The 72,089-nt window shown below is 50.6% G+C and overlaps 1 protein-coding gene across 1 annotated transcript; it reads right to left on the bottom strand.

Annotated features, from left to right (window-relative positions):
• Positions 1-37,835: 37,835 nt before the first annotated feature.
• On the bottom strand, positions 37,836-39,566 carry LOC138769909 (uncharacterized). Its single transcript, XM_069948641.1, has one exon. The coding sequence runs from the start codon at positions 39,564-39,566 to the stop codon at positions 37,836-37,838; it is 1,731 nt and encodes a 576-aa protein (XP_069804742.1).
• Between the last annotated feature and the right edge of the window lie 32,523 nt (positions 39,567-72,089).

A 72,089-nucleotide genomic window follows, 5' to 3' on the forward strand; every position in this document is an offset into this window, starting at 1 on the left:
CTGGTGGTTTACCATTTCAGATAGAAAGGAGAGAAGAGATGAAAGACCATTATGAGTCAGAGAGAGGATAGAAGCCTCCACATGCCCGGAACTGCTGATAGACGACTATTAGAACCGCCCGCACTGCACTAGACATACAGAAACCTAGAGAAATCGAGGAAAACATCTTGACTCATGGATGTATACTACCGTCTATCATAGAAGGTCTTCAAGAGAGCAGCAGCATCTCAGATTACACTCAATATGGGGAACCACCATCACACCCTCTAAGGAAGTCCTGATGGCCTACTGGTGGGCGGTGGGCAGTCTGGTACACACAGAGGGGGGCATATAAGTACGCCAGTCATAAAGGGGTTCTCTAGCCCTATAAAAACATGGCCACTTTCTTCCAGAGACAGCACCACTCGTGTCTCCAGGTTGGGTGCAGGTTTTGTAATGGTCCGTTTACACAAAGCGATTGTTTTACGATACATTTAACAATTTTGAAGCAACGATTTGGTTTTATAACAATCAGAGTTTAGACGTATAAATCGTTAGAAAATTCATTATTGCGATCGTTTTTAAGATTGCTTAAGCCCATCTCACACACAGGGTGAATCTTTGAAAGACTGTTTACACCAAGCGATCTGCTAATTTTTAGCAAACGACCAACGACGATTTGAGAACTTGTTGAACGATCTTAATGAATGATTTCTCGCTCGTCGCTTGATTGTTTGCTGCGTTTACACGAGACGATTATTGCTCAAATGCGATTGTTATTGTGAAAATAATAATTGTTCTGTGTAAACACCGCATTATGCTGCGTTTACACATAACGATTATCGTGCGAATTTGCGCGATAACGATAGAATTCAAACGATAATCGTACGTGTAAACGCAGCGAATGATCAAACGACGAGTGAGAAATCGTTCATTTTGATCTTTGAACATGTTCTCAAATCGTCGTTGATCATTCGCAAAAAAAAACAGTCGTTCGCCGATTTAACCAATGTGTGAGATAGGCTTAAGCGATTGCAAAACGATCGCGAAACGAATTTTCCGTATGATATATCGTACCGTCTAAACGCTGATAGTTATGAAAAAAAATTGTTACTCCGACATCGTTAATCGTACGATCGGGCCAATTATCGTTTCGTGTAAACGCAGCATTACTCTGTTCCATTAAAGTAAATGGAGCTCAATTGCAAACTACACCCAGACTGGAGGTAAGAGTGGTGCTGTCTCCAAGTGACCATGTTTTTGTAGCGCTGAATAACCCCTTTAATATTCAGATGGAAAGCAGAAGTCTGACAATACACCTGATCACTGTTAGTATCCACCTGCTCACTTTCAGTATCTACCTATTCACCTGCTCACTATTACTAATCTCCTGCTCACTATCACTATCCTCCTGCTCACTATCAGTATCTACCTATCCTCCTGCTCACTATCAGTATCTACCTGCTCACTATCAGTATCTACCTATTCACCTGCTCACTATCACTATCCTCCTGCTCACTATCAGTATCTAACTATCCTCCTGCTCACTATCACTATCCTCCTGCTCACTATCACTATCCTCCTGCTCACTATCAGTATCTACCTATTCACCTGCTCACTATTACTAATCTCCTGCTCACTATCAGTATCCTCCTGCTCACTATCACTATCCTCCTGCTCACTATCAGTATCTACCTATTCACCTGCTCACTATTACTAATCTCCTGCTCACTATCAGTATCTACCTATTCACCTGCTCACTATTACTAATCTGCTCACTATCACTATCCTCCTGCTCACTATCAGTATCTACCTATCCTCCTGCTCACTATCAGTATCTACCTATTCACCTGCTCACTATTACTAATCTCCTGCTCACTATCAGTATCTACCTATTCACCTGCTCACTATTACTAATCTCCTGCTCACTATCAGTATCTACCTATTCACCTGCTCACTATTACTAATCTCCTGCTCACTATCACTATCCTCCTGCTCACTATCACTATCCTCCTGCTCACTATCAGTATCTACCTATCCTCCTGCTCACTATCACTATCCTCCTGCTCACTATCAGTATCTACCTATTCACCTGCTCACTATTACTAATCTCCTGCTCACTATCACTATCCTCCTGCTCACTATCAGTATCTACCTATTAACTATCACTATCCACCTGCTCAATATTATCCTGCACAAGCCACAGAGAACAGGGTGTTGGCACTATCCTTATGCTAAGTTTACACGAGGCGATTATCGGCCCGATCGTACGATTAACGATTTCGAAGTAACAATTTTTTTTTTTACAACGATCAGCGTTTAGACGGTACGATATATCGTACGGAAAAATCGTATTGCGATCGCGCACCCGCAGCCCCCCCCCCCCCCGCTCAACCGCAGCCCCCTGCGCCGCCCCGATCGCCACCCCCGCCGCTCCGATCGCCCCCCTGCTGACGCTCCGATCGCCACCCCCGCCGCTCTGATCGCCCCCCCCCCCCGCCACTCCGATTGCCGCCACCGCCGCTCCGATCGCCCCCCGCCGCCTCTCCGATCGCCCCCACCTCCACGGCCAAGAGCATACATTACCTGCTCCGCCCAGCAGGTCTTGGAGATCCCCGGCCGGAGCAGGTAACGTATGCTCTTGGCCGCGGCGGTGGGGGCGATCGGAGCGGGGGACCGGGCTGCGAGCGGGGGGGCGGGTGGCGGGGATCTATCCTCTTTTCAAATCCATTCCTGGCTTTGGCTTCCAAAATCTGTCAGATAAATCTTTCTGTGTAAACGCACCTTTAGTGAGTCCAGTAATTGATCCATCTTTTTGCACAGTGGTGGAGCATACAGTGTGAGATGCCAGTGCCCGGTAACAGTCCTTATACACGGCTGAAAACACCCAGTGGTGTTGATCCAGCAAGCAGAAATTCACACTTCATATAGCGCAAGCCAAAAAAGAGAGAGCAGTAGATGGCACTCACCGTCAGTAGTGGATCATAATAGGGGCGTTTTGGGCGGCAGCCCGGGGCTCTGAGCTCCTAGGGGGCCCATGGCCATCCAAAAAGACTTATACTTTCAGTGGTGTATTATCTCCTGACTACAGTCCCGCCATGATTTGCAAAAATCGCTGCTTTTTTACCATAGTTTTGCACAAATCAGGGCATCATGAGATTATCTATCCTGTACTATGAACACCACACTAGTGTTGTCATAGTTGCAGTAGGGTTGGGGGGCCCAAGCTTGGTCAACAGCCCGGGGCCTATGGTAAAGTGGTATGGTAATCCACCCCTGCTCACCATCCAAAAACGTGTTCTTTATTGTGGAATCTTCAGTACATTAGTTATCACACGGGGCAAGGAGAGAGGGAAGTAGCTGCAGGAAGCTTGCACACTAAATAAAAGAGTCTGCCTGCCCTATTTCTTCAATGGGATTTCTCTTGGGCCTCCCCTCTTCGCTCAAACAATGAACGTGTTCCTTCTATGAGAGGAGTGAAAGAAAAGAGAAATCCAACTGAAAAAATAGGTCAGGCAGAACTACAGGCGGAATCCACCGCACGGACTCCACTTGTAATGAGTGTGCAAGAGCCCTTAGGTGGATGCCAAAGTAAATCATCCCTCCCCGGATCACCGTCCCGTCTCCAGGAATCTTGTATCCATAACGTTGTAACGGGCCCCATCGAAATCAATGGAAGTCATAAGCATTTAACCAGGTTCCCCCTGCTTGGCAGGGGAGGGTGTCTGCTTTATCTCTACAGCATACAGTATATTTCATCCCTTGAAGGGAAGTTTAAACTAAATAAACAGTAACGAAATGGAGATATAACTGATGGCCGTCAGTCATTAAAGGTGTATGGCCACCTATACCCGAGCATCCGAGTGCCCCAAAGCTGGACCAAGCACTATGCCTGACCGAGCACCGTCCCTGACCGAGCACCGTCCCCGACCGAGCACCGTCCCCGACCGAGCACCAACCCTGACCGACCGACCCTGACCGAGCACTGACCCTGACCGAGCACAGACCCTGACCGAGCACTGACCCTGACCGAGCACTGACCCTGACCGAGCACAGACCCTGACCGAGCACTGACCCTGACCGAGCACTATGCATTACAACCCAGATGTAACCTAACTAGTAGTGATGAGTGAACTTACCAAACACTCAGCATTTCACTAATGGTGTTTGGACAGCCATAGCATACACATGTTACCTCCTGACAGCCATAGCATACACACCTTACCTCCTGACAGCCATAGCATACACACGTTACCTCCTGACAGCCATAGCATACACACGTTACCTCCTGACAGCCATAGGATACACGTCACCTCCTGACAGACATAGCATACACACGTTACCTCCTGACAGCCATAGCATACACACCTTACCTCCTGACAGCCATAGCATACACACGTTACCTCCTGACAGCCATAGCGTACACACCTTACCTCCTGACAGCCATAGCATACACACGTTACCTCCTGACAGCCATAGCATACACACGTTACCTCCTGACAGCCATAGCATACACACGTTACCTCCTGACAGCCATAGCATACACACCTTACCTCCTGACAGCCATAGCGTACACACCTTACCTCCTGACAGCCATAGCATACACATGTTACCTCCTGACAGCCATAGCATACACACGTTACCTCCTGACAGCCATAGCATACACATGTTACCTCCTGACAGGCATAGTATACACATGTTACCTCCTGACAGCCATAGGAGACACACGTTACCTCCTGACAGCCATAGCATACACATGTTACCTCCTGACAGGCATAGTATACACACGTTACCTCCTGACAGCCATAGCATACACACGTTACCTCCTGACAGCCATAGCATACACATGTTACCTCCTGACAGCCATAGGGGACACATGTTACCTCCTGACAGCCATAGGAGACACATGTTACCTCCTGACAGCCATAGCATACACATGTTACCTCCTGACAGCCATAGCATACACACCTTACCTCCTGACAGCCATAGCATACACATGTTACCTCCTGACAGCCATAGGATACACGTCACCTCCTGACAGACATAGGATACACATGTTACCCCCTGACAGACATAGGATACACATGTTATCTCCTGGTAGGAGGCGACCAAGTGCCCAATGACACCTCAGGAAATGATGGCGACACCTCTGGATGCACATGGGACAGCAGGGGAAGCATGCCTGGGTGTATATAGGACAGCAGGGGAAGCATGCCTGGGTACATATAGGACAGCAGGGGAAGCATGCCTGGGTACATATAGGACAGCAGGGGAAGCATGCCTGGGTACATATAGGACAGCAGGGGAAGCATGCCTGGGTACATATAGGACAGCAGGGGAAGCATGCCTGGGTGTATATAGGACAGCAGGGGAAGCATGCCTGGGTACATATAGGACAACAGGGGAAGCATGCCTGGGTGTATATAGGACAGCAGGGGAAGCATGCCTGGGTACATATAGGACAGCAGGGGAAGCATGCCTGGGTACATATAGGACAGCGGGGGAAGCATGCCTGGGTACATATAGCACGGCATGGGAAGCATGCCTGGGTACATATAGGACAGCAGGGGAAGCATGCCTGGGTGTATATAGGACAGCAGGGGAAGCATGCCTGGGTACATATAGGACAGCAGGGGAAGCATGCCTGGGTACATATAGGACAGCAGGGGAAGCATGCCTGGGTACATATAGGACAGCAGGGGAAGCATGCCTGGGTACATATAGGACAGCAGGGGAAGCATGCCTGGGTACATATAGGACAGCAGGGGAAGCATGCCTGGGTTCATATAGGACAGCAGGGGAAGCATGCCTGGGTGTATATAGGACAGCAGGGGAAGCATGCCTGGGTATATATAGGACAGCAGGGGAAGGATGCCTGGGTACATATAGGACAGCAGGGGAAGCATGCCTGGGTACATATAGGACAGCAGGGGAAGCATGCCTGGGTACATATAGGACAGCAGGGGAAGCATGCCTGGGTACATATAGGACAGCAGGGGAAGCATGCCTGGGTACATATAGGACAGCAGGGGAAGCATGCCTGGGTACATATAGGACAGCAGGGGAAGCATGTCTGGGTGTATATAGGACAGCAGGGGAAGCATGCCTGGGTACATATAGGACAGCAGGGGAAGCATGCCTGGGTACATATAGGACAGCAGGGGAAGCATGCCTGGGTGTATATAGGACAGCAGGGGAAGCATGCCTGGGTACATATGGGACAGCAGGGGAAGCATGCCTGGGTACATATGGGACAGCAGGGGAAGCATGCCTGGGTATATATAGGACAGCAGGGGAAGCATGCCTGGGTACATATAGGACAGCAGGGGAAGCATGCCTGGGTACATATGGGACAGCAGGGGAAGCATGCCTGGGTACATATAGGACAGCAGGGGAAGCATGCCTGGGTATATATAGGACAGCAGGGGAAGCATGCCTGGTACATATAGGACAGCAGGGGAAGCATGCCTGGGTACATATAGGACAGCAGGGGAAGCATGCCTGGGTACATATAGGACAGCAGGGGAAGCATGCCTGGGTACATATAGGACAGCAGGGGAAGCATGCCTGGGTACATATAGGACAGCAGGGGAAGCATGCCTGGGTACATATAGGACAGCAGGGGAAGCATGCCTGGGTACATATAGGACAGCAGGGGAAGCATGCCTGGGTACATATAGGACAGCAGGGGAAGCATGCCTGGGTACATATAGGACAGCAGGGGAAGCATGCCTGGGTACATATGGGACAGCAGGGGAAGCATGCCTGGGTACATATAGGACAGCAGGGGAAGCATGCCTGGGTATATATAGGACAGCAGGGGAAGCATGCCTGGTACATATAGGACAGCAGGGGAAGCATGCCTGGGTACATATAGGACAGCAGGGGAAGCATGCCTGGGTACATATAGGACAGCAGGGGAAGCATGCCTGGGTACATATAGGACAGCAGGGGAAGCATGCCTGGGTACATATAGGACAGCAGGGGAAGCATGCCTGGGTACATATAGGACAGCAGGGGAAGCATGCCTGGGTACATATAGGACAGCAGGGGAAGCATGCCTGGGTACATATAGGACAGCAGGGGAAGCATGCCTGGGTAAATATAGGACAGCAGGGGAAGCATGCCTGGGTGTATATAGGACAGCAGGGGAAGCATGCCTGGGTACATATAGGACAGCAGGGGAAGCATGCCTGGGTACATATAGGACAGCAGGGGAAGCATGCCTGGGTGTATATAGGACAGCAGGGGAAGCATGCCTGGGTACATATAGGACAGCGGGGGAAGCATGCCTGGGTACATATAGGACAACGGGGGAAGCATGCCTGGGTGTATATAGGACAGCAGGGGAGGCATGCCTGGGTGTATATAGGACAGCAGGGGAAGCATGCCTGGGTACATATAGGACAGCGGGGGAAGCATGCCTGGGTACATATAGGACAGCAGGGGAAGCATGCCTGGGTACATATAGGACAGCAGGGGAAGCATGCCTGGGTACATATAGGACAGCAGGGGAAGCATGCCTGGGTACATATAGGACAGCAGGGGAAGCATGCCTGGGTACATATAGGACAGCAGGGGAAGCATGCCTGGGTACATATAGGACAGCAGGGGAAGCATGCCTGGGTACATATAGGACAGCAGGGGAAGCATGCCTGGGTGTATATAGGACAGCAGGGGAAGCATGCCTGGGTACATATAGGACAGCAGGGGAAGCATGCCTGGGTACATATAGGACAGCAGGGGAAGCATGCCTGGGTACATATAGGACAGCAGGGGAAGCATGCCTGGGTGTATATAGGACAGCAGAGGAAGCATGCCTGGGTACATATAGGACAGCAGGGGAAGCATGCCTGGGTACATATAGGACAGCGGGGGAAGCATGCCTGGGTGTATATAGGACAGCAGGGGAAGCATGCCTGGGTACATATAGGACAGCAGGGGAAGCATGCCTGGGTACATATAGGACAACGGGGGAAGCATGCCTGGGTGTATATAGGACAGCAGGGGAAGCATGCCTGGGTGTATATAGGACAGCAGGGGAAGCATGCCTGGGTACATATAGGACAGCAGGGGAAGCATGCCTGGGTACATATAGGACAGCAGGGGAAGCGTGCCTGGGTACATATAGGACAGCAGGGGAAGCGTGCCTGGGTACATATAGGACAGCAGGGGAAGCATGCCTGGGTGTATATAGGACAGCAGGGGAAGCATGCCTGGGTACATATAGGACAGCAGGGGAAGCATGCCTGGGTACATATAGGACAGCAGGGGAAGCATGCCTGGGTACAAATAGGACAGCGGGGGAAGCATGCCCGGTTACATATGGGACAGCGGGGGAAGCATGCCTGGGTACATATAGGACAGCAGGGGAAGCATGCCTGGGTACATATAGGACAGCAGGGGAAGCATGCCTGGGTGTATATAGGACAGCAGGGGAAGCATACCTGGGTGTATATAGGACAGCAGGGGAAGCATGCCTGGGTACATATAGGACAGCAGGGGAAGCATGCCTGGGTACATATAGGACAGCAGGGGAAGCATGCCTGGGTACATATAGGACAGCAGGGGAAGCATGCCTGGGTGTATATAGGACAGCAGGGGAAGCATGCCTGGGTACATATAGGACAGCAGGGGAAGCATGCCTGGGTACATATAGGACAGCGGGGGAAGCATGCCTGGGTACATATAGGACAGCGGGGGAAGCATGCCTGGGTACATATAGGACAGCAGGGGAAGCATGCCTGGGTACATATAGGACAGCAGGGGAAGCATGCCTGGGTACATATAGGACAGCAGGGGAAGCATGCCTGGGTGTATATAGGACAGCAGGGGAAGCATGCCTGGGTGTATATAGGACAGCAAGGGAGGCATGCCTGGGTACATATAGGACAGCAGGGGAAGCATGCCTGGGTACATATGGGACAGCAGGGGAAGCATGCCTGGGTACATATAGGACAGCAGGGGAAGCATGCCTGGGTACATATAGGACAGCAGGGGAAGCATGCCTGGGTACATATGGGACAGCAGGGGAAGCATGCCTGGGTGTATATAGGACAGCAGGGGAAGCATGCCTGGGTGTATATAGGACAGCAGGGGAAGCATGCCTGGGTACATATGGGACAGCAGGGGAAGCATGCCTGGGTACATATGGGACAGCAGGGGAAGCATGCCTGGGTACATATAGGACAGCAGGGGAAGCATGCCTGGGTGTATATAGGACAGCAGGGGAAGCATACCTGGGTGTATATAGGACAGCAGGGGAAGCATGCCTGGGTACATATAGGACAGCAGGGGAAGCATGCCTGGGTACATATAGGACAGCAGGGGAAGCATGCCTGGGTGTATATAGGACAGCAGGGGAAGCATACCTGGGTGTATATAGGACAGCAGGGGAAGCATGCCTGGGTACATATAGGACAGCAGGGGAAGCATGCCTGGGTACATATAGGACAGCAGGGGAAGCATGCCTGGGTACATATAGGACAGCAGGGGAAGCATGCCTGGGTGTATTTAGGACAACAGGGGAAGCATGCCTGGGTACATATAGGACAGCAGGGGAAGCATGCCTGGGTACATGTAGGACAGCAGGGGAAGCATGCCTGGGTACATGTAGGACAGCAGGGGAAGCATGCCTGGGTACATATAGGACAGCAGGGGAAGCATGCCTGGGTACATACAGGACAGCAGGGGAAGCATGCCTGGGTACATACAGGACAGCAGGGGAAGCATGCCTGGGTGTATATAGGACAGCGGGGGAAGCATGCCTGGGTACATATAGGACAGCGGGGGAAGCATGCCTGGGTACATATAGGACAGCAGGGGAAGCATGCCTGGGTACATATAGGACTGCAGGGGAAGCATGCCTGGGTACATATAGGACAGCAGGGGAAGCATGCCTGGGTGTATATAGGACAGCAGGGGAAGCATGCCTGGGTACATATAGGACAGCAGGGGAAGCATGCCTGGGTACATATAGGACAGCAGGGGAAGGATGCCTGGGTACATATAGGACAGCAGGGGAAGCATGCCTGGGTACATATAGGACAGCAGGGGAAGGATGCCTGGGTACATATAGGACAGCAGGGGAAGCATGCCTGGGTACATATAGGACAGCAGGGGAAGCATGCCTGGGTGTATATAGGACAGCAGGGGAAGCATGCCTGGGTGTATATAGGACAGCAGGGGAAGCATGCCTGGGTACATATAGGACAGCAGGGGAAGCATGCCTGGGTGTATATAGGACAGCAGGGGAAGCATGCCTGGGTGTATATAGGACAGCAGGGGAAGCATGCCTGGGTGTATATAGGACAGCAGGGGAAGCATGCCTGGGTACATATAGGACAGGAGGGGAAGCATGCCTGGGTGTATATAGGACAGCAGGGGAAGCATGCCTGGGTACATATAGGACAGCAGGGGAAGCATGTCTGGGTACATATAGGACAGCAGGGGAAGCATGTCTGGGTACATATAGGACAGCAGGGGAAGCATGCCTGGGTACATATAGGACAGCAGGGGAAGCATGCCTGGGTGTATATAGGACAGCAGGGGAAGCATGCCTGGGTACATATAGGACAGCAGGGGAAGCATGCCTGGCTGCATCTAATACTAGTGATTAGCCAACATCCCAATTTTCGGTTCGGATCCCGAACACGAACAAAAAAAAATTGTTTGTGATCAGTTTGTGTTTGCCGAACATTCATGAACAAATTATGAATTTAAAGTAAAAGCGCACGTTTCGCTCTAGCTATCAGTAGTAGCAAGATAACAGGTATTATCCAGCAATCACAGTGTAAGGCTGGGTTCACACTACGTATATTTCAGTCAGTATTGTGGTCCTCATATTGCAACCATTATTTTAATATAACAGCCGTTGTTTTAAAATAACAGCAAATATTTGCCATTATATGGCGGCCATCCACTCAATTTCAACATTGTGTGAACAGATCCTTACTGTGTTTTTAATCCACTCCTGGTTTTGGTTGCAATATGAGGACCACAATAGTGACTGAAATATACGTAGTGTGAACATAGCCTTTAAAGCCGTATACACTATCAGTAGATGTCTGAACACACTGCCTGTCTCACAACAGCTTCTAAATCTCAGGGTTTTTATAGTTTTAGCCCTAACAAGAGCTTTTCAGGGTCCCTTCCTACCTAACTTCACTTAAAAGCTTTTTCTCCCTGCTATACAGTCTGTCCCTCTCTAGCTCCAACCAGCAAGTGACACAAATCTGAAATCCCCTATTCATATATTCTGGAAGTCACATGGTTTAGCCACCCAATCACACAAGTCCTGCCTGTCCCTCCCCACTGCATGTTTATTGGCTGGAAAAAGCGAATTTTTACTGCGATACGGTTCGAATATTTGAACGCAATTGAGTAGCGTGAATAGCGTTCTATTCGATCGATTAGCTATTTGCTCATCACTAATAATTACCTATAATAATCCAATCAAAGCAAAGATTCTATCTATTCTTATAGTTTCAGTGTAACATGGACAATATAGTGCAATTACAAGTAGATTATAGATGGTCTCCTTGTGGTCGGTTTGCTGGGCGGTCATGGCGCTTTGTACGGGCTGCTCTTCATTTTTCTTTTGCCCCCATTGGTCGTAGTACAGAAGCTATAATCCCATACCAAGCCGCCATAAGACAAGGGAAGTCCCCACCATAGGACGAGGGAAGCCCCCACCATAGGACGAGGAAAGCCCCCACCATAGGACGAGGGAAGCCCCCACCATAGGACGAGGGAAGCCCCCACCATAGGACGAGGGAAGCCCCCACCATAGGACGAGGGAAGTCCCCACCATAGGACGAGGGAAGCCCCCACCATAGGACGAGGAAAGCCCCCACCATAGGACGAGGAAAGCCCCCACCATAGGACAAGGGAAGCCCCCACCATAGGACGAGGGAAGTCACCACCATAGGACGAGGGAAGCCCCCACCATAGAACGAGGAAAGCCCCCACCATAGGACAAGGGAAGCCCCCACCATAGGACGAGGGAAGTCACCACCATAGGACGAGGGAAGCCCCCACCATAGGACGAGGGAAGCCCCCACCATAGGACGAGGGAAGTCCCCACCATAGGACGAGGAAAGCCCCCACCATAGGACGAGGGAAGCCCCCACCATAGGACTAGGGAAGCCCCCACCATAGGACGAGGGAAGCCCCCACCATAGGACGAGGGAACCATGGTCCCTGCTGAGGGAAGCTTTATCTTCTGGCTATGGGCTATATTCTGCATTATATCCATTAGGCCGTGTGCGTTTGGGCTGTACACTGGACATATACTGTATGTCGGGTTACTGGCAGCGTGCACTCAGGCAGACCCGTTGACCTTAAAGGGAATGTGTCACCTGTGTGTTCTTTTACTGATTCGCGTCAGATACTAAAACTTGTTCTTTTATTCTAATCTGTTTTCTGACTAATATTTTCTATGTCCCTTTTTGTACATTGACATGGGGGCGGCCATCTTGCCTGGGATGTTCTTAGCAGTTAGTGACATACCAAACTAGTTTTTCACATTATGGGTATATGAGTTTTTTATTTTATTCGCGTCCGTGGGATATGGGATACGGACTTTGCTTTATTGATGGTGTATTCATATATTAAAGTGAACTTAGGGTTAAGGCATCTGCTTCACTTTCCTTGCACTGTGTATTGAGTGAGTCACCCCTGAGTAAGCGCTCAGCATTGAGGAATCGCAGGACTGGAGGGTTTGTCATGCATTTGGAGGATGTAGGGGTTTGGTAGTAGGCGATTAATCGCTCAATGAATCTCTAACAACAGCTGCACACCCCCCCCCCCCCCCCCCCCCGGGGTCAATTCTTTGCCACCATTGTGGTAAGAGCGGTCGGTAGCAGTTGTGCAGCCACAAGTTCCAAGGTGCCTACAGCTCTGTCCTGGTGTCCCGGTGTCCCTGTCTCTGGTTCAGCACATTACTTGGTATATGAACTGGCTAAACCATAAGGGCAGGTGCCTGATATCTGTGCTCTAGTGTCATCCTCAGGGGTGAATCCATACGGTCTCATATGAGATAAGGTTTCACAGTGCAAGTACTAATATAGCAAAAAAGTAGTGAGAGTAAATACGTGTAAAACGCAGGAGTACCTGAGTATCATAAGATAATAGTCCTCTTGCCGAGGGGGATATCCATGTAGGAAGGAATCCAAACACTGGAACTGCAATCCAATATGCTTTTTATTTACTTTCCAGATACTAGGTACACTTCAGCTCACCGGCTGATCCACACACCCAAGCGTCCAACTGGTGTCCTGCGGACGTTTCGGAGGATAAGGCTCCTCCTTCCTCATGCGCAAGGACGTGGAGGGTCTAATATATGCAAGTCAGAAACCAAAAGTACTACAACTTATCTGTGAGATACATAAATGCTTATAGTTCAGTACAGTGCAAGTTCTAGCAATAAAGCAGCTGGATGAGGTATAAACATAAACCTCTGTAATATCATGGACACAAACTAACAGACACATATTAGATGCACAAGTAGGAGGAAGAGCTAGTACAACCCTTCCCCACATGTTTCATCAGTGTATGACTAACTTCATCAGGGGACTCAGTCAGTGATTGGCCTAGATGGAGTTTGGTGGCTGCAAGGGACAAGAAGAAGAAGAAGACAGCGACCGGACAGAAGAAGGACCCTGGGAGAACGCGGACAGGTGATCCAAATACAGAGCAACGGAACGTTCTGGCGCATAGAGCAGTGATGTCAGATACAATCAAAGGTTTGGCCCGGACTGAGGCAGGACACAGCTTGGGGGCAGGACACACAGCTTGGGGGCAGGACACACAGCTCGGGGGCAGGACACACAGTTCGGGGGCAGGTCACACAGCATGTGGGCAGGACACAAAGCTCAGGGGCAGGTCTCACAGCCCGGGGGCAGGTCTTACAGCTCGTGGGCAGGACACAGGTGGGGTCCGGCATGTTCCATACATTGCTGTCTTATAATTAATAGTCAGATAATGAATGTGCGTGGCGTGTGTCCATCCTGCGCGGCTGTACAGTGATTCACGTGCTGGAGGTGAATCACACACCGCTTAGTGACTCCTAGGGAAGCCTCTTCCTGCTGGGATTATTACAGCGGGGCAGACGACAACTTGGCAGGTGCAGAGAATCCATGTTACAAGCAGGAAATCTGCTGAGAGACGACTTTAGTGTGCTGTTTTCTTTCCACATACAGAGGAGGAGGAGGAGGAGGCATCAGAATCAAACAGGTTGTTCACGGCTGGAAAGACAAGGTTACTGTACGCCAAACCCAGCAGCGCACTGCTCCACATGCTGCGGCGCCATTACCGAGGTCCGTACATTAGGCGGAGAGACTGAGGATGATATTATAAATGTAGCGGTCACTTAATGATTATATATGGTGCTCACTTTATATACGGCGGTCCCTTAATGATATGAGATATGGCAGTCACTTTATATATGACTGTCCCTTCATATATGCGGTCACTCGATGATATATATAGATTTAGTGGTCACTTGATATGTGGTGGTCACTTGCAGGCAGCCTGTCTGTGGACTCGTTTCCCATTTGCATATTTTTAGGCAGTTTATATGCCATGACAGCACAAGGCGAGGACGAGCGCTCACACCCTTCCATTATGATCAGTAGTGGAGCGCCGAGAATTTCCGGTTCAACAAGCCCGGCGCATCCTGTGACCAATTTACTGCGTGTTCATAAAACCCCTGGCGCATAGAGTGAAGGAATTGCTTACGAGCCGTCAGACGCGCTCAGGCTCCGCAGCATTCTGCACTCTCTTACTTGTGACTTTACATATTTTTGTAGATTTGGACTTATTCATCAGGGGGGAAAATCTGCAAAATATCCACAAATCAATGAAGTATAGATGTAAGATCGTCCGCTCAGGTGTAGTCCTGCAGATTCTGCACAGATCTTTATTACCCAGATAGGATCCTAACCTGTAACTGCCCCATCTAAATTTACCCTAAGGGGGTATTTGGGATGTAAAATGATAGGTCATCAATATTTGATCATCATACGCCCACAATCAGGTACTGGTAATACAGCTCAGTCCCATCCTTCCACCTCACCTGTAATACCAGGTAGGGTCACTGTTATAAGTACAGAGCTGTGTGTGTGCACTAACCTGGGGCTGCTAGGTGGTGTTAGCAGGAGGCGAGGGGTTGGGGTGTATCGACTAGGCACTCGTCACGGTGGCCAGGAATGGTATGCTCACCCCGGGTACACTGACACAACTGTTCTTAAACAAGTTGAACATTTTATTGAGCAAATCTTCAGTGCAATACAAAAATAGTGCTAGGTGCAGTATACAGACACATCAACGATAGTCCTTCTCCTTGTGGACAATGCAGAATACTTAGGCTGGGAAGATGAGGTGTATAAGTCTAATAAATCAGTGTACTCTGTGTACTTGGGTACTTGGTAGGTTAGGTTACAGGTTTGGCTTGGTCTTGTAGAAGATTAGGGGCTACCGAGGGGTCTTTCCTAAGTTCTATCAGGACTCTGTTGTGGTGACCGACTTGCCCGCCCTGGAGTTGCACAACCAAATGTAGCTAGCCACTCAAGGTTTCCCAAAGATCGATGGAGTACTTTGGGTTAGTCGCACTTTGCTCCACTACAGACGAACCTGTGTGTTTCCAGTATGTCCTGACTTGGATAAGGATTGGCCACCCCCTCAGACGTATGACGTGTCCCAATATAACACCCCACCTTTAGCCTTAGCACTGCTTGTTACTTTGGAAAGCTACTTCAGAAAAATCACAGTAGCATAGAGTCCCTGTCAGGGCCGCGCGGCTGCATCATTACAGCGGCGTCATTCAGACGGTGTCTTCGCTCCCGTCATGATATTAATACATCCTGCCGTGCGGGGAAATACTCCAGGGATTCCATATCGGTGCCCTCCATGATTCACAGAACGAGCACAGATCATGTGAATGCAGTCTAAGGATTCAGTAAACTGTACATTTCTGGACTCTGTGGTACCTCTTACACCTGCACTACATTAAAAAATAGTGTGTCAGTATATCCAGGGGTGGGCACTACCACTCCTGACCACTGTGACAAGTGCCTAGCTGGTACACCACCGACTCGCCCGGCTGAACACCACCCAGCAACCCCTGGTTACTGCACCCTGATTAGATATATCATAAGTTTTCATTGCTCGTGGTCTCAAGACCTCCTTCAATAGGAGGGCCGGAACGGAGCTGCAAGCGTACGTGCAGGCCCGCATGACTGGGTTTGTAGGCGGTCCTGCACGTAGGCCGTAAAGGGGGAGGAGTCAGCGTAAGCGTGGGCGGGCAGCATTCGGCGCCAGGACAGCGAGCAGTGCGGTCAGGCTGCCGGCGAACTCCTCACCTCACCAGGATGACCAGTGTGGTGGACCTCCTGGAGCAGCTCCGCGCTGCTGCCAGCTCTTCCGACGCGTCATGGATGGAGGTGAGACTGCGGGAGTTGCTTGCTGCCGCTCCCCCGGCGTGTGAGCCCTCTCCTCCACAGCCCGCGCGGCGTGCCCCCAGGCGAACCCGACCTCCGGTGCGTCTCAGCCCGGAGCTCCCGGGATCCGATACCGGGCGGCGCCCACGGAGCCCCTCCAGGGACCCTCCAGGCCGAGTCCCAAGGCCTACTGCGTCTAGCAGAAGGGCTCGGACTGTGAGGAATCCATACAGGCGGCCCAGTACAGCAGTGCGGCGTAGGTCCTCCCCCGGCCTGGGGGCGGGGCCTACCCGTGCTCCCTCAAAGACCAGTGCCAACCCGACGGCGGCGGTGTCCGGCGATGAGCCAGTCGGACCGCCGGCCTCCGCAGCAAGACAGTCAGGATGGGGGTCCCGCCAGCCCACTAGGACCCGATGTGGTGCTTCTTCGGTGGGGCGCAGGCCTCCCTCGGTCGCGGGGGCGGGCGCAGGCCTCCCTCGGTCGCGGGGGCGGGTCCCGCCCGCTCCTCCTCTCCTCACACCAGCGGTTATGCGGCAGCGAGGCCCGGCGATGATCCAGTCGGCCCGCTGGCTTCCTTCAGTGGGGCTGCGTGGCAGCAGTCAGCCCGGCCTAGGTCAGTGGTCACTAGGCCCCATGATGTCCCGAGCGGGGTACTGGACATGGCAGCCTCAGGCCTGCTCGATGTTGCCGCTGACAGCCTTCCGGCCCCCGCGGTGGTCACTGGTCGCGGCCGCCCCTCCAGCTATACACCTTATGACGCAGGATTGGCCGCCAGTGGAATGGAAGACTCCACGGCATCTGAGTTCCGGGATCGTCAGGTCGATTCGCCATTTCCGGCTGGTGGGCACACAGCACCCGCGCAGCCCGGTGAGTGTTTGTCCTTGTCTTTTCCTTTCCCACCTATACTTATGTCGCAGAGAAGTGAGAATAGGCCCATGGGGGGTGCACAGGCCACGTTGGGCGGGGGTTTAGGGGTGAGCGGACAGGGGGACAGCATTAGTGAATTGCTGGGCAGTGTCAGGCAGCTCCTGGCTCGATGCGATTCTGGGATGGGTTTTGGGGGAGGCGGGTCCCCAGTAAATGCGTGGGTGCAACAACAGTCGGGTTCTGTTGGTACCCGCGTTGAGAGTACTATCATGGGAGGGCAAGATATCACGTCAATGGGGCAGGGTGGAGTCACGATCTCGGTGCAGACGGAGAAGGAGAAAGACGCAGATCAGGTCAGATTGGACGACAGGGCCCGGGGGGAGGTGTATGTTTGTTTCGAGGGCCCCTTGGGTTCCCATTTAAAAAAGGAAGTGAGAGAAAAGATATGGAAGGACGAGTATGTAGAGATATTCTCGCTCCTTCCATTGGAAAAATTTAATTTGGATAAGACAAAGAAGGACGATAGCAAGAAAGAGGATGAGGAAAAACGGAGATGGCGTTTGATTCCTCAGACTTTTAACAATTGGCTCCAGGCGTTTGCCATTTTGGCGAGCGTTATAGGGGAAAAGGCGCCGGACAATTGTTTGGCACTTTTTTGCTATATGGATGCCATCAATGAGGCTCATCGGGTGTACGGCGGCCAGGCTTGGCTCCGCTACGATGAGCAGTTTAGACAGAGGAAGGCGGTGCGACCGAGTATTAGATGGGATAATAAAGATATCGGTCTCTGGCTTAGGGTAATGGCCCCCACGCGGTATGGGCATCCCTTTCAAGGGGGGGCCGGCGGTGCCGGCCAGAGCGGTAGTGCGGGAGCCACGTCTCAAGGGGGACAAACTGGCGATAAGAAGACGGGAGTTTGTTGGCAGGGTGGAGTCACGATCTCGGTGCAGACGGAGAAGGAGAAAGAAGCAGATCAGGTCAGATTGGACGACAGGGCCCGGGGGGAGGTGTATGTTTGTTTCGAGGGCCCCTTGGGTTCCCATTTAAAAAAGGAAGTGAGAGAAAAGATATGGAAGGACGAGTATGTAGAGATATTCTCGCTCCTTCCATTGGAAAAATTTAATTTGGATAAGACAAAGAAGGACGATAGCAAGAAAGAGGATGAGGAAAAACGGAGATGGCGTTTGATTCCTCAGACTTTTAACAATTGGCTCCAGGCGTTTGCCATTTTGGCGAGCGTTATAGGGGAAAAGGCGCCGGACAATTGTTTGGCACTTTTTTGCTATATGGATGCCATCAATGAGGCTCATCGGGTGTACGGCGGCCAGGCTTGGCTCCGCTACGATGAGCAGTTTAGACAGAGGAAGGCGGTGCGACCGAGTATTAGATGGGATAATAAAGATATCGGTCTCTGGCTTAGGGTAATGGCCCCCACGCGGTATGGGCATCCCTTTCAAGGGGGGGCCGGCGGTGCCGGCCAGAGCGGTAGTGCGGGAGCCACGTCTCAAGGGGGACAAACTGGCGATAAGAAGACGGGAGTTTGTTGGCAGTTTAATGAGGGACAGTGCAGATGGGGGTACAGCTGCCGTTTTAAGCACGCATGCTCCATCTGTAATGGGACAACTCATGGTTCATCAAAATGCTTCCGAAAAGGGAAGGGTAGAGGGCAGGGCCCAGGGGGTTCCCATGGGGGAGACGCCGGTGAAGCTTCGCGCGATGTTGCCGCATCTAAATAGGTTCCCTGACAGACAGAAAGCGGAGTTGCTGGAGGCGGGTTTCAAGAACGGGTTCGTCATTCCTGCCCCTCCTCACGACATTCCGTTGTCTCTGCGTAACCTGAAGTCTGCTTATCAGTATCCGGAGCTGGTTTATGGGAAATTGATGAAGGAGGTTAGTTTGGGCAGGATGGCGGGACCATTTGGCTCTCCACCCTTTCCAAACTTGGTGATTTCCCCTTTAGGTTTGGTCCCCAAAAAGGAGCCGAATAAATTTTGGCTCATTCATCACCTGTCTCACCCGAAGGGATTGTCAGTCAACGACGGTATAGACCCTGAACTCTGCTCGGTGGTGTATACGTCGTTTGATATGGCACTGCATTGGGTTAGGTTGTATGGGAAGGGGACATTATTGGCAAAGGCAGACGTAGAAGCAGCCTTCAGGTTACTCCCGGTCCATGCGGACAGCGTGCGGTTGCTGGGGTGCTATTGGGACGGTGCATATTTTGTAGATCGTTGTTTGCCCATGGGGTGTTCCATCTCTTGTGCTTACTTCAAAGCTTTTAGTTCCTTTTTGGAGTGGGTGGTGAGGGACGTGGCGGGCGTCCAGTCCCTGATCCACTACTTGGATGATTTTTTATGCATCGGCCCGCCGGGTTCCACTGTATGCCGGACGCTGTTAGATACCCTGGAGGGCGTGGCGGGGTCTTTTGAGGTCCCTTTAGCTCCTGAAAAAACTGAGGGCCCAGGGACAGTTCTGAGTTTTTTGGGCATTACCATAGACTCAATGGCTATGGAATGCAGGCTGCCGGAGGACAAACTCCAGTCCTTGAGGCAAGAGGTGGATAGGGCAAGGCATTTAAAGAAGATTACATTGCGGGAGTTACAGTCGTTACTGGGAAGGCTCAACTTTGCCTGCCGAATCATCCCAATGGGGCGGGTCTTTTGCAGGAGGTTGGCCGCCGCAACATCCGGTATCCGGGCCCCTCATCATTTTGTTCGGCTAACCCGTGACCATAGGGAGGATTTGGAGGTGTGGGGAGTTTTTTTAGAGCAGTACAATGGCAGGTCATTGATGTTAAGGGAGGTGATGGAGAATGCTGATTTTGAACTATTCACAGATGCAGCTGGTAGTGGGGGGTTTGGGGCCTACTGCCAGGGCGAATGGTGTGCAGAGCGTTGGCCGACATCTTTGGAGGGGACGGGATTGCTGAGGAATTTGGCCTTTCTGGAGCTTTTCCCGATAGTGGTTTCAGTGTTCTTGTGGCGGGGGGAAGTTCAGGAATTGTAAAGTACGTTTTCATTGTGACAACATGGGGGTGGTGATGGCCATTAACAGCTTAACAGCTTCGTCTCCTCCGGTGGTCAGGTTGCTAAGGTGTTTGGTCTTGGAATGCTTGGGGTTGAATTCGTGGGTGGTGGCAGTGCATGTGCCAGGAGTCCTGAATTCAATTGCTGATTCTCTTTCTCGCTCGCAGTTCGACCGGTTCCGGCAGCTGGCACCGGAGGCGAAGGAGAAGGGCCTGGATTGTCCGGAGCATCTGTGGAACCTGGGCTGCGAGCGGCGGAGCAGTTGATCCGGGGTTCCTTGGCCGCAGGTACGTGGGCCTCCTACGAGTCAGCTTGGCGTTTGTGGTCTGAATGGTGTGCTGGTTTAGGGGGGGTTGGATCTGAAGAAGGACAGCGCGTAGCACTGCTTTGTTGGGTGGGGGAATATGTCAGTTAAGGGCTGGTCGGTGGCCAAGTTGAATAGGATTTTAGCGGGTTTGGCTTTTGGGTTCAAGGTTCGCAGGCTGCCTGATATTACAAAGGATTTTGTGATAGGGCAAGCGGTTAAGGGTTTTAGACGAGGTCGGGTGCAGAGGGATACACGTAGGCCAGTTGGTTATCAGTTGTTGGAGCGTTTGGGGGGTGTGGTTGACAGCATTTGCCGCTCTCCTTACGAGGCGGTGTTATTTCGGCTAGCTTTTTCCCTGGCCTTCTTTGGGGCCATGCGGATTGGGGAGTTGGTGGCTCCTAGTGGTAAAAATATAGGGGGGTTGCTGAGGGAAGATGTGTGGTTGTCACAGGACAGGGTGGAATTCTGGATTAGACAGGCGAAGACGGATCAGGAGGGACGGGGTAAACGAGTGGTACTTGGGTCGGTGTCGGGTTCAGATGTGTGTCCTGTCCGGTGTATGGATGGCTTTCTGAAGCTTAGCCCATTTGTTTCGGGCCCGTTATTACGCCATGTGTACGGGTCGTTTTTGTCCAGATACCAATTCACGGCAGTGTTCCGCCGTTGTTTGGAGGCTGTTGGTCTGGACTCATCTCGGTTTGCGCCACATTCCTTTAGGATTGGGGCTGCTACTGAGGCAGCTGGTTGGGGTTTGGGGGCGGACTTAGTGAAGCAGATTGGGAGGTGGGAATCGTCTCGCTATAGATCTTATGTTAGGCCCCAATGGGTGTGAGTTTCGGGGGTGACTGAGGAGGAGGGAGTTGTGTGGCTGGGGTTGTTATTGGGGTTTTGATATTTCCTTGTGTGGTGAATGTTTGTCGTGTGTCATTTCAGAAGCAGCCCCTTGCCTGGTATGGATCCTGGGTCACTCCTATGTGGTCCGAGGTGCGCGTAGGGCTGACATGCGCCCTGATGGTAGACAGCTCGGCTTCAAGAGGGAGGTAGCGGTTGTCCGGTGGTTGGGGTTTAGCGGGCTGGTGTGGAGCAGGGTGTTGTGCGAGTTTCAGCGCTTTGTGGGGCTAGATAGGGCTCCGGATATATTAGTCCTGCATGTTGGGGGAAATGACTTGGGGGTGCGCCCAATGCGGGAGCTGGTCAGGGACATTCGCAACGATTTGTTCCAGCTGTGGTTGCATTTCCCAAACTTGATAGTGGTCTGGTCGGAAATGGTGCCGAGGTTCACTTGGCGTATGGCCCGGTCAGTGGCCAAGCTTAATAAAGCTCGGATAAAAGTCAACAGGACCGTTTCGGGTTTTGTGGTGCGCAATGGGGGGTGTCAGTGCGGCATTGTGAGTTGGAAGGGGGGCAGGAGGAGTTTTGGTTGAGGGATGGCGTGCATTTGAACGCAATTGGTACTGATATGTGGGCCTTGGCAATTCAAGGGGGTATTGAGAGAGCTTTGCAGCGGTGGGGGGCCTCGCAGACTTGAGGTGGTCAAGGTCAGCTCGTAGTGGCGGGGGAGGTCCTTGTGGTTGGAAGTCAAATTGGTGGGGGGATGGGGGGATCATCGTGGGGTATGACCCTCCTCCTCAATAGTCATAATCAGTTCTGGTGGTCTGGCGCAAATTTTGAGCTCTCACTGGGGTGTAGCACCAGAGAGCAATGGGTGGCATGATAGCCACAGGTGGATGGTGTCTCCGAGTTAGGCTGGGCAACTGGAGGCAATAACAAGATAAAAACTACCACGGTTAGTTAAGTGGGCGTCAGACCTTGTGTAGCTTCAAGGACCTCCTCTGAAAGTTTTAGTTAGTAAATTAATAAACTTGGCATTATTGTTTTATTGCAATTTTATTCAATTATTCATTGTAAATTGTTTGTTAATAAATATTGGCTGCTGTGGCCATAATTTTTCCAAACGGTGGCTCTGTGTTTATTTTCTAGAGTGGGATGTAAGGGGGTGGGGGGAGGGGGAGGTGGAAGAGGAGGTGCAAGGGGATACAGGTCTTTGGTGGGGTGGTGCCCGGGCTGACCGGGCTCTACAATACCAAAGTCATGTCAGATATGGCTGGGAGAAGCGCCCAGCAGTGCACTTCACTCTCTGGCTCTCCTTATTGCAGGACACAAGCTCTACAGACAGAGCGGGAGTGAAGCGCACAGCTGCGTGCTTCTCCTGGCTATATGTAGAGACTGATGGGAGACACCAACAAATCAAGTCTTCAGACATGCCTGTGTGACTTGTAATGCTTTAAATACAACAATTTCTATGAGCGGAGGTTTCCCTGAAGGAAAATCTAGAGCAACCAATGTTTGAAGAATAAACAGGAAGAGATCACAGGAGGAAGAACAGGTTCCGGGAGGAGAGCTGGAGCCGCCTGACGGTAATTTACAGATATTATAGCACAGGATTATGGGGGATTATCATAATAAAGCTCCTGTTTATGGAACAATAGCCGCCTCCTGCCTCTATAGTAGAGGACAATGGCCGCCTCCTGCCTCTATAGTATAGAACAATGGCCGCCTCCTGCCTCTATAGTATAGAACAATGGCCGCCTCCTATCTCTATAGTATAGGACAATGGCCGCCTCCTACCTCTTTAATATAGGACAATGGCCGCCTCCTGCCTCTATAATAAAGGACAATGGCCGCCTCCTGCCTCTATAATATAGGACAATGGCCGCCTCCTGCCTCTATAATATAGGACAATGGCCGCCTCCTGCCTCTATAGTATAGGACAATGGCCGCCTCCTGCCTCTATAGTACAGGACAATGGCCGCCTCCTGCCTCTATAGTATAGGACAATGGCCGCCTCCTGCCTCTATAGTACAGGACAATGGCCGCCTCCTGCCTCTATAGTACAGGACAATGGCCGCCTCCTGCCTCTATAGTACAGGACAATGGCCGCCTCCTGCCTCTATAGTACAGGACAATGGCCGCCTCCTGCCTCTATAGTACAGGACCCTCCTGCCTCTATAGTACAGGACAATGGCCGCCTCCTGCCTCTATAGTACAGGACAATGGCCGCCTCCTGCCTCTATAGTATAGGACAATGGCCGCCTTCTACCTCTATAGTACAGGACAATGGCCGCCTCCTACCTCTATAGTACAGGACAATGGCCGCCTTCTGCCTCTATAGTATAGCACAATGGCCGCCTCCTGCCTCTATAGTACAGGACAATGGCCGCCTCCTGCCTCTATAGTAGGAATATGTTTATCTTACCGCTCAACGGTGGCTGCTGAAACGGAATTACTTGGAGTGGCCGTGGACCATTCACATCGCCAATGCTGTCCTTAATTCTGAATGGATTCCACGCAGGCGGCAGAGATCTCCCAGTAAGATAAATAGGAGAAAACACAGTAGAGTGAATACAAAAAATGGGAGATAGGACAGCCGGTCCCTGACACTGTCCTATTACACCCTATTAAATCTGTCCCTCCAGACAGAGCTCCCGCCCTAAGAAGGGCAACTCCGCCACACTCACTCCTAGGGTCCCTAGTTAAACCCTACTAATACACGTGGCTGTGTCCCAATGCATTTCATCTCCCGTAGGGGGAATCATCAGGGGATCGAAAAGATATTCAAGTGCCACTAAATAAACAGAAAAGGAAAGGGTAAAGACTGCACGTATGGTGCCAGACGCGCGTATGGCGTCCCCCTACTAGTATACAAACATGCTGGTTTAAATAGAGATAACTCCGCCCCTTCTGGGTTGCGGATACACACCTGATAACTAGCTCGCTTCCGTATTGCTGTAGCCCCCACGTGTGATGTACTCCAGTCTCGCTGTGAGCACTTCCGGGTTGTCCCGGCACCATCACGTGACTGACAACTTCATCCCATCAGGCCTACGTAGTCATCACGTGACTGACAACTTCAACCCATCAGGCCTACGTAGTCATCACCTGATCACGGCTACCGCGTCATAATCAGCTGATTCGGGATTTGGAACGCACAGTGACGTAGGGTGGAACGCATATCCATTCATCCATATATACGTAAACTGTTGCACTCTCTTGCGGTAACCACATATAGGGCGCATTGTCATAATGGATAGTGCTGATGTATTGGATCTCAACGGGTACCTGAACGTACAGTATAACAGTAATCCACCCACTACCCATCCCATACCTAATTAGATAAAGTGCAAGTAATAAACATAATTATTGCAAGTATCCACAATCTAATTGGGTCAAATCCAATAGTAAACAGCATATACACGTCCGCTATTCCCTACCGCTGTGTACAATCACATAACCTGTAGACAGACCGTTTATAGCTAAGGGCTGCATAAACCCCAAATAGAAACATCAGATTGCACTATCCCAAGAGGTATGACTACAGTTATTTATCTCAAAAACCATAATAGGTTAGACGGAACACAGAAAACCAAATCAGGGCTAAAGCAATAAAGAAACAATAATGATGTGTCAATTTTACATAGATATTAATAATAAATGTGGCAAGTCATGGCTGGTACATATTAGGACTCATGGAGATGTGTGCAGAATGTAGAAACCCCACCAGGCTACACTCCTTCTGAGTACCTACAGAAAACAGGCAGAACTAATTTGTTCATTAAGACCCAGAGGACTTACAGTCTTAAGTCTAAAAGTCCAGCGACCTTCTTTTTGAAGAATCATTTTATCCCAGTCGCCTCCGCGTCTGGGAGGCCGCACTTTTTCAATACCCACAAACGATATCGCTCTCAAATCACCATTGTGGACCTCATTCCTATGTTTTGCAATGGGCGTGTTCTCATTTCTCCTAATATTGCCAATGTGGTCCTGAACTCTCTTTTTGAACTCTCTAATTGTTTTCCCTACATAATCAAGGGGGCATGTACATCTTGCCTTATAGATCACACCTCGCGTACGGCAACCTATAAAGTCTCTTATCTCAAACTCCTCCCCTGTAATTGCGGAGGAGAATTTTTTGTTTTTTTGTAAAAATTCGCATGCAGAACAGAATCCACAGGGAAAGCAGCCATTCGGTGGCTTTGGGAGCCAGGTTTCATCTTTCACTGGGACAAAATGGCTATGGATTATCCTGTCTCCAATACTTCTCCCCTTGCGATAAGTAATCGCTGGGTATGATGGTATTACCTCCTTAAGGACAGGATCCATGCACAGAATGTCCCAGTATTTCCTCAGAATTGCTCGCACTTCCTTATGTGCGCTATCGTAGGTGCCAATCACTCTCATAGTCTCATTCTTTCCTCCTTTTTTCTTTTTGGGTACTAGGAGTTCAGACCTCTCAGTGACCGAAGCCACCTCCATTGCTTGATTAATGACCTCATTAGGGTACCCCCTATTCTGAAAGCGCCTTTTTAGATCATTTTTTTCCGTCTCAAAGTCTGAGCGCGAGGAGCAGTTGCGCCTCAGACGTAGAAACTGCCCTTTGGGAATGCCTTTTTTAAGGGGGAAGGGGTGCCAGCTATCCCATCTGAGCAAGCTATTCGTAGCAGTGCTCTTCCTGAAGATTGTGGTACTAAGGGAGTGATCAGGATTTTTCATGATTTTTACATCAAGGAAATTGATTGCCTTTTTATCAATTTCACTTGTGAACCTCAACCCAATAGGGTTGTTGTTCAACCAGTTCATGAAATCCTGAAACTCCTCCCTTGAGCCAGTCCACACCAGCATCACGTCATCAATATAACGTGACCAGAAGGGGATGTTGTTGGAGTAAATGTTGTCACTATCCCCAAATCCTAAGCGGGCCTCCCACCATCCCAATAGTATGTTTGCATAAGTGGGGGCGCAGGGGCACCCCATTGCGGTGCCCCTGCGCTGGTGGAAGGCGCTCCCACTAAAAGTAAAGACATTGCTGGTGAGGACTAGCTCAAGTAAATCAAGAATAAACTGATTATGTTTCTGATAGTGTATCCCTCGTGAGCTCAAAAAATAAGCCACCGCCTTTAGGCCCCATTCATGGGGAATTGAGGAGTACAGGGCTTCGATGTCCACACTGGCCAGGAAACTTTCCTCATCCAGTGTTAGACCGTCGATCTTTCTCAGCAGGTCCATCGTGTCACGGGTATATGATGGCAATGTTTCCACAAATTCCCTCAACACGCGATCCAGATAAATTCCGGCATTCTGTGTGACGCTATTTACCCCGGACACGATAGGTCTAGCTTTCAAGGGATTTATGCCTTTATGCAATTTCGGCAGACCATAAAATGTTGCCATGATTACCAAAAGATGTGTATGGATATCCTGAAAGATAGTTCTACATATGAACCCTGTGATTCTAATACTGTACATGCACTAAAGAGAAAATTAAAGGGGGTACTGGATAGAGGAAGGGATGAGAAGGTTATCTCACAATCTGAATATGACTTTATGTTTCCAGATCATACCCAAATGGCAACATTTTATGGTCTGCCGAAATTGCATAAAGGCATAAATCCCTTGAAAGCTAGACCTATCGTGTCCGGGGTAAATATTCACTCTACTGTGTTTTCTCCTTTTTATCTTACTGGGAGATCTCTGCCGCCTGCGTGGAATCCATTCAGAATTAAGGACAGCATTGGCGATGTGAATGGTCCACGGCCACTCCAAGTAATTCCGTTTCAGCAGCCACCGTTGAGCGGTAAGATAAACATATTCCTAGTTTTGGCACTTTTGGTTTATGTCTGGTTTTCAAAAAATATTTTTTTTTTTTTTGGTTATCTATTTTATATGAAGATCATTAAAAGTTACATTTTAGATTTTATTTCTGTATACCCTATCACAGTGAATCCTGTTTGTAATTTGTTAGGCGTTTTTTGTGGCATTTGGATTTGCCTCTATAGTACAGGACAATGGCCGCCTCCTGCCTCTATAGTACAGGACAATGGCCGCCTCCTGCCTCTATAGTATAGGACAATGGCCGCCTCCTGCCTCTATAGTACAGGACAATGGCCGCCTCCTGCCTCTATAGTATAGGACAATGGCCGCCTCCTGCCTCTATAGTACAGGACAATGGCCGCCTCCTGCCTCTATAGTACAGGACAATGGCCGCCTCCTGCCTCTATAGTATAGGACAATGGCCGCCTCCTGCCTCTATAGTACAGGACAATGGCCGCCTCCTGCCTCTGTAGTATAGGACAATGGCCGCCTTCTACCTCTATAGTATAGGACAATGGCCGCCTCCTGCCTCTGTAGTATAGGACAATGGCCGCCTCCTGCCTCTATAGTACAGGACAATGGCCGCCTCCTGCCTCTATAGTAGAGGACAATGGCCGCCTCCTGCCTCTATAGTACAGGACAATGGCCGCCTCCTGCCTCTATAGTAGAGGACAATGGCCGCCTCCTGCCTCTATAGTACAGGACAATGGCCGCCTCCTGCCTCTATAGTAGAGGACAATGGCCGCCTCCTACCTCTATAGTACAGGACAATGGCCGCCTCCTGCCTCTATAGTACAAGACAATGGCCGCCTCCTGCCTCTATAGTACAGGACAATGGCCGCCTCCTGCCTCTATAGTACAGGACAATGGCCGCCTCCTGCCTGTATAGTACAGGACAATGGCCGCCTCCTGCCTCTATAGTATAGGACAATGGCCGCCTCCTATCTCTATAATATAGGACAATGGCCGCCTCCTGCCTCTATAGTACAGGACAATGGCCGCCTCCTGCCTCTGTAGTATAGGACAATGGCCGCCTCCTGCCTCTATAGTACAGGACAATGGCCGCCTCCTGCCTCTATAGTATAGGACAATGGCCGCCTCCTGCCTCTATAGTAGAGGACAATGGCCGCCTCCTACCTCTATAGTACAGGACAATGGCCGCCTCCTGCCTCTATAGTACAAGACAATGGCCGCCTCCTGCCTCTATAGTACAGGACAATGGCCGCCTCCTGCCTCTATAGTACAGGACAATGGCCGCCTCCTGCCTGTATAGTACAGGACAATGGCCGCCTCCTGCCTCTATAGTATAGGACAATGGCCGCCTCCTATCTCTATAATATAGGACAATGGCCGCCTCCTGCCTCTATAGTACAGGACAATGGCCGCCTCCTGCCTCTGTAGTACAGGACAATGGCCGCCTCCTGCCTCTATAGTATAGGACAATGGCCGCCTCCTACCTCTATAGTACAGGACAATGGCCGCCTCCTATCTCTATAGTACAGGACAATGGCCGTCTCCTGCCTCTATAGTATAGGACAATGGCCGCCTCCTACCTTTATAGTAAAAGACAATGGCCGCCTCCTACCTCTATAGTACAGGACGATGGCCGCCTCCTGCCTCTGTAGTATAGGACAATGGCCGCCTCCTGCCTCTATAGTACAGGACAATGGCCGCCTCCTGCCTCTATAGTATAGGACAATGGCCGCCTCCTACCTCTATAGTACAGGACAATGGCCGCCTCCTGCCTCTATAATATAGGACAATGGCCGCCTCCTGCCTCTATAGTATAGGACAATGGCCGCCTCCTACCTCTATAGTACAGGACAATGGCCGCCTCCTGCCTCTATAATATAGGACAATGGCCGCCTCCTACCTCTGTTTACAGGACAATGGCCGCCTCCTGCCTCTATAGTAGAGGACAATGGCCGCCTCCTGCCTCTATAGTACAGGACAATGGCCGCCTCCTACCTCTGTTTACAGGACAATGGCCGCCTCCTGCCTCTATAGTAGAGGACAATGGCCGCCTCCTGCCTCTATATTACAGGACAATGGCCGCCTCCTACCTCTGTTTACAGGACAATGGCCGCCTCCTGCCTCTATAGTAGAGGACAATGGCCGCCTCCTGCCTCTATAGTACAGGACAATGGCCGCCTCCTGCCTCTATAGTACAGGACAATGGCCGCCTCCTGCCTCTATAGTACAGGACAATGGCCGCCTCCTGCTTCTATAGTACAGGACAATGGCCGCCTCCTACCTCTTTAATATAGGACAATGGCCGCCTCCTGCCTCTATAGTACAGGACAATGGCCGCCTCCTGCCTCTATAGTACAGGACAATGGCCGCCTCCTGCCTCTATAGTGCAGGACAATGGCCGCCTCCTACCTCTATAGTACAGGACAATGGCCGCCTCCTACCTCTATTTACAGGACAATGGCCGCCTCCTGCCTCTATAGTATAGGACAATGGCCGCCTCCTACCTCTATAGTACAGGACAATGGCCGCCTCCTACCTCTATAGTATAGGACAATGGCCGCCTCCTGCCTTTATAGTACAGGACAATGGCCGCCTCCTGCCTCTATAGTACAGGACAATGGCCACCTCCTGCCTCTATAGTACAGGACAATGGCCGCCTTCTACCTCTATAGTACAGGACAATGGCCGCCTCCTGCCTCTATAGTATAGGACAATGGCCGCCTCCTATCTCTATAGTACAGGACAATGGCCGTCTCCTGCCTCTATAGTATAGGACAATGGCCGCCTCCTACCTCTATAGTGTAGCACAATGGCCACCTCCTACCTCTATAGTACAGGACAATGGCCGTTTCCTGACTCTATAGTACAGGACAATGGCCGTTTCCTGCCTCTGTACCGGACGTTCCTCTCACAGATGCTGCAGCCTTTATTTACAGTAAGTCTATATGGACGGAGAGGAAGTGATTGTGGTGATCGTTCCCTGAGTCACCTCCGGCCATCACAGGAATGCGGTGACTTTCTCTTCTGGTGACCGAGCTGCCAATCACTATGTATCCTGGTGAGACGCCATCACATGACCACCGGCCATCTTGTCTTTAAGGAAACTTTCTCTTACTGTAAGGCAGAGAAAAACATGTAAAAAATGTAAATTGGAGGGGGATTCCTGAGAAAGTGAAACCGAAACGTCATAAAAAAATCAGTTTGACTGTCCACTATAGGGACGAGGATGGCCCAATCACACAGAAACATGTCGGAAAGAGTGAGACCCAATGGGTCCATCCGGGCTGCTGGCCTCATACATAGAAACATGTCGGCAGAGAGAGGCCCCCTCAAGTCAGTGTGCGACAATTTACAAATACAGAGTAGCCTGCCTGTAGTAAATCAGCTTTACAGGATACCCAAGATTGTAAACAATGCTGTACGGGCCTTCCAACAACTCTCAGGTGTTACACCATTTAGACTGCCCGGAGTAATAAATTTCCAACCATAAAAGAGAGAGGAGGGTCCCCCCCCCATGATGCAACCCCAACCACCAACTTCATAGCTGCCATGACACCACAACAACCCCCCAGGGTTATACCGCCATGACCTATGCATTCCCATTTATACCAACCCACCCGCCATTAGTCATAAATCCTCCTCAAACCGTCCCACAACAGGGAGGGAGGATAGCCTGCCACCCCTCCACATAGCCCTGCACATAGCCTGCCGCCCCTCCACATAACCCTGCACATAGCCTGCCGCCCCTCCACATAGCCTGCCGCCCCTCCACATAGCCTGCCACCCCTCCACATAGCCTGCCACCCCTCCACATAGCCTGCCGCCCCTCCACATAGCCCTGCACATAGCCTGCCGCCCCTCCACATAACCCTACACATAGCCTGCCACCCCTCCACATAGCCTGCCACCCCTCCACATAGCCTGCACATAGCCTGCCGCCCCTCCACATAGCCTGCCGCCCCTCCACATAGCCTGCCACCCCTCCACATAGCCTGCCGCCCCTCCACATAGCCTGCCGCCCCTCCACATAGCCTGCCACCCCTCCACATAGCCTGCCGCCCCTCCACATAGCCTGCCACCCCTCCACATAGCCTGCCACCCCTCCACATAGCCCTGCACATAGCCTGCCACCCCTCCACATAGCTTTGCACATAGCCTGCCGCCCCTCCACATAGCCTGCCACCCCTCCACATAGCCTGCCACCCCTCCACAAAGCCTGCCACCCCTCCACATAGCCCTGCACATAGCCTGCCACCCCTCCACATAGCCTGCCACCCCTCCACAAAGCCTGCCACCCCTCCACATAGCCCTGCACATAGCCTGCCGCCCCTCCACATAACCCTGCACATAGCCTGCCACCCCTCCACATAGCCCTGCACATAGCCTGCCGCCCCTCCACATAACCCTGCACATAGCCTGCCACCCCTCCACATAACCCTGCACATAGCCTGCCACCCCTCCACATAGCCCTGCACATAGCCTGCCGCCCCTCCACATAGCCTGCCGCCCCTCCACATAGCCTGCCGCCCCTCCACATAGCCTGCCGCCCCTCCACATAGCCTGCCACCCCTCCACATAGCCTGCCGCCCCTCCACATAGCCTGCCGCCCCTCCACATAGCCTGCCGCCCCTCCACATAACCCTGCACATAGCCTGCCGCCCCTCCACATAGCCTGCCGCCCCTCCACATAGCCTGCCACCCCTCCACATAGCCTGCCGCCCCTCCACATAGCCTGCCGCCCCTCCACATAACCCTGCACATAGCCTGCCGCCCCTCCACATAGCCTGCCGCCCCTCCACATAACCCTGCACATAGCCTGCCACCCCTCCACATAGCCCTCCACATAGCCTGCCGCCCCTCCACATAGCCTGCCGCCCCTCCACATAGCCCTGCACATAGCCTGCCACCCCTCCACATAGCCTGCCACCCCTCCACAAAGCCTGCCACCCCTCCACATAGCCCTGCACATAGCCTGCCGCCCCTCCACATAACCCTGCACATAGCCTGCCACCCCTCCACATAGCCCTGCACATAGCCTGCCGCCCCTCCACATAGCCTGCCGCCCCTCCACATAGCCTGCCGCCCCTCCACATAACCCTGCACATAGCCTGCCGCCCCTCCACATAGCCTGCCGCCCCTCCACATAGCCTGCCACCCCTCCACATAGCCTGCCGCCCCTCCACATAGCCTGCCGCCCCTCCACATAACCCTGCACATAGCCTGCCGCCCCTCCACATAGCCTGCACATAGCCTGCCACCCCTCCACATAGCCTGCCGCCCCTCCACATAGCCTGCTGCCCCTCCACATAGCCTGCCACCCCTCCACATAGCCTGCCGCCCCTCCACATAGCCTGCCGCCCCTCCACATAGCCTGCCGCCCCTCCACATAACCCTGCACATAGCCTGCCGCCCCTCCACATAGCCTGCCGCCCCTCCACATAACCCTGCACATAGCCTGCCGCCCCTCCACATAGCCTGCTGCCCCTCCACATAGCCTGCCGCCCCTCCACATAGCCCTGCACATAGCCTGCCGCCCCTTCACATAGCCCTGCACATAGCCTGCTGCCCCTCCACATAGCCTGCCACCCCTCCACATAGCCTGCTGCCCCTCCACATAGCCTGCCACCCCTCCACATAGCCTGCCGCCCCTCCACATAGCCTGCTGCCCCTCCACATAGCCTGCCGCCCCTCCACATAACCCTGCACATAGCCTGCCACCCCTCCACATAGCCTGCCACCCCTCCACATAGCCTGCCGCCCCTCCACATAGCCTGCTGCCCCTCCACATAGCCTGCCACCCCTCCATATAGCCTGCCACCCCTCCACATAGCCTGCCACCCCTCCACATAGCCTGCCGCCCCTCCACATAGCCTGCCGCCCCTCCACATAGCCTGCCACCCCTCCATATAGCCTGCCACCCCTCCACATAGCCTGCCGCCCCTCCACATAACCCTGCACATAGCCTGCTGCCCCTCCACATAACCCTGCACATAGCCTGCCGCCCCTCCACATAGCCTGCCACCCCTCCACATAGCCTGCACATAGCCTGCCCCCCCTCCACATAGCCTGCCGCCCCTCCACATAGCCTGCCACCCCTCCACATAGCCTGCCGCCCCTCCACATAGCCTGCCACCCCTCCACATAGCCTGCCACCCCTCCACATAGCCTGCCGCCCCTCCACATAGCCCTGCACATAGCCTGCCACCCCTCCACATAACCCTGCACATAGCCTGCCACCCCTCCATATAGCCTGCCGCCCCTCCACATAGCCTGCCACCCCTCCACATAGCCCTGCACATAGCCTGCCGCCCCTTCACATAGCCTGCCGCCCCTCCACATAGCCTGCCGCCCCTCCACATAGCCTGCCACCCCTCCACATAGCCTGCCACCCCTCCACATAGCCTGCCGCCCCTCCACATAGCCTGCTGCCCCTCCACATAGCCTGCCACCCCTCCACATAGCCTGCCACCCCTCCACATAGCCTGCCACCCCTCCACATAGCCTGCCACCCCTCCACATAGCCTGCCGCCCCTCCACATAGCCTGCTGCCCCTCCACATAACCCTGCACATAGCCTGCCGCCCCTCCACATAGCCTGCTGCCCCTCCACATAGCCTGCTGCCCCTCCACATAACCCTGCACATAGCCTGCCCCCCCTCCACATAGCCTGCCGCCCCTCCACATAGCCTGCCACCCCTCCACATAGCCTGCCGCCCCTCCACATAGCCTGCCACCCCTCCACATAGCCTGCCGCCCCTCCACATAGCCTGCCACCCCTCCACATAGCCTGCCGCCCCTCCACATAACCCCGCACATAGCCTGCCGCCCCTCCACATAGCCTGCCACCCCTCCACATAGCCTGCCACCCCTCCACATAGCCTGCCACCCCTCCACATAGCCTGCCGCCCCTCCACATAGCCCTGCACATAGCCTGCCACCCCTCCACATAGCCTGCACATAGCCTGCCGCCCCTCCACATAGCCCTGCACATAGCCTGCCCCCCCTCCACATAGCCTGCCGCCCCTCCACATAGCCTGCCACCCCTCCACATAGCCTGCCGCCCCTCCACATAGCCTGCCACCCCTCCACATAGCCTGCCACCCCTCCACATAGCCTGCCGCCCCTCCACATAGCCCTGCACATAGCCTGCCGCCCCTCCACATAGCCCTGCACATAGCCTGCCACCCCTCCACATAGCCTGCCGCCCCTCCACATAGCCTGCCACCCCTCCACATAGCCTGCCACCCCTCCACATAGCCTGCCGCCCCTCCACATAGCCCTGCACATAGCCTGCCGCCCCTCCACATAGCCCTGCACATAGCCTGCCACCCCTCCACATAACCCTGCACATAGCCTGCCGCCCCTCCACATAGCCTGCCACCCCTCCACATAGCCTGCCACCCCTCCACATAGCCTGCCGCCCCTCCACATAGCCTGCTGCCCCTCCACATAGCCTGCCACCCCTCCACATAGCCTGCCACCCCTCCACATAGCCTGCCACCCCTCCACATAGCCTGCCGCCCCTCCACATAGCCTGCTGCCCCTCCACATAGCCTGCTGCCCCTCCACATAACCCTGCACATAGCCTGCACATAGCCTGCCCCCCCTCCACATAGCCTGCCGCCCCTCCACATAGCCTGCCGCCCCTCCACATAGCCTGCCACCCCTCCACATAGCCTGCCGCCCCTCCACATAGCCTGCCACCCCTCCACATAGCCTGCCGCCCCTCCACATAGCCTGCCACCCCTCCACATAGCCTGCCACCCCTCCACATAGCCTGCCGCCCCTCCACATAACCCTGCACATAGCCTGCCGCCCCTCCACATAGCCTGCCACCCCTCCACATAGCCTGCACATAGCCTGCCGCCCCTCCACATAGCCCTGCACATAGCCTGCCCCCCCTCCACATAGCCTGCCGCCCCTCCACATAGCCTGCCACCCCTCCACATAGCCTGCCACCCCTCCACATAGCCTGCCACCCCTCCACATAGCCTGCCACCCCTCCACATAGCCTGCCGCCCCTCCACATAGCCTGCCACCCCTCCACATAGCCTGCCACCCCTCCACATAGCCTGCCGCCCCTCCACAAAGCCCTGCACATAGCCTGCCCCCCCTCCACATAGCCTGCCACCCCTCCACATAGCCTGCCACCCCTCCACATAGCCTGCCGCCCCTCCACATAGCCCTGCACATAGCCTGCCGCCCCTCCACATAGCCCTGCACATAGCCTGCCCCCCCTCCACATAGCCTGCCACCCCTCCACATAGCCTGCCACCCCTCCACATAGCCTGCCGCCCCTCCACAAAGCCCTGCACATAGCCTGCCCCCCCTCCACATAGCCTGCCACCCCTCCACATAGCCTGCCACCCCTCCACATAGCCTGCCGCCCCTCCACATAGCCCTGCACATAGCCTGCCGCCCCTCCACATAGCCCTGCACATAGCCTGCCGCCCCTCCACATAGCCTGCCACCCCTCCACATAGCCAGCCACCCCTCCACATAGCCTGCCGCCCCTCCACATAACCCTCCACATAGCCTGCCACCCCTCCACATAGCCTGCCGCCCCTCCACATAGCCTGCCACCCCTCCACATAGCCTGCCACCCCTCCACATAGCCTGCCGCCCCTCCACATAGCCCTGCACATAGCCTGCCGCCCCTCCACATAACCCTGCACATAGCCTGCCCCCCCTCCACATAACCCTGCACATAGCCTGCCACCCCTCCACATAGCCTGCCGCCCCTCCACATAGCCCTGCACATAGCCTGCCGCCCCTCCACATAGCCTGCCGCCCCTCCACATAGCCTGCCACCCCTCCACATAGCCTGCCGCCCCTCCACATAGCCTGCCACCCCTGTACATAGCCTGCCGCCCCTCCACATAACCCTGCACATAGCCCTGCACATAGCCTGCCGCCCCTTCACATAGCCTGCTGCCCCTCCACATAGCCTGCCACCCCTCCACATAGCCCTGCACATAGCCTGCCGCCCCTCCACATAGCCCTGCACATAGCCTGCCGCCCCTCCACATAGCCTGCCGCCCCTTCACATAGCCTGCCGCCCCTCCACATAGCCTGCCACCCCTCCACATAGCCTGCCGCCCCTCCACATAACCCCGCACATAGCCTGCCGCCCCTCCACATAGCCTGCCACCCCTCCACATAGCCTGCCACCCCTGTACATAGCCTGCCACCCCTCCACATAGCCCTGCACATAGCCTGCCGCCCCTCCACATAACCCTGCACATAGCCTGCCGCCCCTCCACATAGCCCTGCACATAGCCTGCCACCCCTTCACATAGCCTGCTGCCCCTCCACATAGCCTGCCGCCCCTCCACATAGCCTGCCACCCCTCCACATAGCCTGCCACCCCTCCACATAGCCTGCCACCCCTCCACATAGCCTGCTGCCCCTCCACATAGCCCTGCACATAGCCTGCCCCCCCTCCACATAGCCTGCCACCCCTCCACATAGCCCTGCAAATAGCCTGCCACCCCTCCACATAGCCCTGCACATAGCCTGCCGCCCCTCCACATAGCCTGCCACCCCTGTACATAGCCTGCCACCCCTCCACATAGCCTGCCGCCCCTCCACATAGCCTGCCGCCCCTCCACATAGCCTGCCGCCCCTCCACATAGCCTGCCGCCCCTCCACATAGCCTGCCGCCCCTCCACATAGCCTGCCACCCCTCCACATAGCCCTGCACATAGCCTGCCGCCCCTCCACATAGCTTGCCACCCCTCCACATAGCCTGCCGCCCCTCCACATAGCCTGCTGCCCCTCCACATAGCCTGCCACCCCTCCACATAGCCTGCCACCCCTCCACATAGCCTGCCACCCCTCCACATAGCCTGCCACCCCTGTACATAGCCTGCCACCCCTCCACATAACCCTGCACATAGCCTGCCGCCCCTCCACATAACCCTGCACATAGCCTGCCGCCCCTCCACATAACCCTGCACATAGCCTGCCACCCCTCCATATAGCCTGCCGCCCCTCCACATAGCCTGCTGCCCCTCCACATAGCCTGCCGCCCCTCCACATAACCCCTCCACATAGCCTGCCACCCCTCCACATAGCCTGCCACCCCTCCACATAGTCTGCCACCCCTCCACATAGCCTGCCACCCCTGTACATAGCCTGCCACCCCTCCACATAACCCTGCACATAGCCTGCCGCCCCTCCACATAGCCTGCACATAGCCTGCCGCCCCTCCACATAGCCCTGCACATAACCTGCCGCCCCTCCACATAGCCTGCCGCCCCTCCACATAACCCTGTTCATAGCCTGCCGCCCCGCACATATCCCGCCGCCCCGCACATAGCCTGCCACTCTGCTCCAGCTCTCTAAAAGCACAGTGTGTAAAGGGGGTAATTGGGGTTGGAGATGAGACGGACGTCTATAGAGGATATTGTGTCGTCCATCATATTATTGCTCCAAAACTTCACACAAGATTACAGCTTAAGCAATAAGGAAATGGAGCTGGAGCGGTACGGAGAGCTTACGATCTGTTTGTATTCCTCAGCTGTTATAGTAACCACAACCATCTGACACCATTGGCACCGACTATTTATTTATCTATCTATTTTCTTGTGTTTTGTTACAATATTGTGAAGGAGAATCCAAGAGGCTTTAGGGGGAATATCCTACCAGCTGATATAGAGGATGGTGGGATGTGCAGCTCTGGAGGTCCCGGGCATTGAGTGTACATGGCAGAGGATGGTGGGATGTGCAGCTCTGGAGGTCCCGGGCATTGAGTGTACATGGCAGAGGATGGTGGGATGTGCAGCTCTGGAGGTCCTGGGCATAGAGCATACATGGCAGAGGATGGTGGGATGTGCAGCTCTGGAGGTCCCGGGCATTGAGTGTACATGGCAGAGGATGGTGGGATGTGCAGCTCTGGAGGTCCCAGGCATAGAGTGTACATGGCAGAGAATGGTGGGATGTGCAGCTCTGGAGGTCCCGGGCATTGAGTGTACATGGCAGAGGATGGTGGGATGTGCAGCTCTGGAGGCTCCGGGCATAGAGTGTACATGGCAGAGGATGGTGGGATGTGCAGCTCTGGAGGCCCCGGGCATTGACTGTACATGGCAGAGGATGGCAGGATGTGCAGCTCTGGAGGTCCCGGGCATTGAGTGTACATGGCAGAGGATGGTGGGATGTGCAGCTCTGGAGGTCCCGGGCATAGAGCATACATGGCAGAGGATGGTGGGATGTGCAGCTCTGGAGGTCCCGGGCATTGAGTGTACATGGCAGAGGATGGTGGGATGTGCAGCTCTGGAGGCCCCGGGCATAGAGTGTACATGGCAGAGGATGGTGGGATGTGCAGCTCTGGAGGCTCCGGGCATAGAGTGTACATGGCAGAGGATGGTGGGATGTGCAGCTCTGGAGGCCCCGGGCATTGACTGTACATGGCAGAGGATGGCGGGATGTGCAGCTCTGGAGGTCCCGGGCATTGAGTGTACATGGCAGAGGATGGTGGGATGTGCAGCTCTGGAGGCCCCAGGCATTGAGTGTACATGGCAGAGGATGGCGGGATGTGCAGCTCTGGAGGTCCCGGGCATTGAGTGTACATGGCAGAGGATGGTGGGATGTGCAGCTCTGGAGGTCCCGGGCATTGACTGTACATGGCAGAGGATGGTGGGATGTGCAGCTCTGGAGGTCCCGGGCATAGAGCATACATGGCAGAGGATGGTGGGATGTGCAGCTCTGGAGGTCCCGGGCATAGAGCATACATGGCAGAGGATGGTGGGATGTGCAGCTCTGGAGGCCTTGGGCATTGAGTGTACATGGCAGAGGATGGTGGGATGTGCAGCTCTGGAGGTCTCGGGCATTGAGTGTACATGGCAGAGGATGGTGGGATGTGCAGCTCTGGAGGTCCCGGGCATAGAGTGTACATGGCAGAGGATGGTGGGATGTGCAGCTCTGGAGGCCCCGGGCATAGAGTGTACATGGCAGAGGATGGTGGGATGTGCAGCTCTGGAGGTCCCAGGCATAGAGTGTACATGGCAGAGGATGGTGGGATGTGCAGCTCTGGAGGCCCCGGGCATTGACTGTACATGGCAGAGGATGGTGGGATGTGCAGCTCTGGAGGTCCCGGGCATAGAGTGTACATGGCAGAGGATGGTGGGATGTGCAGCTCTGGAGGCCCCGGGCATAGAGTGTACATGGCAGAGGATGGTGGGATGTGCAGCTTTGGAGGTCCCAGGCATTGAATGTACATGGCAGAGGATGGAGGGATGTGCAGCTCTCGAGGCTCCGGGCATTGAATGTACATGGCAGAGGATGGTGGGATGTGCAGCTCTCGAGGCTCCGGGCATAGAGTGTACATGGCAGAGGATGGTGGGATGTGCAGCTCTGGAGGTCCCGGGCATAGAGTTTACATGGCAGAGGATGGTGGGATGTGCAGCTCTGGAGGCCCCGGGCATAGAGTGTACATGGCAGAGGATGGTGGGATGTGCAGCTCTGGAGGTCCCGGGCATTGAATGTACATGGCAGAGGATGGTGGGATGTGCAGCTCTGGAGGTCCTGGGCATAGAGTGTACATGGCAGAGGATGGTGGGATGTGCAGCTCTGGAGGCAGGAAACCTGATGTATAGATTATTCTCCTCCAGGAAGTCCATGGAACAGGTCATGAATGATCAGACAGAAATATAACCTCCATATAGCTCCGACTTCATCCAGTAGAGGCCTTCTGTACCACAGCCGCATGCACAGCGAGGAAGAGTACGGTGCTTCATTACATAAGGGTAAGAACCTGACTTTCCAGGCCTCATTATGTAAATTGAGGATTCCAGGTCAGGGCTCTGGGCTTGGTCACATAAATACAGGATGTTCAGGGGCAGCGGCAGATGTTAGCGCGGTGCGCAACGCCTGTCAGGGTTCTCCCCATTATAATAACACATCTCTGAGGTGTCCGTAAATTATAATTATGTCATTGACCATCCAGACTGTGTTGTCTATAGAGAAGTGGCATTATGTCATGGAGGCGCCGGAGAAGATGAAATCCAGAAGCCACAAATCTACAGGATCTGCAGATTCTGGGCGCTTAGCGTATTTATAAACCTCATCTGTTCAACAGCCTCATCTCCCTCCGGATTCCCCCATACTCATGAATAGCATTGAGTGCACCTTGCAAACTGTTCGGGTTTGGCAACGTTTTTCAGACCCAAATGTTTGGCATTTGACTCCCGGCATCTGGAGAAGTCGGATGCTGCCCTAGGGCTGCCAAGGGAACATTGATACAGGCAATGGTTTATGGCAGTATCCTCCAGGACTCCCTAGGCAACCTGAACAGTTCAGCAAGTCCGCTCAACACTACCTATAAACATTACACTTGGCCAAGCTTTCACGTGTTCTGATGTGGGGGAAGCTGTTGCCAGACTCCTTGGGCCTGATTTACAAACTTTGCATCTATTATAAGCCGTTATGCTGTCGATTGTGTCGGTTTTTATGTGTCAAACTGATTAATGTGCCACACTAGAAGCGTCTGACGGTTTGCTTAGTAAATCTGTCGGTTGTGGAGAGTTTTAAAGGACACACCCACTTGGCAGTTTTTTGGCCAAAAATGTTGTGGTTTTATAGGTGGTGTGGAACATCTTTGTCGGAACATTAGGCTGACAGGGAAATTGGACAAAAACCCAAACATTTGCGGCCGGGAAGACATTAGTAAATCAGCCCGATCATCTCTCATGTCAGGAATGAGTTGGGACACTAGACACAGTTGACGGCCCTGTCACTATGTGGCTGACCCTGGTAACGTGTATGGGAGACAGTCTTCTTTCACCTTTTCCATCAGTGGAGACCACCAGACACATTTTAAAGTCCACCAACATTAGTCATGTCTTGCCGTCCTCTTTTCATCACCTGACGGTTATAACTACCCAACGGTGGTCCAATCGATGGCTCAATCACTGGATCAGGTTACCCCATCATGGTCTCCTTCCTCCATTGTCTTGTTGTGTTTTTATGACTTACAAATGTCCTTGAATCATAGCTGACATCCCACTTGACGACTAACGGCACCGGCTATTTTTAAGCATAATTATAAGATTTCTTGACCTTCTTAAAGCCCTTTGTTTAGGAGGCGTGAGGTTTCTGTCTCAGGCTCGTGCTCCAAACCCTCTGAGGCTTTTATAGACACAACAGAAGCAGAGCAGAATGGCATCGCTTTACATCCGCGGCTCAGTCCCAGCACAATGGTCCTTAGAATTGTCACTTGACCCGTAGAACCTCATTCATGTTCATACTTGTTTGTGTAAATGTCAAAAAGTTGTTTTTTTTTTGTTTTTTAGTAAAATGACAAACCTGTTGCTCATTTCCTTCTGCTGGTTTACAAGTAATTGTGGTGTTTTCCGGCCAGCAGCTCGGGGTATGTAAGACATGGACTATCAGTGGAGCTTGGCGAGGTCTCTAGTAACACTGAAGTCTATAGGTGTCTTAGGAGTCTAAAAGACGGGACGATGGGTGTAGATGTCATCCTGCAGATAAAAGTACATATAGTCCTTGGCCAATCCCAAGTCCTCTGTCAGTCCCGAGTTCTCGGCCAGTCCTCTGAGTCTTCGGCCAGTCCCCTGAGTATTCGGCCAGTCCCATGAGTCTTCGGCCAGTCCCCTGAGTCTTCGGCCAGTCCCCTGAGTCTTCGGCCAGTCCCCCGCTCCCTGCATTACATGGGAGATGGACATGGATCCACATACAGGGCAGCAGCTGTCAGTCTTGAAGCCATATACACTCATAACGCTCAGCCGAATGAGGAGAGGAGGCCATCTGGGTCATCTGTGGGACACCTGGGTCACACCATTAGTCAGACCCCCCATCCAAAGACATCACTGTACCTGCTGCGGGGGATCTATAGCCTCAGATCATCTTTACATCTCTTTCCAGGGATCTTCCTTCCTACGAATGGATCAGAGAAGTGTAATCCAGATTTCTAGGAAAGTGCGGTGGTCAGAGTAGTAACATCTGGCTGGGGATCCTATTAGTGATGGCGGAGGCGGCTGTGTAATGAGATTAGTTATCTCCAGTCTCAGGAATAAGCTTGTTACAACTCACCACATACGCGTTCAATGCACATGGGATAACATATCATCTATATTGCTATTGCCGTATACAGTCCCATATGACAGCTCCACGCCACACCTGCAGGAGCAGCCATGATAAATCTCCCCTCCCCCATAGAGTTTCCATTCATCATCAGTCCTTATGGTTTTCAGTGTGTCCATAAACGTTGCCCATCTGTGATTTTTGGCTAAGTTGTCCCTCCTGGCCGCCCCACTATATGTGTAGACAGCCAGTCACCCGTATACCATATACTGTAATTCTTAAAGGGATTCTACTGCCAGGAGTGACCATATAAACTGCAGGTATTGCTGAATATGGGAGGAGGGTGTGTGAGGAGACAGCAGGTCCCCCATATACTATATACTATATATAATACAGGAGGAGGGTGTGTGAGGAGACAGCAGGTCCCCCATATACTATATATAATACAGGAGGAGGGTGTGTGAGGAGACAGCAGGTCCCCCATATACTATATACTATATATAATACAGGAGGAGGGTGCGTGAGGAGACAGCAGGTCCCCCATATACTATATACTATATATAATACAGGAGGAGGGTGTGTGAGGAGACAGCAGGTCCCCTATATACTATATACTATATATAATACAGGAGGAGGGTGTGTGAGGAGACAGCAGGTCCCCCATATACTATATACTATATATAATACAGGAGGAGGGTGTGTGAGGAGACAGCAGGTCCCCTATATACTATATATAATACGGGAGGAGGGTGTGTGAGGAGACAGCAGGTCCCCTATATACTATATACTATATATAATACAGGAGGAGGGTGTGTGAGGAGACAGCAGGTCCCCTATATACTATATATAATACAGGAGGAGGGTGTGTGAGGAGACAGCAGGTCCCCTATATACTATATATAATACGGGAGGAGGGTGTGTGAGGAGACAGCAGGTCCCCTATATACTATATACTATATATAATACAGGAGGAGGGTGTGTGAGGAGACAGCAGGTCCCCTATATACTATATATAATACAGGAGGAGGGTGTGTGAGGAGACAGCAGGTCCCCCATATACTATATATAATACAGGAGGAGGGTGTGTGAGGAGACAGCAGGTCCCCTATATACTATATACTATATATAATACAGGAGGAGGGTGTGTGAGGAGACAGCAGGTCCCCCATATACTATATACTATATATAATACAGGAGGAGGGTGTGTGAGGAGACAGCAGGTCCCCTATATACTATATATAATACAGGAGGAGGGTGTGTGAGGAGACTGCAAGTCCCCTATATACTATATACTATATATAATACAGGAGGAGGATGTGTGAGGAGACAGCAGGTCCCCTATATACTATATACTATATATAATACAGGAGGAGGATGTGTGAGGAGACAGCAGGTCCCCTATATACTATATACTATATATAATACAGGAGGACGGTGTGTGAGGAGACAGCAAGTCCCCTATATACTATATACTATATATAATACAGGAGGAGGATGTGTGAGGAGACAGCAGGTCCCCTATATACTATATACTATATATAATACAGGAGGAGGGTGTGTGAGGAGACAGCAGGTCCCCTATATACTATATACTATATATAATACAGGAGGAGGGTGTGTGAGGAGACAGCAGGTCCCCTATATACTATATATAATACAGGAGGAGGGTGTGTGAGGAGACAGCAAGTCCCCTATATACTATATACTATATATAATACAGGAGGAGGGTGTGTGAGGAGACAGCAGGTCCCCTATATACTATATATAATACGGGAGGAGGGTGTGTGAGGAGACAGCAGGTCCCCCATATACTATATACTATATATAATACAGGAGGAGGGTGTGTGAGGAGACAGCAGGTCCCCTATATACTATATACTATATATAATACAGGAGGAGGGTGTGTGAGGAGACAGCAAGTCCCCTATATACTATATACTATATATAATACAGGAGGAGGGTGTGTGAGGAGACAGCAGGTCCCCTATATACTATATACTATATATAATACAGGAGGAGGGTGTGTGAGGAGACAGCAGGTCCCCCATATACTATATATAATACAGGAGGAGGGTGTGTGAGGAGACAGCAGGTCCCCTATATACTATATACTATATATAATACAGGAGGAGGGTGTGTGAGGAGACAGCAGGTCCCCTATATACTATATACTATATATAATACAGGAGGAGGGTGTGTGAGGAGACAGCAGGTCCCCTATATACTATATACTATATATAATACGGGAGGAGGGTGTGTGAGGAGACAGCAGGTCCCCTATATACTATATATAATACAGGAGGAGGGTGTGTGAGGAGACAGCAGGTCCCCCATATACTATATATAATACAGGAGGAGGGTGTGTGAGGAGACAGCAGGTCCCCTATATACTATATATAATACGGGAGGAGGGTGTGTGAGGAGACAGCAGGTCCCCTATATACTATATACTATATATAATACAGGAGGAGGGTGTGTGAGGAGACAGCAGGTCCCCTATATACTATATATAATACAGGAGGAGGGTGTGTGAGGAGACAGCAGGTCCCCTATATACTATATACTATATATAATACAGGAGGAGGGTGTGTGAGGAGACAGCAGGTCCCCCATATACTATATATAATACAGGAGGAGGGTGTGTGAGGAGACAGCAGGTCCCCTATATACTATATATAATACAGGAGGAGGGTGTGTGAGGAGACAGCAGGTCCCCCATATACTATATACTATATATAATACAGGAGGAGGGTGTGTGAGGAGACAGCAGGTCCCCTATATACTATATACTATATATAATACAGGAGGAGGGTGTGTGAGGAGACAGCAGGTCCCCTATATACTATATATAATACAGGAGGAGGATGTGTGAGGAGACAGCAGGTCCCCTATATACTATATATAATACGGGAGGAGGGTGTGTGAGGAGACAGCAGGTCCCCTATATACTATATATAATACGGGAGGAGGGTGTGTGAGGAGACAGCAGGTCCCCTATATACTATATATAATACGGGAGGAGGGTGGGTGAGGAGACAGCAGGTCCCCTATATACTATATACTATATATAATACAGGAGGAGGGTGTGTGAGGAGACAGCAGGTCCCCCATATACTATATACTATATATAATACGGGAGGAGGGTGTGTGAGGAGACAGCAAGTCCCCTATATACTATATACTATATATAATACAGGAGGAGGGTGCGTGAGGAGACAGCAGGTCCCCTATATACTATATACTATATATAATACAGGAGGAGGGTGTGTGAGGAGACAGCAGGTCCCCTATATACTATATATAATACAGGAGGAGGATGTGTGAGGAGACAGCAGGTCCCCCATATACTATATACTATATATAATACAGGAGGAGGGTGTGTGAGGAGACAGCAGGTCCCCCATATACTATATACTATATATAATACAGGAGGAGGGTGTGTGAGGAGACAGCAGGTCCCCTATATACTATATATAATACAGGAGGAGGGTGTGTGAGGAGACAGCAGGTCCCCTATATACTATATACTATATATAATACAGGAGGAGGATGTGTGAGGAGACAGCAGGTCCCCTATATACTATATATAATACGGGAGGAGGGTGTGTGAGGAGACAGCAGGTCCCCTATATACTATATATAATACGGGAGGAGGGTGGGTGAGGAGACAGCAGGTCCCCTATATACTATATACTATATATAATACAGGAGGAGGGTGTGTAAGGAGACAGCAGGTCCCCCATATACTATATACTATATATAATACAGGAGGAGGGTGTGTGAGGAGACAGCAGGTCCCCTATATACTATATACTATATATAATACAGGAGGAGGGTGTGTGAGGAGACAGCAGGTCCCCTATATATAATACAGGAGGAGGATGTGTGAGGAGACAGCAGGTCCCCTATATACTATATACTATATATAATACAGGAGGAGGGTGTGTGAGGAGACAGCAGGTCCCCCATATACTATATACTATATATAATACGGGAGGAGGGTGTGTGAGGAGACAGCAAGTCCCCTATATACTATATACTATATATAATACAGGAGGAGGGTGCGTGAGGAGACAGCAGGTCCCCTATATACTATATACTATATATAATACAGGAGGAGGGTGTGTGAGGAGACAGCAGGTCCCCTATATACTATATATAATACAGGAGGAGGATGTGTGAGGAGACAGCAGGTCCCCCATATACTATATACTATATATAATACAGGAGGAGGGTGTGTGAGGAGACAGCAGGTCCCCCATATACTATATACTATATATAATACAGGAGGAGGGTGTGTGAGGAGACAGCAGGTCCCCTATATACTATATATAATACAGGAGGAGGGTGTGTGAGGAGACAGCAGGTCCCCTATATACTATATATAATACAGGAGGAGGGTGTGTGAGGAGACAGCAGGTCCCCCATATACTATATACTATATATAATACAGGAGGAGGGTGTGTGAGGAGACAGCAGGTCCCCTATATACTATATATAATACAGGAGGAGGGTGGGTGAGGAGACAGCAGGTCCCCCATATACTATATACTATATATAATACAGGAGGAGGGTGTGTGAGGAGACAGCAGGTCCCCTATATACTATATACTATATATAATACAGGAGGAGGGTGTGTGAGGAGACAGCAGGTCCCCTATATACTATATATAATACGGGAGGAGGGTGTGTGAGGAGACAGCAGGTCCCCTATATACTATATATAATACGGGAGGAGGGTGTGTGAGGAGACAGCAGGTCCCCTATATACTATATACTATATATAATACAGGAGGAGGGTGTGTGAGGAGACAGCAGGTCCCCTATATACTATATACTATATATAATACAGGAGGAGGGTGTGTGAGGAGACAGCAGGTCCCCTATATACTATATACTATATATAATACAGGAGGAGGGTGTGTGAGGAGACAGCAGGTCCCCTATATACTATATACTATATATAATACAGGAGGAGGGTGTGTGAGGAGACAGCAGGTCCCCTATATACTATATACTATATATAATACAGGAGGAGGGTGTGTGAGGAGACAGCAGGTCCCCTATATACTATATACTATATATAATACAGGAGGAGGGTGTGTGAGGAGACAGCAGGTCCCCTATATACTATATACTATATATAATACAGGAGGAGGGTGTGTGAGGAGACAGCAGGTCCCCTATATACTATATACTATATATAATACAGGAGGAGGATGTGTGAGGAGACAGCAGGTCCCCTATATACTATATATAATACGGGAGGAGGATGTGTGAGGAGACAGCAGGTCCCCTATATACTATATACTATATATAATACAGGAGGAGGGTGTGTGAGGAGACAGCAGGTCCCCTATATACTATATACTATATATAATACAGGAGGAGGGTGTGTGAGGAGACAGCAGGTCCCCTATATACTATATATAATACAGGAGGAGGATGTGTGAGGAGACAGCAGGTCCCCCATATACTATATACTATATATAATACAGGAGGAGGGTGTGTGAGGAGACAGCAGGTCCCCTATATACTATATATAATACGGGAGGAGGATGTGTGAGGAGACAGCAGGTCCCCTATATACTATATACTATATATAATACAGGAGGAGGATGTGTGAGGAGACAGCAGGTCCCCTATATACTATATACTATATATAATACAGGAGGAGGGTGTGTGAGGAGACAGCAGGTCCCCCATATACTATATACTATATCAGTGGCGGAACTACCGCAGTAGCAGCAGTAGCTGCTGCTATGGGGCCCGGCACAACAAGGGGCCCGGCAGCAGGGGCTGCCTGAGTGAGGGAATGGTATTTGTGTAGAAGCCGGGGCATCACAGAAGAGAGAGAGAGGGAAATAAAACAGGGATGCACCCCCTCTCTCTCTCTCTCTCTGTCCCGGTCACTGAGAAGAAGCCCTGACAGGAGACTCCTCTCCTCCTGCAGCAGCTAGAGGCCGCTCTCCTGTCTGGCCTGTCAGCTGCCTGCACGGAGGAGCATGATAACCTCTGACCCCCAGCCCTCTCCTGCCGGACCTCAGGCATGACAGCTCCTTCCCCCTTCGGTAAGTATATACTGTCACCTATAAGGTGTGTGTGGTTGGGGAGGGGGGATGTTGTATGGTGGCTGCTATGTTGCATAAGTGTGTGTGTGGGGTTGGGACTACAACTCCCAGTGTGGTCTGTCTACTGTCTATGCCCCCATCCTCCTCACAGACTAAATGGAGACACAGATTGCACAGACAGATCACACTGGGAGTTGTAGTCCCACACTGTCAATAATATGACAGTGTCAATAATTTGAATTGTCCCATTTTTCCTTGCAGTGCCAGCCAGGATATATACATGCAGTACTATATATATATATATATATATATATATATATATATATATATATATATACACACACACTGTATATACATACACACACATGCGGTGCCAGCCAGGATATTTACATGCAGTACTATATATATATATATATATATATATATATATATATATACACACTGTATATACATACACACACATGCAGTGCCAGCCAGGATATATACATGCAGTACTATATATATATATATATATATATATATATATACACTGTATATACATACACACACATGCGGTGCCAGCCAGGATATATACATGCAGTACTATATATATATATATATATATATATATATATATATACACACACTGTATATACATACACACACATGCAGTGCCAGCCAGGATATTTACATGCAGTACTATATATATATATATATATATATATATATATATATATACACACTGTATATACATACACACACATGCGGTGCCAGCCAGGATATTTACATGCAGTACTATATATATATATATATATATATATATATATATATACACTGTATATACATACACACACATGCAGTGCCAGCCAGGATATTTACATGCAGTACTATATATATATATATATATATATATATATACACACACTGTATATACATACACACACATGCGGTGCCAGCCAGGATATTTACATGCAGTACTATATATATATATATATATATATATATATATACACACTGTATATACATACACACACATGCAGTGCCAGCCAGGATATTTACATGCAGTACTATATATATATATATATATATATACACACTGTATATACATACACACACATGCGGTGCCAGCCAGGATATTTACATGCAGTACTATATATATATATATATATATATATATATATATATATATATATATATATGTATATATAGTATTGTTCAGTTCTGTTATGGCGGTATTGTTCTTGTCTGGTATGGTGTTATTATCCAGTCACAGTATGGCGGTATTATCCAGTCACAGTATGGCGGTATTGGTCAGGTCTGGTATGGCGGTATTATCCAGTCACAGTCTGTCGGTATTGGTCAGGCCTGGTGTGGCAGTGTTATCCAGTCACAGTATGGTGGTATTGGTCAGGTCTGGTATGGCGGTGTTATCCAGTCACTGTATGGTTGTATTGGTCAGGTCTGGTATGGATGTGTTATACAGTCACAGTATGGCGGTATTGTTCAGGTCTGGTATGGTGGTATTATCCAGTCACAGTATGGCGGTATTGTTCATTAGGTCTGGTATGGCTGTATATGTTAAATGTGCATTGTCTGAAGCTTTTACCTACCAATCCTATGGCGGGAATCGCTACAGAAAATATGAAGATCATTTAATGTGCAAACTTGTTTATATATTTTAAGCATTTAAAAACCATGTAGAAAAAGAAAGATTCAGACAATGTATGTGGCCGAAACCACACGTCCATTTCTTCCCCAGTAGCCGGGAAGTGGGGGGGGGGGGGCCCCTTGGAAAGTTCGCTATGGGGCCCAGCCATTTCTTTTTTTTTTTTTTTTTTCCTTTATTAATCTTTTTATTTTACCATATTTTACCATGTGTATACACATAACAAATCCTTTACCTTAACAACAGCTATCCCAAAACACAAATACCCCTTCCCCCCCAAAATGCCTATTTAATTTAACAACCCCAACACTTTTATATACAAATACCAACAGCAATATTACTATCCTGTGGGGTTAAACCCCTAGGACGCCCATCCTATACTTACTAACAAAAAAAAAAGTAAAACCTCTCTTTAATATCATTCCTCCACCACCCCCCAAAAATAATTAGGGTTGACTATCCAACACACATTTGGGCATCCACGCGGCCCCCACCCGCACCACCCCCAGGACCCCGGCGAGGCGGGGCAAGGACAGAACCGGACCCCCCAGCAACCCCCACTATCACTTTATTTCAAAAAATAATATGCCTCTTTACACTTTCACACATACCCGCCCTTGGACCGGACGTACCCATTACTGGGCACCCCAGGCCACTAATGAGCTTATCCACTTTTTATTCAAGACGAAGACCGATATTACCCATACCTCTGGTCTCAACCTCCACACTATCCCCGGAGCCCCCCTCCACTGCCCATATATTATGGACAGCCGGAAGCCTCCTAGCGGACAGAATTTATTGTACAAGCATCCACTCACGAGGCTAAAACCATACTATACGTTTAAGTCAATGGACGGATGTTGAGATAGTCACTTAGACTCCACTACTATCAAACTAGCTCCTGATTTTTGTAAGGTAGCTGCCTAGGGGGTCCACCCATCCCCCCCCCACCCCACCCCACCCCAAGGACAGCGCGGGCGGGGCCACGCCAACACCCCATACATACAATCACCATTCAACCCAACTTTATCATGATTATCACCTGGGCGTCCCAGGAGTACCCCACAGGTTACAATTCATAATTCTTAACCCCCTAAGTTCCCTCGATCATACAATGAGCACTAAAACGGAGAACAAAATATAACTATCTTACCTCCCACCCCACCCACCCCAACCCCCTCAGCAGGCCCAAGAAAAAGAATAATAAAAAAAAAAAAAAAAACACATATCACTAAGTACTGCTACCACTCCAATATTTCTCCCAGAGCTCAACTATCTCCCTCAACTTTCCATCTCCCTTTTTCCGTATATGTTTGTTATACCATAGCTCATTTTTTAGTATTGTGTTACTTAGTTCTTGCCATTCTGCAATCATTAAAGGTTTAGGTGAGATCCAATTGCGGAGAATAATAACTCGAGCCGCCAAGACAAAGTTATAGATTATCTTTTTAGTACATTTAGGCAGATGTTGATCTTCATACACTCCTAAGATTGCACAGATATACTCATCAGTAATTACCAAATCAAATAAACGTGATAGTATTAAAAATACCTCTAACCAAAATTTATTTACAACTCCACATTCCCACCAACAGTGTTCTAGTGATACATTGTCAACTCCGCATTTACAACAGCTGACCAAACTTCCTTTTTTCCATTTATTTATATCTTTTGGTGAATAGTATAATCTATGATTACAAAAAAACTGCAACACCAAATTTTTCTTATCAGTGATATAATTTCGTGCATTACCATATACCTTTGACCAGAAAACCTGGTCTCTATCTCCAATTACACATGCCCACTTCTTTTGAGAAGCTATATCCCGCTTTTTCTTAATACAATTCCCATATACCTTATACAACTTAGTGATCTTACCCTTAGCTTTACTACTTATTTCTATTATTTGTGCTATACCTTCAGAACTAATCACCTTCCAACATATATTAGACTCAGAGTTTCTAACTGCGTGTTTCACCTGCAAAAACCTTAAATAACATAATGGCGTCAGAGAATTAGCATTCAACTCAACATATGACTTAAAGCTCCCATTTGTGAAAAACTGGTAAGCATATTTTAACCCTTTTTTAATCCAGTATTCCGGATCTGGTATTTTTACACATTCCGGAAACTGATTATTCCCCCACATCGGGGTAAAAGAGAATATCCCTTCCTTATTAACGCCTTTTTTCACCTCTTCCCACACTTTAGTAGCTAGTTTATATGTCGAGTATCTAGGATAACTTTCTCTCATCTTCATCTCTAGTACTTCAAAAATGTCTTCTGCCCAACCTTTTTGCTCCGCTACCCATTTTGCCAGAAATTCTACCCCCCTCCAGTTCACCAACCAGGCTAGATTGGAGGCAATAAAATACCCAAAAAAATCCGGCACTGCCAAACCACCCTTCTCCTCAGGCAGTTCAAGAAACTCTAATTTTAATCTCACCCTTTTCCTGTTCCAAATGAGCTCGTCTGGTATGGTGTTATTATCCAGTCACAGTATGGCGGTATTATCCAGTCACAGTATGGCGGTATTGGTCAGGTCTGGTATGGCGGTATTATCCAGTCACAGTATGTCGGTATTGGTCAGGCCTGGTGTGGCAGTGTTATCCAGTCACAGTATGGTGGTATTGGTCAGGTCTGGTATGGCGGTGTTATCCAGTCACTGTATGGTTGTATTGGTCAGGTCTGGTATGGATGTGTTATACAGTCACAGTATGGCGGTATTGTTCAGGTCTGGTATGGTGGTATTATCCAGTCACAGTATGGCGGTATTGTTCATTAGGTCTGGTATGGCTGTATATGTTAAATGTGCATTGTCTGAAGCTTTTACCTACCAATCCTATGGCGGGAATCGCTACAGAAAATATGAAGATCATTTAATGTGCAAACTTGTTTATATATTTTAAGCATTTAAAAACCATGTAGAAAAAGAAAGATTCAGACAATGTATGTGGCCGAAACCACACGTCCATTTCTTCCCCAGTAGCCGGGAAGTGGGGGGGGGGGGGGCCCCTTGGAAAGTTCGCTATGGGGCCCAGCCATTTCTAGTTACGCCCCTGTATATGACGCTATGTTACATCCATATATGACACTCTCTTACATCAATATATGACGCTCTCTTACATCTCTGCTGCCTGTGTATATGACGCTCTCTTACATCTCTGCTGCCTGTGTATATGACGCTATCTTACATCTCTGCTGCCTGTGTATATGACGCTATCTTACATCCATATATGACGCTCTCTTACATCTCTGCTGCCTGTGTATATGACGCTATCTTACATCCATATATGACGCTCTCTTACATCCATATATGACGCTCTCTTACATCCATATATGACGCTCTCTTACATCCATATATGACGCTATCTTACATCCATATATGACACTCTCTTACATCCATATATGACGCTCTCTTACATCTCTGCTGCCTGTGTATATGACGCTATCTTACATCCATATATGACGCTCTCTTACATCCATATATGACGCTCTCTTACATCCATATATGACGCTATCTTACATCCATATATGACACTCTCTTACATCCATATATGACGCTCTCTTACATCTCTGCTGCCTGTGTATATGACGCTATCTTACATCCATATATGTCGCTCTCTTACATCCATATATGACGCTCTCTTACATCCATATATGACGCTCTCTTACATCTCTGCTGCCTGTGTATATGTCGCTCTCTTACATCCATATATGACGCTCTCTTACATCTCTGCTGCCTGTGTATATGTCGCTCTCTTACATCCATATATGACGCTCTCTTACATCCATATATGACGCTCTCTTACATCTCCGCTGCCTGTGTATATGACGCTATCTTACATCCATATATGACGCTCTCTTACATCTCTGCTGCCTGTGTATATGACGCTCTCTTACATCTCTGCTGCCTGTGTATATGACGCTCTCTTACATCTCTGCTGCCTGTGTATATGACGCTATCTTACATCCATATATGACGCTCTCTTACATCCATATATGACGCTCTCTTACATCCATATATGACGTTATCTTACATCCATATATGACGCTCTCTTACATCCATATATGTCGCTCTCTTACATCCATATATGTCGCTCTCTTACATCCATATATGACGCTATCTTACATCCATATATGTCGCTCTCTTACATCCATATATGACGCTCTCTTACATCCATATATGTCGCTCTCTTACATCCATATATGTCGCTCTCTTACATCCATATATGACGCTCTCTTACATCCATATATGACGCTCTCTTACATCTCTGCTGCCTGTGTATATGTCGCTCTCTTACATCCATATATGACGCTCTCTTACATCCATATATGACGCTCTCTTACATCTCCGCTGCCTGTGTATATGACGCTTTCTTACATCCATATATGACGCTCTCTTACATCCATATATGACGCTCTCTTACATCTCCGCTGCCTGTGTATATGTCGCTCTCTTACATCCATATATGACGCTCTCTTACATCTCCGCTGCCTGTGTATATGACGCTCTTACATCCATATATGACGCTCTCTTACATCCATATATGACGCTCTCTTACATCTCTGCTGCCTGTGTATATGACGCTATCTTACATCCATATATGTCGCTCTCTTACATCCATATATGTCGCTCTCTTACATCCATATATGTCGCTCTCTTACATCCATATATGACGCTCTCTTACATCTCTGCTGCCTGTGTATATGTCGCTCTCTTACATCCATATATGACGCTCTCTTACATCTCTGCTGCCTGTGTATATGTCGCTCTCTTACATCCATATATGACGCTCTCTTACATCTCTGCTGCCTGTGTATATGTCGCTCTCTTACATCCATATATGACGCTCTCTTACATCTCTGCTGCCTGTGTATATGTCGCTCTCTTACATCCATATATGACGCTCTCTTACATCTCTGCTGCCTGTGTATATGTCGCTCTCTTACATCCATATATGACGCTCTCTTACATCTCTGCTGCCTGTGTATATGACGCTATCTTACATCCATATATGTCGCTCTCTTACATCCATATATGTCGCTCTCTTACATCCATATATGACGCTCTCTTACATCCATATATGACGCTCTCTTACATCTCTGCTGCCTGTGTATATGACGCTATCTTACATCCATATATGTCGCTCTCTTACATCCATATATGACGCTCTCTTACATCTCTGCTGCCTGTGTATATGTCTCTCTCTTACATCCATATATGACGCTCTCTTACATCTCTGCTGCCTGTGTATATGACGCTATCTTACATCCATATATGTCGCTCTCTTACATCCATATATGACGCTCTCTTACATCCATATATGACGCTCTCTTACATCTCTGCTGCCTGTGTATATGTCGCTCTCTTGCATTATTACGTTCCAGCTTCTTACATTCTGCGCCATCCGCCCCGGCCGTTCCGGTTGATCTCAGGGTCGGATTATGAGTGTCTTGTCAGAGGGAATTGAGGAGGTTGCGTCAGCCCCGGTCGGAGCCAAGACATGGCAGTGCAGCAGCGGCGGCTGCCAATGTAAACAGCCAGCGGACTGCTCTTACACGACTTGTATGAAGAGGTTGGACGTGACTAATGATTATAGCGCCTGTGGCAGGAGAGAAGGAGGGAAAAGCGCATCATCCTCACTCACTCACAAACAGAAAGTGTTAAGAATGATTGAAGTCCACGCGCTGCCGAGGAGGAGAGTGATCTCACCGGACATCTGTGCCAACATCTACTCTGCACTCCGCACAGCCCTCACCCTCATCACACCCTGGAATACATGATAACCCGCTAATCTGCTGCTGCCAACACCATCCTGAACATGCACACTCAACTCAGGCAAGCATGCACGCTCAACTCGGCAAATATGCACACTCAACTCAGGCAAGCATGCACGCTCAACTCGGGCAAGCATGCACGCTCAACTCGGGCAAACATGCACCCTCAACTCGGGCAAACATGCACCCTCAACTCGGGCAAACATGCACCCTCAACTCGGGCAAACATGCACCCTCAACTCGGGCAAACATGCACCCTCAACTCGGGCAAGCATGCACGCTCAACTCGGGCAAACATGCACCCTCAACTCGGGCAAACATGCACCCTCAACTCGGGCAAACATGCACCCTCAACTCGGGCAAACATGCATCCTCAACTCGGGCAAACATGCACCCTCAACTCGGGCAAGCATGCACGCTCAACTCGGGCAAGCATGCACGCTCAACTCGGGCAAACATGCACCCTCAACTCGGGCAAACATGCACCCTCAACTCGGGCAAACATGCACCCTCAACTCGGGCAAACATGCATCCTCAACTCGGGCAAACATGCACCCTCAACTCGGGCAAGCATGCACGCTCAACTCGGGCAAGCATGCACGCTCAACTCGGGCAAACATGCACCCTCAACTCGGGCAAACATGCACCCTCAACTCGGGCAAACATGCACCCTCAACTCGGGCAAACATGCACCCTCAACTCGGGCAAACATGCACACTCAACTCGGGCAAACATGCACCCTCAACTCGGACAAACATGCACCCTCAACTCGGGCAAACATGCACCCTCAACTCGGACAAACATGCACCCTCAACTCGGACAAACATGCACCCTCAACTCGGGCAAACATGCACCCTCAACTCGGCAAACATGCACCCTCAACTCGGACAAACATGCACCCTCAACTCCGACAAACATGCACCCTCAACTCGGGCAAACATGCACCCTCAACTCAGGCAAACATGCACCCTCAACTCGGGCAAGCATGCACACTCAACTCGGGCAAACATGCACCCTCAACTCGGACAAACATGCACCCTCAACTCGGGCAAACATGCACCCTCAACTCGGGCAAACATGCACCCTCAACTCGGGCAAACATGCACCCTCAACTCGGACAAACATGCACCCTCAACTCGGGCAAACATGCACCCTCAACTCGGGCAAACATGCACCCTCAACTCGGACAAGCATGCACCCTCAACTCGGACAAGCATGCACCCTCAACTCGGGCAAACATGCACCCTCAACTCGGGCAAACATGCACCCTCAACTCGGGCAAGCATGCACGCTCAACTCGGGCAAACATGCACCCTCAACTCGGGCAAACATGCACCCTCAACTCGGGCAAACATGCACGCTCAACTCGGGCAAACATGCACCCTCAACTCGGGCAAACATGCACCCTCAACTCGGGCAAACATGCACCCTCAACTCGGACAAACATGCACCCTCAACTCGGGCAAGCATGCACACTCAACTCGGGCAAACATGCACCCTCAACTCGGGCAAACATGCACCCTCAACTCGGACAAACATGCACCCTCAACTCGGGCAAGCATGCACACTCAACTCGGGCAAACATGCACCCTCAACTCGGACAAACATGCACCCTCAACTCGGACAAACATGCACCCTCAACTCGGGCAAACAAGCACCCTCAACTCGGACAAACATGCACCCTCAACTCGGACAAACATGCACCCTCAACTCGGACAAACATGCACCCTCAGCTCGGACAAACATGCACCCTCAACTCGGGCAAACAAGCACCCTCAACTCGGACAAACATGCACGCTCAACTCGGACAAACATGCACCCTCAACTCGGGCAAACATGCACCCTCAGCTCGGGCAAACATGCACCCTCAACTCGGACAAGCATGCACCCTCAACTCGGGCAAACATGCACCCTCAACTCGGACAAACATGCACCCTCAGCTCGGACAAACATGCACCCTCAACTCGGGCAAGCATGCACCCTCAACTCGGGCAAACAAGCACCCTCAACTCGGACAAACATGCACCCTCAACTCGGACAAACATGCACCCTCAACTCGGGCAAACAAGCACCCTCAACTCGGGCAAACAAGCACCCTCAACTCGGACAAACATGCACGCTCAACTCGGACAAACATGCACGCTCAACTCGGACAAACATGCACCCTCAGCTCGGACAAACATGCACCCTCAACTCGGGCAAGCATGCACGCTCAACTCGGGCAAACATGCACACTTCTTTAAATAGAAAGGGGAATAATCTGCCCCCGATCTCTCCTTTCTTTGCAGCCCTACATATAAATGGTAGGCAGTCTATCCTATCAATATCGACTTCTCTCCTGTGCGTCATTAGTGCTACTCGGTGATCTGAGACAGATGCCGATCCCATGACTTAAAGGGTAGTTCACCAAAAAATGCTTTCTTTGAAATAAACTGGTCCGGAACTGTCCAGAGCAGGAGAGGTTTTCTATGGGGATTTGCTGCTGCTCTGGACAGTTCCTGACATGGACAGAGGTGGCAGCAGAGAGCACTGTGTCAGACTGGAGAGAATGCACCACTTCCTGCAGGGCATACAGCCGCTGATAAGTACTGGAAGACTGAAGTTTTTTTTAACATAAGTAAATCACAAATCTCTGGCACTTTCTGGGACCAGTTTATTTGAAAGATATATATTTTTTTTTTTACTGAACTTCCTCTTTAATGAATAAGTGATACCTGCCTCATCCCCCTCCACTGCTGTTCCCATGGGGCCCACTTTTCCATTGCTTACTGCTTCCTTATTGGCTGAAAGTCAAGTAGTCACACAGGTAAGTTTGGGGATCAGGCAGGTGAGTATGGGAGATTGGGGGATCAGTCAGGTGAGTATGGGAGATCAGGCAGGGGAGTATAGGGGATTGGTAGGATCAGGCAGGTGAGTATGGGAGATCAGGCAGGTGAGTATGGGGATCAGGAAGGTGAGTATGGGGGATCAGGCAGGGGAGTATAGGGGATTGGTGGGATCAGGCAGGTGAGTATGGGGGATCAGGCAGGTGAGTATGGGGGATCAGGCGGGTGAGTATGGGGAATCAGGCGGGTGGGTATGGGGGATCAGGCAGGTGAGTATGGAGGATTGGTGGGAACAGGCAGGTGAGTATGGGGGATCAGGCAGGGGAGTATGGGGGATTGGTGGGATCAGGCAGGTGAGTATGGGGGATCAGGCAGGGGAGTATGGGGGATTGGTGGGATCAGGCAGGTGAGTATGGGGGATTGGTGGGATCAGGCAGGTGAGTATGGGGGATCAGGCAGGGGAGTATGGGGGATTGGTGGGATCAGGCAGGTGAGTATGGGGGATCAGGCAGGGGAGTATGGGGGATCAGGCGGGTGAGTATGGGGGATCAGGCGGGTGAGTATGGGGAATCAGGCAGGTGGGTATGAGGGATCAGGCAGGTGAGTATGGAGGATTGGTGGGATCAGGCAGGTGAGTATGGGGAATCAGGCAGGTGAGTATGGGGGATCAGGCAGGTGAGTATGGAGGATTGGTGGGATCAGGCAGGTGAGTATGGGGGATCAGGCAGGTGAGTATGGGGAATCAGGCAGGTGAGTATGGGGGATCAGGCAGGTGAGTATAGGGGATCAGGCAGGTGAGTATGGAGGATTGGTGGGATCAGGCAGGTGAGTATGGAGGATTGGTGGGATCAGGCAGGTGAGTATGGGGGATCAGGCAGGTGAGTATGGAGGATTGGTGGGATCAGGCAGGTGAGTATGGGGGATCAGGCAGGTGAGTATGGGGAATCAGGCAGGTGAGTATGGGGGATCAGGCAGGTGAGTATGGAGGATTGGTGGGATCAGGCAGGTGAGTATGGGGGATCAGGCAGGTGAGTATGGGGGATCAGGCAGGTGAGTATGGGGGATCAGGCAGGTGAGTATGGGGGATCAGGCGGGTGAGTTACTTGTTGCACCGCAGTCTTTCTGCAGCTTTATTGAGACTCCTCTTGGCTCCTGTGAGGTGTTCGCTCGCTCCACTCCTCCAGCCTTCTGACCCCGGTTATATGATGCAACGTTTTCTTATCGTACAGACGGAATCTCAAAGGTCTGTTCAGACATCGCTGTAATTTACCAGATAACAGATTGATAGAAAACTGGAAATAAAATACATTCCGTGTTATCTAAATGACCAATAAAATACAAAGAACATCTCTGCAGAGGAGAAACAGCTCTGGGATCAGCCGCCCGCCTGAACTAAACCAAGCAGCCATAACAATAAAACCACCAGTCAAGTAATGTGCATGCTGTCCTGACCCCATATCCCTGTGATGTCTCCTGTGGTATCAGTATATCCTGTAAGGTGTGAGGACCCCATATCCCTGTGATGTCTCCTGTGGTATCAGTATATCCTGTAAGGTGTGAGGACCCCATATCCCTGTGATGTCTCCTGTGGTATCAGTATATCCTGTAAGGTGTGAGGACCCCATATCCCTGTGATGTCTCCTGTGGTATCAGTATATCCTGTAAGGTGTGAGGACCCCATATCCCTGTGATGTCCCCTGTGGTATCAGTATATCCTGTAAAGTGTGAGGACCCCATATCCCTGTGATGTCTCCTGTGGTATCAGCATCCTGTAAGGTGTGAGGACCCCATATCCCTGTGATGTCCCCTGTGGTATCAGTATCCTGTAAGGTGTGAGGACCCCATATCCCTGTGATGTCTCCTGTGGTATCAGTATATCCTGTAAGGTGTGAGGACCCCATATCCCTGTGATGTCTCCTGTGGTATCAGTATATCCTGTAAGGTGTGAGGACCCCATATCCCTGTGATGTCTCTTGTGGTATCAGTATATCCTGTAAGGTGTGAGGACCCCATATCCCTGTGATGTCTCCTGTGGTATCAGTATATCCTGTAAGGTGTGAGGACCCCATATCCCTGTGATGTCCCCTGTGGTATCAGTATATCCTGTAAGGTGTGAGGACCCCATATCCCTGTGATGTCTCCTGTGGTATCAGCATCCTGTAAGGTGTGAGGACCCCATATCCCTGTGATGTCTCCTGTGGTATCAGTACATCCTGTAAGGTGTGAGGACCCCATATCCCTGTGATGTCTCCTGTGGTATCAGTATATCCTGTAAGGTGTGAGGACCCCATATCCCTGTGATGTCTCCTGTGGTATCAGTATATCCTGTAAGGTGTGAGGACCCCATATCCCTGTGATGTCCCCTGTGGTATCAGTATATCCTGTAAGGTGTGAGGACCCCATATCCCTGTGATGTCTCCTGTGGTATCAGCATCCTGTAAGGTGTGAGGACCCCATATCCCTGTGATGTCTCCTGTGGTATCAGTACATCCTGTAAGGTGTGAGGACCCCATATCCCTGTGATGTCTCCTGTGGTATCAGTATATCCTGTAAGGTGTGAGGACCCCATATCCCTGTGATGTCTCCTGTGGTATCAGTATATCCTGTAAGGTGTGAGGACCCCATATCCCTGTGATGTCCCCTGTGGTATCAGTATATCCTGTAAGGTGTGAGGACCCCATATCCCTGTGATGTCTCCTGTGGTATCAGTATATCCTGTAAGGTGTGGACCCCATATCCCTGTGATGTCTCCTGTGGTGTCAGTATATCCTGTAAGGTGCGGACCCCATATCCCTGTGATGTCCCCTGTGGTATCAGTATATCCTGTAAGGTGTGAGGACCCCATATCCCTGTGATGTCTCCTGTGGTATCAGTATATCCTGTAAGGTGTGAGGACCCCATATCCCTGTGATGTCCCCTGTGGTATCAGCATCCTGTAAGGTGTGAGGACCCCATATCCCTGTGATGTTTCCTGTGGTATCAGTATATCCTGTAAGGTGTGAGGACCCCATATCCCTGTGATGTCCCCTGTGGTATCAGTATATCCTGTAAGGTGTGAGGACCCCATATCCCTGTGATGTCTCCTGTGGTATCAGCATCCTGTAAGGTGTGAGGACCCCATATCCCTGTGATGTCTCCTGTGGTATCAGTATATCCTGTAAGGTGTGAGGACCCCATATCCCTGTGATGTCTCCTGTGGTATCAGTATATCCTGTAAGGTGTGAGGACCCCATATCCCTGTGATGTCCCCTGTGGTATCAGTATATCCTGTAAGGTGTGAGGACCCCATATCCCTGTGATGTCTCCTGTGGTATCAGCATATCCTGTAAGGTGTGAGGTGCGGACCCCAGATCCCTGTGATGTATCCTGTGGTATCAGCATCCTGTAAGGTGTGAGGTGCGGACCCCATATCCCTGTGATGTCCCCTGTGGTATCAGTATATCCTGTAAGGTGTGAGGACCCCATATCCCTGTGATGTCTCCTGTGGTATCAGTATATCCTGTAAGTTGTGAGGACCCCATATCCCTGTGATGTCTCCTGTGGTATCAGTATATCCTGTAAGGTGTGAGGACCCCATATCCCTGTGATGTCTCCTGTGGTATCAGCATCCTGTAAGGTGTGAGGACCCCATATCCCTGTGATGTCTCCTGTGGTATCAGTATATCCTGTAAGGTGTGAGGACCCCATATCCCTGTGATGTCCCCTGTGGTATCAGTATATCCTGTAAGGTGTGAGGACCCCATATTCCTGTGATGTCTCCTGTGGTATCAGTATATCCTGTAAGGTGTGAGGTGCGGACCCCATATCCCTGTGATGTCCCCTGTGGTATCAGCATCCTGTAAGGGGAGGACCCCATATCCCTGTGATGTCCCCTGTGGTATCAGCATCCTGTAAGGTGTGAGGACCCCATATCCCTGTGATGTCTCCTGTGGTATCAGTATATCCTGTAAGGTGTGAGGACCCCATATCCCTGTGATGTCCCCTGTGGTATCAGCATCCTGTAAGGTGTGCGGACCCCATATCCCTGTGATGTCCCCTGTGGTATCAGCATCCTGTAAGGTGTGCGGACCCCATATCCCTGTGATGTCTCCTGTGGTATCAGCATCCTGTAAGGTGTGAGGTGCGGACCCCATATCCCTGTGATGTCTCCTGTGGTATCAGTATATCCTGTAAGGTGCGGACCCCATATCCCTGTGATGTCCCCTGTGGTATCAGTATCCTGTAAGGTGTGAGGACCCCATATCCCTGTGATGTCTCCTGTGGTATCAGCATCCTGTAAGGTGTGAGGACCCCATATCCCTGTGATGTCTCCTGTGGTATCAGTATATCCTGTAAGGTGTGAGGACCCCATATCCCTGTGATGTCTCCTGTGGTATCAGTATATCCTGTAAGGTGTGAGGACCCCATATCCCTGTGATGTCTCCTGTGGTATCAGTATATCCTGTAAGGTGTGAGGACCCCATATCCCTGTGATGTCTCCTGTGGTATCAGTATATCCTGTAAGGTGTGAGGACCCCATATCCCTGTGATGTCTCCTGTGGTATCAGCATCCTGTAAGGTGTGAGGACCCCATATCCCTGTGATGTCTCCTGTGGTATCAGTATATCCTGTAAGGTGTGAGGACCCCATATCCCTGTGATGTCTCCTGTGGTATCAGCATCCTGTAAGGTGTGAGGACCCCATATCCCTGTGATGTCTCCTGTGGTATCAGTATATCCTGTAAGGTGTGAGGACCCCATATCCCTGTGATGTCCCCTGTGGTATCAGTATATCCTGTAAGGTGTGAGGACCCCATATCCATGTGATGTCTCCTGTGGTATCAGCATATCCTGTAAGGTGTGAGGACCCCATATCCCTGTGATGTCTCCTGTGGTATCAGTATATCCTGTAAGGTGTGAGGACCCCATATCCCTGTGATGTCCCCTGTGGTATCAGTATATCCTGTAAGGTGTGAGGACCCCATATCCCTGTGATGTCTCCTGTGGTATCAGTATATCCTGTAAGGTGTGAGGACCCCATATCCCTGTGATGTCTCCTGTGGTATCAGCATCCTGTAAGGTGTGAGGACCCCATATCCCTGTGATGTCTCCTGTGGTATCAGTATATCCTGTAAGGTGTGAGGTGCGGACCCCATATCCCTGTGATGTCTCCTGTGGTATCAGTATATCCTGTAAGGTGTGAGGACCCCATATCCCTGTGATGTCTCCTGTGGTATCAGCATCCTGTAAGGTGTGAGGACCCCATATCCCTGTGATGTCCCCTGTGGTATCAGTATATCCTGTAAGGTGTGAGGACCCCATATCCCTGTGATGTCTCCTGTGGTATCAGTATATCCTGTAAGGTGTGAGGACCCCATATCCCTGTGATGTCTCCTGTGGTATCAGTATATCCTGTAAGGTGTGAGGACCCCATATCCCTGTGATGTCTCCTGTGGTATCAGCATCCTGTAAGGTGTGAGGACCCCATATCCCTGTGATGTCCCCTGTGGTATCAGTATATCCTGTAAGGTGTGAGGACCCCATATCCCTGTGATGTCTCCTGTGGTATCAGTATATCCTGTAAGCTGTGAGGACCCCATATCCCTGTGATGTCTCCTGTGGTATCAGTATATCCTGTAAGGTGTGAGGACCCCATATCCCTGTGATGTCTCCTGTGGTATCAGTATCCTGTAAGGTGTGAGGACCCCATATCCCTGTGATGTCTCCTGTGGTATCAGTATATCCTGTAAGGTGTGAGGACCCCATATACCTGTGATGTCTCCTGTGGTATCAGCATCCTGTAAGGTGTGAGGACCCCATATCCCTGTGATGTCTCCTGTGGTATCAGTATATCCTGTAAGGTGTGAGGACCCCATATCCCTGTGATGTCTCCTGTGGTATCAGTATATCCTGTAAGGTGTGGACCCCATATCCCTGTGATGTCCCCTGTGGTATCAGTATATCCTGTAAGGTGTGAGGACCCCATATCCCTGTGATGTCTCCTGTGGTATCAGTATATCCTGTAAGGTGTGAGGACCCCATATACCTGTGATGTCTCCTGTGGTATCAGTATATCCTGTAAGGTGTGAGGTGCGGACCCCATATCCCTGTGATGTCTCCTGTGGTATCAGCATCCTGTAAGGTGTGAGGACCCCATATCCCTGTGATGTCTCCTGTGGTATCAGTATATCCTGTAAGGTGTGAGGACCCCATATCCCTGTGATGTCTCCTGTGGTATCAGCATCCTGTAAGGTGTGAGGACCCCATATCCCTGTGATGTCTCCTGTGGTATCAGCATCCTGTAAGGTGTGAGGACCCCATATCCCTGTGATGTCTCCTGTGGTATCAGTATATCCTGTAAGGTGTGAGGACCCCATATCCCTGTGATGTCTCCTGTGGTATCAGCATCCTGTAAGGTGTGAGGACCCCATATCCCTGTGATGTCTCCTGTGGTATCAGTATATCCTGTAAGGTGTGAGGACCCCATATCCCTGTGATGTCTCCTGTGGTATCAGTATATCCTGTAAGGTGGGAGGACCCCATATCCCTGTGATGTCCCCTGTGGTATCAGTATATCCTGTAAGGTGTGAGGACCCCATATCCCTGTGATGTCTCCTGTGGTATCAGTATATCCTGTAAGGTGTGAGGACCCCATATCCCTGTGATGTCTCCTGTGGTATCAGTATATCCTGTAAGGTGTGAGGACCCCATATCCCTGTGATGTCCCCTGTGGTATCAGTATATCCTGTAAGGTGTGAGGACCCCATATCCCTGTGATGTCTCCTGTGGTATCAGCATCCTGTAAGGTGTGAGGACCCCATATCCCTGTGATGTCCCCTGTGGTATCAGCATCCTGTAAGGTGTGAGGACCCCATATCCCTGTGATGTCTCCTGTGGTATCAGTATATCCTGTAAGGTGTGAGGTGCGGACCCCATATCCCTGTGATGTCTCCTGTGGTATCAGTATCCTGTAAGGTGTGAGGACCCCATATCCCTGTGATGTCTCCTGTGGTATCAGCATCCTGTAAGGTGTGCGGACCCCATATCCCTGTGATGTCTCCTGTGGTATCAGTATATCCTGTAAGGTGTGAGGACCCCATATCCCTGTGATGTCTCCTGTGGTATCAGTATATCCTGTAAGGTGTGAGGACCCCATATCCCTGTGATGTCTCCTGTGGTATCAGTATATCCTGTAAGGTGTGAGGACCCCATATCCCTGTGATGTCTCCTGTGGTATCAGCATCCTGTAAGGTGTGAGGACCCCATATCCCTGTGATGTCTCCTGTGGTATCAGTATATCCTGTAAGGTGTGAGGACCCCATATCCCTGTGATGTCTCCTGTGGTATCAGTATATCCTGTAAGGTGTGAGGACCCCATATCCCTGTGATGTCCCCTGTGGTATCAGTATATCCTGTAAGGTGTGAGGACCCCATATCCCTGTGATGTCTCCTGTGGTATCAGCATCCTGTAAGGTGTGAGGACCCCATATCCCTGTGATGTCCCCTGTGGTATCAGCATCCTGTAAGGTGTGAGGACCCCATATCCCTGTGATGTCTCCTGTGGTATCAGTATATCCTGTAAGGTGTGAGGTGCGGACCCCATATCCCTGTGATGTCTCCTGTGGTATCAGTATATCCTGTAAGGTGTGAGGACCCCATATCCCTGTGATGTCTCCTGTGGTATCAGTATCCTGTAAGGTGTGAGGACCCCATATCCCTGTGATGTCTCCTGTGGTATCAGCATCCTGTAAGGTGTGAGGACCCCATATTCCTGTGATGTCTCCTGTGGTATCAGTATATCCTGTAAGGTGTGAGGACCCCATATCCCTGTGATGTCTCCTGTGGTATCAGTATATCCTGTAAGGTGTGAGGACCCCATATCCCTGTGATGTCCCCTGTGGTATCAGTATATCCTGTAAGGTGTGAGGACCCCATATCCCTGTGATGTCTCCTGTGGTATCAGCATCCTGTAAGGTGTGAGGACCCCATATCCCTGTGATGTCTCCTGTGGTATCAGCATCCTGTAAGGTGTGAGGACCCCATATCCCTGTGATGTCTCCTGTGGTATCAGTATATCCTGTAAGGTGTGAGGTGCGGACCCCATATCCCTGTGATGTCTCCTGTGGTATCAGCATCCTGTAAGGTGTGAGGTGCGGACCCCATATCCCTGTGATGTCTCCTGTGGTATCAGTATATCCTGTAAGGTGTGCGGACCCCATATCCCTGTGATGTCTCCTGTGGTATCAGTATATCCTGTAAGGTGTGAGGACCCCATATCCCTGTGATGTCTCCTGTGGTACCAGTATATCCTGTAAGGTGTGAGGACCCCATATCCCTGTGATGTCTCCTGTGGTATCAGCATCCTGTAAGGTGTGAGGACCCCATATCCCTGTGATGTCTCCTGTGGTATCAGTATATCCTGTAAGGTGTGAGGACCCCATATCCCTGTGATGTCTCCTGTGGTATCAGCATCCTGTAAGGTGTGAGGACCCCAGATCCCTGTGATGTATCCTGTGGTATCAGCATCCTGTAAGGTGTGAGGACCCCATATCCCTGTGATGTCTCCTGTGGTATCAGTACATCCTGTAAGGTGTGAGGACCCCATATCCCTGTGATGTCTCCTGTGGTATCAGTATATCCTGTAAGGTGTGAGGACCCCATATCCCTGTGATGTCTCCTGTGGTATCAGCATCCTGTAAGGTGTGAGGACCCCATATCCCTGTGATGTCTCCTGTGGTATCAGTATATCCTGTAAGGTGTGAGGACCCCATATCCCTGTGATGTCTCCTGTGGTATCAGTATATCCTGTAAGGTGTGAGGACCCCATATCCCTGTGATGTCTCCTGTGGTATCAGCATCCTGTAAGGTGTGAGGACCCCATATCCCTATGATGTCTCCTGTGGTATCAGTATATCCTGTAAGGTGTGAGGTGCGGACCCCATATCCCTGTGATGTCTCCTGTGGTATCAGTATATCCTGTAAGGTGTGAGGACCCCATATCCCTGTGATGTCTCCTGTGGTATCAGTATATCCTGTAAGGTGTGAGGACCCCATATCCCTGTGATGTCTCCTATGGTATCAGTATATCCTGTAAGGTGTGAGGACCCCATATCCCTGTGATGTCTCCTGTGGTATCAGTATATCCTGTAAGGTGTGAGGACCCCATATCCCTGTGATGTCTCCTGTGGTATCAGTATATCCTGTAAGGTGTGAGGACCCCATATCCCTGTGATGTCCCCTGTGGTATCAGCATCCTGTAAGGTGTGAGGACCCCATATCCCTGTGATGTCCCCTGTGGTATCAGTATATCCTGTAAGGTGTGAGGTGAGGACCCCATATCCCTGTGATGTCCCCTGTGGTATCAGTATATCCTGTAAGGTGTGAGGACCCCATATCCCTGTGATGTCTCCTGTGGTATCAGTATATCCTGTAAGGTGTGAGGACCCCATATCCCTGTGATGTCTCCTGTGGTATCAGTATATCCTGTAAGGTGTGAGGACCCCATATCCCTGTGATGTCTCCTGTGGTATCAGCATCCTGTAAGGTGTGAGGACCCCATATCCCTGTGATGTCTCCTGTGGTATCAGCATCCTGTAAGGTGTGAGGACCCCATATACCTGTGATGTCTCCTGTGGTATCAGCATCCTGTAAGGTGTGAGGACCCCATATCCCTGTGATGTCTCCTGTGGTATCAGTATATCCTGTAAGGTGTGAGGACCCCATATCCCTGTGATTTCTCCTGTGGTATCAGTATATCCTGTAAGTTGTGAGGACCCCATATCCCTGTGATGTCTCCTGTGGTATCAGTATATCCTGTAAGGTGTGAGGACCCCATATCCCTGTGATGTCTCCTGTGGTATCAGTATATCCTGTAAGGTGTGAGGACCCCATATCCCTGTGATGTCCCCTGTGGTATCAGCATCCTGTAAGGTGTGAGGACCCCATATCCCTGTGATGTCTCCTGTGGTATCAGCATCCTGTAAGGTGTGAGGACCCCATATCCCTGTGATGTCTCCTGTGGTATCAGTATATCCTGTAAGGTGCGGACCCCATATCCCTGTGATGTCTCCTGTGGTATCAGCATCCTGTAAGGTGTGAGGACCCCATATCCCTGTGATGTCTCCTGTGGTATCAGTATATCCTGTAAGGTGTGAGGACCCCATATCCCTGTGATGTCTCCTGTGGTATCAGCATCCTGTAAGGTGTGAGGACCCCATATCCCTGTGATGTCTCCTGTGGTATCAGTATATCCTGTAAGGTGTGAGGACCCCATATCCCTGTGATGTCTCCTGTGGTATCAGCATCCTGTAAGGTGTGAGGACCCCATATCCCTGTGATGTCCCCTGTGGTATCAGTATATCCTGTAAGGTGTGAGGACCCCATATCCCTGTGATGTCTCCTGTGGTATCAGTATATCCTGTAAGGTGTGAGGTGAGGACCCCATATCCCTGTGATGTCCCCTGTGGTATCAGTATATCCTGTAAGGTGTGAGGACCCCATATCCCTGTGATGTCTCCTGTGGTATCAGTATATCCTGTAAGGTGTGAGGACCCCATATCCCTGTGATGTCTCCTGTGGTATCAGTATATCCTGTAAGGTGTGAGGACCCCATATCCCTGTGATGTCCCCTGTGGTATCAGTATATCCTGTAAGGTGTGAGGACCCCATATCCCTGTGATGTCTCCTGTGGTATCAGTATATCCTGTAAGGTGTGAGGACCCCATAGCCCTGTGATGTCTCCTGTGGTATCAGTATATCCTGTAAGGTATAAGGTGCGGCCTCCATGGATCCTACAGATGAGTGATGGGATCTGGGTAGTTTGGAGGCCGAGTCCCCATCCTGATCTCTTGTCCTGTTCTTCCTGATGTCTGCGGTGCGGCCCCCGAGTTGTTATCCTGCTGATCGCTGATCTATAAGCTTCTGGATGAGGCTGATCCTGCGTCTCTCCGGCCTCTGTAACCTCCAGTTCTCCCTGCATGGCCGTGCATCAGAGCCTCTGCTCAGTGGCTGACGCTGAATGATGGCTGCCCGCTGCTGATAGAGAGGAGGGATGTGCCCTGTGTAACTCAGCCATCTCCGGGAGAAGCTGCACCTGCGCCATCCATACTCCACAATAACCAGTACAACATACCAGCACCACCACCACATACCACAGACACACCACATACCACCACCACATACCACAGACATACCACCACATACCACCACCACATACCACAGACACACCACATACCACCACCACATACTACAGACATACCACCACATACCACATACCACCACCACATACCACAGACACACCACATACCACAGACACACCACATACCACCACCACATACCACAGACATACCACCACATACCACAGACACACCACATACCACCACCACATACCACAGACACACCACCACATACCACAGACATACCACCACATACCACAGACACACCACCACATACCACAGACACACCACATACCACCACCACATACCACAGACACACCACATACCACCACCACATACCACAGACATACCACATACCACAGACACACCACATACCACCACCACATACCACAGACATACCACCACCACATACCACAGACATACCACCACATACCACCACCACATACCACAGACATACCACATACCACAGACACACCACATACCACCACCACATACCACAGACATACCACCACCACATATCACATACATACCACCACATACCACCACATACCACAGACACACCACATACCACCACCACATACCACAGACATACCACCACCACATACCACAGACATACCACCACCACATACCACAGACACACCACATACCACAGACACACCACATACCACCACCACATACCACAGACATATCACCACATACCACAGACACACCACATACCACAGACACACCACATACCACCACCACATACCACAGACATACCACCACATACCAAAGACATACCACCACATATCACAGACATACCACATACCACCACCACATACCACAGACATACCACCACATACCACCACCACATACCATAGACATACCACTACCACATACCACCACATACCACAGACATACCACCACCACATATCACTGACATATCAGCACATACCACGGACATACCATCACTTATCACAGACATACCACCACATACCACAGACATACCACCACCACAGACATACCACCACCACATACCACAGACATACCACCACCACATATCACAGACATACCACCACCACATACCACCACCACATACCACAGACATACCACCACCACATACCACAGACATACCACCACAACATACCACCACCAGACATACCGCCACCTCATACCACAGACATACCACCACATACCACAGACATACCACAGACATACCACCACCACATATCATAGACATACCACCACATACCACAGACATACCACAGACATACCACCACCACATATCACAGACATACCACCACCACATACCACCACCACATACCACAGACATACCACCACCACAGACATACCACCACCACATACCACAGACATACCACCACCACATATCACAGACATACCACCACCACATACCACCACCACATACCACAGACATACCACCACCACATACCACAGACATACCACCACAACATACCACCACCAGACATACCGCCACCTCATACCACAGACATATCACCACATACCACAGACATACCACAGACATACCACCACCACATATCATAGACATACCACCACATACCACAGACATACCACAGACATACCACCACCACATATCACAGACATACCACCACCACATACCACCACCACATACCACAGACATACCACCACCACATACCACAGACATACCACCACAACATACCACCACCAGACATACCGCCACCTCATACCACAGACATACCACCACATACCACAGACATACCACAGACATACCACCACCACATATCATAGACATACCACCACATACCACAGACATACCACAGACATACCACCACCACATATCACAGACATACCACCACCACATACCACCACCACATACCACAGACATACCACCACCACAGACATACCACCACCACATACCACAGACATACCACAACCACATATCACAGACATACCACCACCACATACCACCACCACATACCACAGACATACCACCACCACATACCACAGACATACCACCACAACATACCACCACCAGACATACCGCCACTTCATTCCACAGACATACCACCACATACCACAGACATACCACAGACATACCACCACCACATATCATAGACATACCACAGACATACCACCACCACATATCACAGACATACCACCACCACATTCCACCACCACATATCACAGACATATAACCACATACCACTACCACATATCACAGACATACCACCACCACATACCACAGACATACCACCACATACCACAGACATACCACCACCACATATCATAGACATACCACCACAAACCACCGACATACCACAGACATACCACCACCCCATATCACAGACATACCACCACC

Source organism: Dendropsophus ebraccatus, chromosome 12 (genome assembly GCF_027789765.1).
Source record: "Dendropsophus ebraccatus isolate aDenEbr1 chromosome 12, aDenEbr1.pat, whole genome shotgun sequence".
NCBI classification, from domain to species: Eukaryota; Metazoa; Chordata; class Amphibia; order Anura; family Hylidae; genus Dendropsophus; species Dendropsophus ebraccatus.

Excerpts from the sequence above, each read along its gene's own strand:
- LOC138769909 (XM_069948641.1), bottom strand. The coding sequence starts at position 39,566 with ATGTACACTCTATGCCCGGAGCCTCGAGAGCTGCACATCCCACCATCC.